Raw genomic sequence first — 70,173 nt, 5'->3', positions numbered from 1 at the left:
TAATGAGCCGATATATCTCAAAGAATTTGCTTGGGTAGATTTCTACTTTGTCCTAACGACAAAGTCTGTCTACGCCGCCGGCACTATTTTACGCTCCGCCGCCGAAAAATTTGATTTTATATACCTTCAACATTGCGACGCCGCCGAAAAATCACCAAAAACTGGCTCCGCCGCCGCCGAAAATTTGTTGGTGTCGACCTCTGATTCGAATTAAACGAATTAGACCCCGCCATTATAAGCGACTGAAAATGTGGACAAGCAAGGCGGTAGAGAAGGGTTACGTCGCTTAGGCATTCATTTAGTGTATACATTTTAAACACCCCTAACATACTCGTTTTACCCAGTGCTGTGGGAAATTCTAGGATAAATTAATAAGCATAATGAGTCAAATTTGCTTCGCCAAACCCAGCGAAATTTTTAGCGAAAAAGGAAATTAAAAATTAAAAAGTTAAATTTGAGGGATGTATCTGTGAGGCCCTAATATGAAATTTGCAAACGATCAATTCGGCACATTTAGCAGATATATTTACATCCGAAGAGGAGAAAGTGCAGTAAATTTGTTAAGTGTACAATTTGTCAACTTTACAACGCGTTTCCTCCTCCTTGGATTCTAATTTCTTTGTTATCGTAACTTACGATAACAAAGAAATTTGAATAAGTTACCTTCGTAATTTACCTTTTGGTCGATTAACCTTGACCCAACAAAAATCAGAGAGCTTAAGCTGGAAGACCGACCCTTAATCTAAGAATTAAATCCATTTTGGAAACATTCGTTACAAGAAATTTATACACGGTTTTCGTGCTCTCTGCCGCGTTCCTTATGTAATCTTCGTCCTATTTAATGATGTAGAAAAGATGTGTGAGTGGAAAGAAGTCTTTCAACACATAGTTCAGAATGCGAGGGTTGAAGTTTTACAAATTTTGAAATGGAGCTAGTAAAATGTATATCCTATGAGCAGCACTACGCGCCTGCATTATATTTAGAAATGCAAATTCGGTAGGGTAACCCATGCTTGGGATACGTTCACGTGGCAATGATATGATGCTAGTTGGTAAATCGTACGTGAGTGGATATAGATACGCGTACGGTGTGATGTACGAGATGTGCATATCGAAACCTGTTGGGAGTCGGTCCAACATGGCATTTTCGGTGGGTTCAGTTTTAAACAGCTTTAAACACACGGATAATATAAGTACAATCAGTTTTAAGCGTGTTTGAGGCATCATATGTACCTGTTCACTTTCATTCATATGCCGGATTATAATAATGAATGAAAATAAATTTACAATAAGTTATTTGGATAAAAATGACTGAAAGAGTCCGTCATTTCCCAGATAACAATTCGCTCTGAATTCTCTTATGTTTCGATATTATATTCGCTTTCATATCGATATCGAATTCGCCTCGAATTTCCAACTTTCGAGATAAATTCGAGGAGATATCGAAGGGAAATGTCCGCCGATTCGACAGCGAAAGAGAATCGTAAATCGATTTCGCCGGTAAGTCTCCACGATTTCGTCTTGAATTCGATGAGCATGTAGGAGTTCATAACGATTTCTAAACGAATTCGACGCGACTGCTCCACGAATTCGACGCGACTGCTCCACGAATTTTATGCGACTTCTATGCGAATTCACTGCGAATTAAGTAATAAATCGATACGATTTCTCGTTTATTTCGAAGTTACATAATTCCGTTTATAGTTTATTTTACTTCTTCTAAATATTATGCAATATAAATAACTTTTTATTAAAATAAATATAAGTTGAATAATCAGATGAACCGGGTAGTGAAATTGGCCGCGAAGTCAAGTCACTTCCTATTGAAAATATACTAATGTTATTTTTAAAATCTTTTGCAACAGTTATTAGCGATAGTATAAGTACCTCATACGCTTCCCAACTCTATCTGCGACTTTCTTAAGGGATTTTTGAATTTCCTCGTCAACTGTGCCCTCGTCTGGATAATTTGGAGTCCTAGGGTGAGCTGCTACCGCATCTGAGATTAACATATTTTTTAATGCTTTAGATTGTTGTTTAATTAGATGCTAAAATACCTTTAATGAGTTGTCTTAACCCCTTAACTTTCACTAAAGAGTTCTTTCCCTTTTCTCCGTAAAGACTCTACTTAGCTTGCAAATCATCGGTCATCAGCTTCCTGAGAATGCTCTCGACCACGGTAGCCACCTCAAATCCACCAGCAGATTTCAATTTTTCAATCTTGGACTAATTTTGGATACTATGTCTTATATCAAAAGTATCAATTTCACCTTCACTCTCTGAGCTAATTGTTTCAGCTGAACTTACTTCACTCGTGTTACTTCCGACTTCAATTTCTTCCAGATCTTCCTCGAACACTTGTTCTGAATAAATGTTTTCCCCTTCGGCCTGGACTAGGTCACTATTTAAATTTTCCTCGAAAATTTCACTTGGTTTTTTTACAAGTCTTCTTTTGTGGCGAGCACTCAACTGAAAAAGACGTCTCCTTCCCATGAGGAAAGATTTGAATGTGGCAGCTAAAATTACTTTAAAATACAATACCAGCGTGAAAGAGAGAAATCACAGTGAATTCTCTAAGAATTATTTACGAATTCGAGATTCAAGGCGAACAGTTTATAGTCTCCTATTCCTGTAAGAAGAATTCCTATCGAAATCGGGGAGAATTCCTCACTACAATAACAGCGAATTCGTTTAGGAATGCATAGTGAAGTCGTTTCGAATTCGATAGAAGAATTCTCTGAGAATTCGAGTCTAATTCATTACGAATTCTGAAATGAGCGTAATATCGAATTTAAATACGAATAATTACCGAATTCGATGCGAATTCGATACGAGAATAATAACGAAATCTGAGGGAATTCGAGTTCTCTGTTTTTACGCGATATTCTCTGCGAATTCTCTAAGCGAATTCATAGCGACCTGTTATCTGGGTTGGGATGATTGAGTGTGAATGAAAGGATTTCTCACTTCTTTCGTTTTAGCCTATGCTTTACACAAGAAATGAAGTCCGATGAAGACGAAATGAAACGAACCTGGAAGAAAATGACTGAATGTGAATGAAAATCTTGAGCTACAAATCAGTAGAGATTGATTTTTGAATGAAAAAATTATTTTAGAATAGACACACACATGCTGCCTGATATTTTTACATAGTTCAAGACAAATATTTGCAGGCCTAACAACAATCATAGGTTTCAAACTGGAGAAATGATCACGTGAGAGAAATTACTGCGGTGTCAGATTGTTTATTTGTGTACTTCGAAAATTCAGAAAATAACGATGGAATCCTTTTTCAAGCAACGCCGGGATAGTGTAGCGAGTTATATTATCGAATTAAGGCAAAAATTAGGAATCACATGGCGCCCATCATCCGTTGCATGGCCCCTTTGAAGAAAAATATTGGCGGGAAAGTTTTTTTAGGAAATTTTCTCTCCCTTTCCCTCACGAGGCTGGAACAAAGGCTCACATGCGTACTTTCACCCCAAATATTTTTCCTCAAAGAGGAGCTATCTTGGTGGGCAAATCTGGGGCGAATCGCTCATCGAAATCGTAGGGATTTCATAGCGATTATAGAGCTACTTTACCGCAGATTCCCTGGGACATCGCAGCGATTTCTCGAGTCATTGCGAAAAATCGCTATGAAATCGCTACGATTTCGTTGAGAAATCGTTACGATTTCGTTGAGAAATCGCTACGATTTCGTTGAGAAATCGCTACGATTTCGTTGAGAAATCGTTACGATTTCGTTGAGAAATCGCTACGATTTCGTTGAGAAATCGTTACGATTTCGTTGAGAAATCGCTACGATTTCGTTGAGAAATCGTTACGATTTCGTTGAGAAATCGCTACGATTTCGTTGAGAAATCGCTACGATTTCGTTGAGAAATCGCTACGATTTCGTTGAGAAATCGCTACGATTTCGTTGAGAAATCGCTACGATTTCGTTGAGAAATCGCTACGATTTCGTTGAGAAATCGCTACGATTTCGTTGAGAAATCGCTGCGATGTCCTACGGAATCGGCGGTCAAGTAGCTCTGCAATCGCTATGAAATCCCTACGATTTCGATGAGCCATTCGCCCTAGAGTTGCCCACTGGGATTCAATGGAATGTGATTTTTACCTTACCTTTTTTTATATAAATAATCCTGGTGTGGCTTAAAAAAATTCCATTGTTATTCTATACACACGTAGCCAACGACGGGATGGCTCAGACAGAGGCGGGCACAGCGAGTTTTAGCTTTAAAATATATTTTGCATAGACACCATGGATTAAATATTTAATGAGTCAGAACTTTAATTTTAGCCAAGTAGCAAACACTTCTCAGCACGCAACGAATATGTTCATAACTCGGAGACAATGTTTGAAAATGGATTTGGTTTTCAGGTCGATGAAGATGTAAAAACCGCATATCTCAACCATATGACGGATGCCCTCGCCATAAAAATTTTAGGTTAAAATTACAATTGTGTTCGAACCAGTAGGGTGAACGTATCTAAATATATCATTCTTACAAAACATAACTAGTGAGTCATCCCCGATCGAACAAAGTTCTAATTAGCCAAATGTGGAGGTAAAATATTTTGCATATTCGTGTCACCATGATCGATGGAATGCAAAATTATATAAAAGTTCTTATATAAGAGCTCTTTGTTGAATTTCTAAAGCATCGATTTATGTGTTCTAGACTCTCCAAAGTATGTTCAAAGGAGTAAAAATCTTATCGAAATTATAGCCTTGACACCAATGCATTGATCCGAGGAGAAAATGCTTGAACTTGTTACTAACACATAATGTATTTTTAAAACATGAAATCTTACGAAATAAGTCTTATTGGTGTGTATCAAGATATCCTCAGTTAGCAACTTATTAATGCTAACGGCGGATTTTGTTTTAAGCTATGCATATGAATATCAATCTCAATAGCACGAAATACATAAATTGATGGGATTTTAAATTTTCAAGTTTAAATACAAGAGTTGACTAATGTTCTAAAGTTTTTTATTTAACTATAAACAAAGCCAGCAATACTTAAGCGGATAAATATGTTACTTCGTGTCGTTTTTCCCTTCATATTTTAGACTCATGGATTTATGAAACTATAAACTTATTCGAATAAAAAAGTAACAAATGTATGTAAATACTGAGATTAATGTTAAGTATTTTTAGAAAAGAAACGTCATTTTATTTTTATACCAATTGAGTTACTCCAATTGGTTTTATAATAATAAAAATATCTTATCTAAAAATGCCCATCTTGACGCTTATTATCCATATTTATGTTTTTATTATATTTTGCATCACTCCAAACTTACCATGAGAACTTTATGTAGATCATCTAATTTTATAATGCAACCAGATTTTCTTGAAAAAACTTCACCAATGCTGGAGACTAGTGTGGCTCTATTGCGAACATAGCAAGGCAATAATTTCCAACCTCCATGATAGCATAAAAATCAAGAATTCAAAAATTTAAGGTTTTTTACACATGTTTCTCAATTAGAGATTTTTGATTAACAAACTTTGAAACGCCTCACCGGAGTATATATTTTACTTGGAGCATACGGGTAACATTTATGACAAGAATTATAACAGTTTCAACGGCAACAACACGAAAAGAAAAATATGACTTTTGAACACTGCTAGCCTAATTTTTTAAAACGAAATCTGAAAAAATAAACCGTAGTGACGTTAGAAGTAGCTCACCCTGAAATGATTTGGATGTAACTTTGCACCACAGGTGCAGAATAAGCGAACAAAGGAGATACATAGTTGTGACTCAAATTAGTACCAATAATGGAAAATAAGCGATGAAAATAGGTACACAATTTTAACCTAATATCGGGTCTTAGCTTAGCTCCCTCTCGGTGAATAAGGTGTCAGGTTTGTTTATTTGTGCCCGCCAGTTATTCAGATATTTTGGTCGTTTTTGCAGCGATCGGCCTACATGTTTTGTACCAGTGCCATACAAAATAGACAACCTAGATATGTAATTTTAATAGCACCAATGGTGGAAAATAAGCGGAAAAATTTGTTAGCCAATTTTGACATAGATTATTGCATACCAATTGTGCTACTAATTTGGGTTAAAATGGTTTTGGGACTTATTAATTAGCATCAATTGATGCAAAAAAATCGTGAACAGACAGACAGACGGACAGACAGACGGACAGACGGACAAGAGGAATTCAATAGCTCTCATGCTACGCAGGGTGAGCTAATAATAAACCGTAGTAAGGGAGCGTCCAGAAATCACGTGATCGATTAGAGGGGGGGGGAGGGGTGTGAAATTTGTCACCTATTATCACCAAGGGGGGGGGGTAATGGCCGGCAGTCACGTGACATGCCACGAAAAAATTTTCTTCTAACTTCGGATGTAAATAGTAAATTTGATAATATGTATTTACTTAATCGTTAACCTCTTTTACCTTAAATTCGAATTCGGCGTATTTTTAAATTTTTACTTGACAATCTTATGTAGGTCTGGTTTGCAAATTTCTTACAAATTTCAGTGCACATTCATAGAACTCTCATTATTCTTTCAGATAATAAGTTTACGCAGTTGTCCTTAAGATGTCATGAATGTTAAATTACTCAATATACTTACTGATTAGTATTACATAGTTCTTCCAATAATTTTAAAATTTAATTTAACTGCGGATTTGAAATGGCACAGGAATATTATTTTTGGGTTAATTTGTGCCATGTGTTTTCCTGTCGGAAATAGGTCAGTTTGGCGAAAAAACTTTTTGCGAAAAAAAATCCGCCACAAAAAATCACACTTGGCGAAAAATAGGTTTAATGTGTATGCTGTCACGTGACCGCGGGGGGGGGCGGGTAATGAATTTATCACCATTGGTCACCAAGGGGGGGGAGGGGGTCAAAATTGTCCAAAAATCGATCACGTGATTTATGGACGCTCTCTAACGTTAGAAGTAGCTCACCCTGTGATAATGATTTGGTTATAACTTGCCCCAATGGTGCAGAAAAATGCAACAAAATAGATACATAATTTTTTGCAATTATGCACCAATGGTGCACAAAAATCCAACAAAGTGGATCAATAATTTTTATGCAATGTTGCACCAATGGTGCAGAAAAATTAAACAAAATAGATCAATAATTATTATGCATCGAGACGAGTCCAAAAATTGTGTATCACTGGTGCAGAATTACCTACCAACGAGCAACGATAATTTTGAAAAATTTATGTCAAAATTGTATGATCATTTCTCCCGGATATTCTGCACTATTGGTGCGTTTTGCATCCCTTCCCCCAATTATTTCGCATCATTTTGTGTTCCCGATTGTTAGATATCAATGGTCCTATTAACTTGTTAAAAAATTTAATTCGGTTTGTTTAGTACCAATGGTGCGCCTAACGTATCCAATAATGGTCAAGGGGCTGTTTAATTAGCATCAATTGATGCAAAAAATTCGTTAACAACCAGACGGACAGACGGACGGACAAGAGGAATTCAATAGCTCCCGTGCTACGCAGGGCGAGCTAATAACTAAAACACAAGGAGCAACCGCACCAGGGACTTCACGCAAAAGCACGTCATCACAAGTGGGGTCGACATTTCGATAAAATTACTCCCGAACCGGATCCTCATCGGACCACAAGCATTAATCATCCGCCTAATGTAGCTCTGATTCTCGAGATTTTTCTTTAGCAGAGCCATCTTCATTTTCCCCACTATACGGATCGAAGTCTTGTTTGTGAAGCCCGCCGTCGTTCCGAAACCCATGATGAGAAGAAACGTCTCAAACGCGAGCAAAGGAAACAACACGTTACCCACGTTTTCAAACAGTTGGCCATTTAATTTCACGCAGAGATACGTTCCCAAGATATTTACCGAGATGCTATATATTAGAATAGCGGGAAGAACCATCTGGCGAAAGCAGAGGTTCATCTGGCCTACGAGAACGCAGAGTTGTTTATACAGAGTAACTGAAATGGGCAGATTGTTCAGCAATTTTGTAGACCTAAGAGGTGAGAGAAGCACATATTTTTAAAGAACAGATAGTAGAGACAATTAAATTGTAATCAAATGTGAAGAGGGCATTATATATTGATCTATTAGAAAACCTACTTTTTCAAGCAAGACAGATATCCCGCCATCGACACCGATGTTACACAACATATGGACCCGACCATGATACAGAAAGAGACTGGAACGATGCACCATATGTAGCTTTGCAACACAAAAGAGACCGCAAAAACGATCCAGTGTGTCAAACTTGACTCTATATTAATCGAGGTTGATCCAAGAAATGTGGGAATTTTTGCCTCATAACCCATAATTGTAAATCCTGCAACAGGGGCGACGAATGATACCACGGTAGCTGCCAAGTTGCACAGCTGTACTCGGCCTGTCCACCACCTTACGCCTTTGGAGGGGCATCCTACGCGAAAATTAAAAAAAACTAGGTACATTTTCTTTCATGCTCTTACGGCTATTTAATATGCAGTTCAATGTCCCTCTTTGATGAACTTACTTATTCTCAGTAATAACATATGGTAATCACATTCTAGGAAATACTAAACCGAGCTGTGACTATACATATATATCTATACGACTACAGCGGACCGTTGTCATACATCACCGCTAGATAACACGTTGGTCACCGAATTGCAACAACCTACCACCAGCTGTGTGCTTCTTAATCACCACGCGGAAACTGCGTATTAACAACACTGCAAAAACCACGATCATCAAAGCCGGTAGTCATGTCGATCAGCGGATTTCGCAGAGCGTAACAATAAATTTGCATATAATGTAATTTCGCGACCGAAATTGAACACATTTCCCACTGCTAAAATATATCTGAACTTACCTATCTGCTTGAAGTATCCCGACTCAAAGAATCTCATCATATTTAACAAGTCCACATATCTCTGACAGCCAATCAGTACTGGCATCGTGACCAAATATGCGGTCCAAAAGCCTAGCACAAATGTACCTATGAATGCTTTCTTGGTGGAAGTAAGACCCTTGGAGAATGCCATCGTATGAATCCCGTTAATCACAAGAGTAGCAACTGTGCCTGAGGTAAGGATAATTTTCAGCTTGTGGTCCCGATCCAGGCGGATAAATCTCTTTCTTTTCCTGTCGTAGAAAAATGCCTTGAATCCAAATAAAGCTAATAGTTCCAGGTTCAAAATCATGACTTCAAGCCCGGCTTCAAAAAGCATTTCTGTAAAGTAACAACCATGCCCACACGTGCTTACCTAGTTTGGGACTGTATCGAGTTCATGTATTTGAGTCTCAAAATCAATACGTTTATTTAGCACTTATATGATAGAGAGCTTATGTGAACTATAGAGTAAATATTTCTCGTTGAGATTGGAAATAATTTTAAAGGACAATCTGCCTATTTCCAGTTGTGTTATGTAATAGCAGTTATGAATCCATGCAAATTCTGAATTGAGCAAGAACCCTGTGTACATTCATATGAATATTTTATCAGGTTAAGGCCTTGATGCATAAGCTACATACAAGTTATCCAATCCGAAAGGCACAACTTGATTTAGTTCGTGTGAAGCTGATATGTACGAATGGTCAGAAAATAAATCCGATAGATCCATACGGAATTTATTGGGGTTGATTATGCACACGTACATGGTGTGCACAAAACTTCTGAGCAGCAATGAAAACTCCTTCCCTCCGCGTGTAGGAGTTGCTAAAATTTTGTTGTTATTATGTTATCTGTACTGATTTTTTTTATAACGTGCCAGAACTTCGATTCTTCCCTTGTGAAAAAATCACTCTAAAGCCCTAAGATAATGAAAAGGAGGTACGTATATGGCAGTAAGATATTTATGGCGTTCAGAGATCTTATGTTCACCATGTACATATTTATTTATTTACATATTTGATAACTTCGTGCTTATGTATAAGTACGAAGTTATGAAATACGTCTCTCCATAAAATAATTTATACTTTGTTACATATGTGACTTATTTTGCTGTTTAGATTTTCAAGTTTGACACCATAGACGAATATTTAGTGCTGGCTTGAAGATTTTGAATTGTTAGTTTGGTGTAAATATTTAGGAGACGAGCCAAAGCTTTTGACTAACCAAATACTACTCAATAAAATTCAACGAAAACTCGCAATCTATGTATTTCTCCATCTGAAAAATATATGAAAGCTTTGGAGTAATAAATAAGCATGTTTTTATAGAATCTTAAAAATAATATTACCCTCTAGAAAGGTCAATGAACTCTTAATTATATAATAAGTAAAATGCACTAAATCCAGAGTAATGCTGACCTGATGAAGAGTAAAGTTTACTCTGGATTCGGTAAATTTACATAGTCTTCATATGTACTACAGAATTCGTAATGCCTTTACTTTTCTAGAGACAACATAACTTTTTAGTGTTCCTAACAAACTACATAATATGCATTTACATTATGTAACTCCAGCCACGGAATTAATGGTTAATATTTGGTTTATTCATGGTTAATATTTCCACTATGCAGTGCTGTGACCTATTCACATAACCAGTAATTTATGTAAGGCTCCGGTTAGAAATCAATGCTAATCCTGCACCCGCCAACTTTCACGTTTCCAGATTCCTTTTACCTTCGTATATCATTGGAGGTCTCGATCCACCTCACTTTTTCGGCCACGATGTACATACATATGTGCATATCTGTACATACACGATCTAATCTACATAAATATAGATAATCTTATTAGGGTGGGTCACCCAATCCGATCCGATTACGTCCAAATCTCATCGGATAACATCCGATCCGTCCATGCTATAATAAATGGTTGGACAAATTAATCCGAACCGACGGATCGGATAATGTCGGATCGCATCGATCAACCCTCTATAAAAATCACTGGTAATGCGTCTCCTATGTACTACGCTTTTTCTTGCTGAAAGAGTACCAGTTCCATTGTTTAATGAAAGACAAGTCAATTGTACATAAATAGGTATGCATGGCACGTACATATTTACATATTTGCTACCGTATAAATGCTACGTGGTAAATTTATATGATTTCAAATTCCCAATAAAATGATGATCTTTATTTGCAACTCACTTACGGAGTAGGACGGACGGTTTACTAAGAAAATTGACAATGGAGGTCTCCCAACGTATGCTCACAGATTTAGACCAAACTTGCGTGAATTGTATGAAATTTGCAAATGGAACAATCTGTAAATGCGCAATTTAATAAAAATTAGCCACAACGCCAGTAAATTTGAAAAGTGTAAAACTTTTCGATCTTTATGCGCAAATTAGCCTTTATTATGCAAATATCTCTGCCAAACCTGCACATTGGCAGATAGTTCCATTTGAAAATTTGATACTAATTAAATTTGTGATTGATTGACACCAGTTTGGTCAAAACCTGTGAGCATACGTTGGGAGACCTCCATTGTAAATTACTAAGAAACTCGATCACAAGCCGAAGGGCATATTAACATACAATGTCACATAATTAAATTCATCGTCATTTTCACAGTTGGACATTACATTTTATACTGAACGGACCAATTTGCTTGACGTCCGTGATAGATGCTAATTTGTAATCTTTGTAATTTAAAACCAATCCCACAAAAAGTACATCCTTAAAACTAATATTACCCTTTAGAGAAGTCAATTAATTCACTCTGAATTTTAAGTAAACCTTAGTATGTAAATACATTAATCCAGGTATAACTTAACGCCACGTAGTTATCGTATCAAAATCCACTCCAGTCTAAATTTTTGTCCGGATCAAACTTTCCTTTTAAGAAATGGAACTGACAAAAGTTGCAAAAAATCATAGCCGGAAATCCATCCAAAAGATTTATACCGTGTCTTGTGGAGAGAAATCGCTAACTCGTGATTATTCTGATGTTTTTTATCCCTTCAGGTAAAGACCTTTAACACATCACCTTAGAAAATTAATTATTAATCATTCAAACTTCATTCAAACAATATTCATCCATTCAAACTTAGGATTCATGCCTTTCTATGCAGAATGATGTAGGAAGGGCCTGCCAAGCTAGCCCTACAATCTGTCTCTTTCTTCGGCCCCGAGTTGAAGCCATATGAGCAGGAAAATTACGAAATTAACATCGAAATTGTGCAGACCGATCAGGGTCTAAAGACGGCGCTGGCCACGTATCTGCCACTCCAGCGACGTGACGTGGTCGCGTGGTACACTGACCCAATGGTCGTTGAGCTGGGGGAAATTCCTCTCCCACCGAAAACATGGGTGGACATTAGATTCTAATTAAATGTAAGTCGAAAAAGACCAGGCAAACAATATATGACATTCATATATTGTTCATATTATGAATGGATAGATGAATGATTTTTTTCTATTTTCAGGGACCTCGCACTTGTACCCTGGAGAAACAAAAATTGGAACATATCGCTAACGAAGTCGGGGGAGAAAGCTCTCTTCAGATTCATACGCTTCCGAGTGCTGGGAATTTGAATAAACTCACATTCGTTTGATTCGTTTCCACTTAGAAAGATGTCCCAGACTTTTAATAAAAGTATTATTTGGACAGTGACGAGTAGGTTGTTCAAATGCTTGTTAAAATAAAAATAATAATAATAACGCCCCTTTAAGAGAAACCGTAGAGCTAAGAGGATTTGAAGAACCTGCTCATCAATGTACAAATAATACTTTTATTTACTGGGCAATTCACGACATTATCATAATTTAGAGTTTATGTAATTGGATGCTTTGAGAGAATAATATAATATTTTTTTGAGTGTAGGTCACTTTAATAAATTTAATACATTTTCAAATATATTCATGTTTTCATCGATTTTACATATATTTAACGATTTTGTGTAGATTTATTTACATGAATTCGCATGAAAATATTGTTTTATTTAGTATTAAACTACGGATACAATTGCAGATAATAAAGTGATAAGTCTTCATTTTAGTTTTCGTGGTACGTATGTATAAATTTTAAACAAATATGAATTACGTACTTAACATTTGTCCCAGCATAATTTAGCCTTTAATATATTTGCACTCTTTGGACAGCTATAAGTTGTACCAAATACGTAAATAATATGTAAATATCCAAATAAATAAAGCGAATACATATGTATATATATATATATGTACTCGCATAGTTGTGCACATTGATATTTGCATGTATCAAAGGAGATTATGATATTTTGAACACATACATAAATATTTTTTACTCTTGATACATACGAAACAACAAATCCAATACCAGTTAACTTTTATGTATTGTAAATTTCGGCTACTTTATTTGCATATACTGTTTTTCCTCTTTTCGCAATATATTCATAATGTTGACTGCAACCAAATAAAAAATTAGTGGGAAATAGAAAAACAAAAACCTTACTTTACTGAAAATTTAACCTGATTTTGACGAAATCCGATTAAAACAAAAGGAGCAACCGCACCAAAGACTTCAAGCAAAAGCAAGTCATTACAAGCGGGGTCGACATTCCGATAAAATTACTCCCAAACCGGATCCTCATGGGACTACAAGCATTAATCATCCGCCTAATGTAGCCCTGATTTCCCAGATTTTTCTTTAGCAGAGCTACCCTCATTTTCCTTACCATACGGATGGATGTCTTGTTAGTGAATCCCGCTGTTGTTCCAAGACCCATGATGAGAAGAAATGTTTCAAACGCCAGCAAGGGAAACAAAACATTTCCCACGTTGGCAAACAATTGACCATTTAATTTCACGCAGAGATACGTTCCTAAGATATTTACGGAGATGCTGTACATTAAAATGGTGGGGAGAACCAGCCCGCGGAAGCAAAGGTTCATGTGTCCAACGAGGACGGATAGTTGTTTGTACAGAGTCAATGAGTTAGCCAGATTGTTCGAAAATTTGTTAGAGCTGTAAGGTGATACAAATATATATTTTTAATGGGCATAATGGCATGAGCACAGTTAAATTGTAGCCAAATAAACAGAGGGCGGTAATATATTGATTTATTAGCAAACCCCACTTATTTAAGCAAGACAGATATCCTGCCATGGATACGCATGTTCCGCAACACATGGACCCAACCATGATACAGAAGGAGACTGGAACGACGCACCACATGAAAGCTTGCAACACAAAGAAAACCACGAAAACCATCAAGTGTGCCCAACTTGACTCCATATTTACCGAGATTGATCCAAGAAATGTGGGAATTTTTGCTTCATAACTCATAATTCCAAATCCTGCAACAGGTGCGAAGAATGATACTATAGTAGCCGCCAAGTTGCACAGCTGTACTCGGAATTTCCACCACCTGACGCGTTTGGAAGAGCATCCTGTGGGCAAATTTAAGAAAATAACTAACAACTCTTTAAACGATTGTCAATTTACTACAATGCCAGTCAGTGTCATACTTTTGCGATGAATTCACCCTTACCCTTACGTTCAGTAGTAATAGTGACCATTACACCAAGGAAATTTTATTACCGACGGGTAACTATACATATATACAGGGTGGTTAAAATGGCACGCTTCAATGGAAAATTTTTCGATGGGAAGAATCCATACATTTCCATTAGTTACCGAAATTTAGTCTCTAAAATGTAACATTTTAAGAATTTTGTCATCAGTTTTGATAATAATTTATTAAAAACTCAAGCCCAAATCTTGTAACTAATAGAGATTTAGGGACTTTTCCCATTTAAAAATTTTCCATTGTAGCGTGACATTTTAACCAACCTGTACATATATGCATATGCATGACTCTACGGTATGGTGATTATCGGCCACCGCTAGGTCCAGCATTGAAATAATCTATTTACCACCAGCTCGGTGCCACTAAATAAGCGCGCACTGGCGCGCACTACCACCTACACGAGGACCGGTAGTCAGGTCAGAAAATGTATCCTGTTGTTTTTTTTATTCCGTGTATCTAACAAATTTTGCAAAATTTGTGCCATCTTTGCTTACCTAGATATCCACAAGTAGATGAATATTTACATATAGTGAGGAAGATGAGAAGGAAACTCATTGAATTTTGAAAAGCCAATTGAACCAAGAATGAGAAAAAAGTTGCGAGCTGGCCGGAATCGAACCGGCAACCTTTCGTTCTGATCACTACCGGGTTACCACTTTCCCCACAAAGCCCTGTGAATGGCTGATGATTAATTCTCACACTTGGCTGATGCGTATTTATCATTCTTGGTTCAATTGGCTTTTCAAAATTCAATGAGTTTCCTTCTCATCTTCCTCGCATATTTACATATACTTGAGTACGTATTTTCGTATAAAGAGAGTTTGTGAGTGACATTTGACAGTTTTTCAACTGCCAAAATGGATGTATCAAGGTCTGTTGACTTACCGAGCTGCTTAAAGTATCCCGACTCAAAGAATCTCATCATATTTAACAAGTCCACGTATCTCTGACAGACAGTCAACACCGGCATCGCGACCGTACATGCTGTCCAATAACCTAGCACAAAGGTGCCAATAAATGCTTTCTTCGTTGAAGTAAGACCTTGGGAAAATGTTGTCGTATGAATCCCGTTAATCACAAGAGCAGCAACTGTGCCTGATATAAGAATAATTTTAACTCGATTGTCATGATCGCAACGTATAAATTTATTTTTTTCTCGATCGTAGAAAAATGGTTTGAATCCAAACAAAGCTAGTAGTTCCAGGTTCAAAATCATGACTTCTAGTCCAGCTTCAAAAAGCATGACGAAATTGACCATGCCCACACGTGCTTATCTAGTTTGGAACTGTACTCGAGTTCATGGTTTTAGTCTCAAAATCAATACGTTTATTTAGCACTTATGTATGTATATGACGGACAGCTAACATATCTGTACATGTGTATACTCTAGTGAATTACGTCAGTAGGTAAATATTCCTCACTGAAATAAGTTTAAAGCACAATTTGCCTATTTCCAGTAGGATGTAACAGTGCTTATGCAAATTCTGGCTTGAGCAAGAGTCCTGTGCACACCGGCATGAATGTTTCACCAGGTTTAAGCCTATATGTATACATAAGCTAGATAACACCTTTACTTATTTAGAATTTAATCCCAAATGCACAATTTAATTCATGTGGAGCTGGCAGAGAAATGCCATAAAAATACATAATCTGATACAATATCTGACTAATAAACTTCACCTGTAGGTAATGTCTTGGAATTTATCGGCATTTATGTATTATGCACATACATATATGTCGATGTACTGCATATGTATATGCATATTCATAGGCAAAAAGTTATGTAATATGTATATCTATCCATGGAACTAATTTATGTATGTTGTGTTATGTGACCTATTTGCACATTTATATAAAATTTGATATGGTGGTTGAATATTTATTAGTAGTTCTAAATTAGCACGAACCGTAGGCTGTTCAGAACCTCAATCTAAAGTTCAGACTCCAAACGATGCGTCAAAATTGTACACACAATTTCATATGTAAATATGTAATTAGTGTTATGTAAAGTGTCTCTCTCTCTTCCTCTCTTAACAATAATATATCTTACGAAAACTAAATAAATAAGTACGTACATAAATAGATACACAATCTTAAAAGTAATGTTACCCTTGTGAAAAGTAAATGCACTCTGAATGCTACATTAACTAAAGTTTACTAAATCCAGTTTAAGCTTTACTCTATGTCAAGTTCATACGGCAACTGGCAACCAATTAAAAACGTGTCTTAATGGCTTGATTTTGCTGCGAAATTGGCTTCAAATTGCAATACATGGTTGACTTTTCCCTCATATAGTTTTTTTGCCTGCCAATTAAACTCAAATTGCAATAGAATTTATCTACCACAGAAACTCAGCCCGTGCTGTTTAATTACCGATAAGAGTAATTAATTCTTAATTACTCCGTAGGCGTAAATTTGAATTAATAGCTTCAGTTATAAATATTTATTTGTCCAGTAATTGAATTTAATTACCAGTGACAATTACTTACCAAAAATGTACATAATTGATTTTAATTCCTAATTACTTATTAATTCTCAGACATATGTAAAATAAAATACATACAATATCCTTATAACCTTTTTCTCCCAAAACTGTATTGCCGAACGGTTAGAAACGTGTGCAAGTTAAACTCCATCCTTGTGATCCACATGCATTAAAATTTGCTCGGTAAATTTATCTATACGCTAGATTGTGCCAATAAATTAGAAATTAAAACTTCTCAATGCATTTTTATTTTGCATATGTAGATTTTATCTAACTGTTCTAAAGAAGCGAGATTGCTTAAGTATTTTTCCAATTTAGACGGCCTATAATAGAAGCTATTACAAATACAATTACAATTACAGGCTGTATTTAACACAGCTAGTATTAAATGAGGGTGTCAACTTAATGGTCCAACGAAATTGCATATTATCCCAAACAAAATTAATTATTCGTCCATATCATAAAACGTCCAACCAGTTTAATTATTAAACCCAACGAACTATGTCATTAGATCTTTAAATGCGAAATAATAAAGTTTTTATTTTTTCGGGTTTATTATATAATGAATTCCATTTTAAGTTATCATCCTCAGTACAACGATCTTTTGAATAACCCCAATCCCAAAACTATGCTAGAATATAAAACACTAATATCTTAGATTGCAATGCTATAAGAATTTTCAAAATTCGAATAGAATTCGATTTTTGGCGAGCTCTTGGAAACTTCCATTGTTTTAGTTTAGTTGTTATAAATTAGCGCACATATATCTGTATGTATGTATGCTGTAATAAAATACCTTATTTTGTTGGATATTGTTTTACTACCTTGGTTGGGTAAAAAATTAAACCCTTTGGATATTTCATTATTGGATAGGAAGAACTAAGCGTATATTATGTTGATTAGTGAAATTAACATGATCGTTGAGGGTGCTATAAAATAAACCGCAGAAAAAAAATTGTATTAAAAATTGGACTTTGCATCAATTGCAAAAACTGAATGGGAATAATGTATTTGTTCACAAGAAAAGCTGTTTAATGTAAGTTATCCGAGTGAGGGAGACTTGTCAAATTTTATCCCAAGTATGCTCAATTAAGTAATTAATCGTAGTAATTGAGTACACAATTCCTACTACCTGGCCAAGTAATTAAATACTTCCAATTTTAATTATGTACTCTCAGTTCTTCAAATATTTAATTACTTAATTACCTTGACAAATCCCGTAGTAATTAAAAATCAATTATCAAGTTTCCACATATGTATGTATGTATTGCACAAATGACATCTCGCTTATAAGCAAGAGGTTATGCTAAATATGCTTTTATAAAACTAATCAATAATTTGTTGTCATTTATTTTGTTGTTTGAATCTACAAGTTGGATATCGTTGCTCATTATTTAGTACGACGGCTTGTTCGATGTCTGAACGATAGCAAAAAGTTTGACTAGATATATGTATAACTATTTAAGTAAATATTTTGCAATTCAACGCAACGCAAACTATGTAGTAATCAATTCCTCACTCTATATATAAATATTAGCATGTATTTACATATATACATATTTATGTGAAAGCTTTTGAGTAAATACTTGATTCCAAAGTCCAAAATTAGTGACGGCTCTAGATGTTGAATAATATAATTCTTACTCTAATTTAAGATTAGTTTTAATTTAAGAACAAAAAATACATACAATAAATTTATTAAGTCAAAACACTATTTATTGTTTGATTTTGTTTCCCTGCTCGTTCCGTCCGAGCTTCAAAAAGGTGCTTTTTATACATACGCGAAAATCTGGAAAAAATAATTACGCTCCGATGCAAAGTATATGTACCTGTCTTATTATCCGTCCGTCCGTCTCTCTATATGTGGAAAACTAATTTTAAACTTATGTATGTACATATCTACAGTTATCCGGCACGATTTTATGCTAAACGCCCTGCCGAAATTTTTGTTATCATATGCAAATATTTATTATGAAATTGCCCGTAAATTATGCAATTTTTTTTTACAAAATGTATTATATATAAACTGATTAAAAATTGTATCTAAAATCCATACGCGTAATGCCAGCAAACTGTGTGCTGGTTTTCGTCGCACAGTCCTGAGGGGAAGTCGTGTTTGCTACAGCAATCCCGGATATTGGAACTTTTGTGATACCGGGCCTGTCCTTTACAATGCTTGTCGAAATCGGAAATGGGGCTGTGTGAGGCACCTACGAAAATATTTAGTTGTATTATTTAATACCTACTGTTCTAAAATGTTTTTTCATATTTGAGGTTACCATCCTTCGGCTTTGAACATTGAGGGATACCGTTTTCACAGCGTCCCTCCTGGAATTTGTAAGACAGCCGGCAGCAATCGATTATTCTATCGTGTTGATATGTACCGAGATCGAGCTCGCTGCAGGTTGAGGTGCAGTTGGCAAAGTCTAGGGCTTTAGGGTGGAATAGCATGCGGGTTTTCAGTTCGAATTGTTGTGTCTCAACTTTCCCTTCTCCCATATACTCGAATGGCAATTTTGAAACTTCTTCATCGCCGTACGTTATTTACAATATGAAGATTTTACTGCAACTAAAAATCGATAATTTTAGGATAGAATCGTGATTTTTTTTCTTCTATGAGAAAATAAATATAAAATAGATGAAAAATAATCAGTAAAAATTAAATATTTTCTCATTGAAGAAAAAAATCATAATTCTTGCCTCCTAACTTTGTAAACCTAATAATTATCGATTTTTAGGTGCATTAAAATCTTCATATTGTAAAAAACGAAAGGCGATGAAGAAGTTTCAAAATCGCTATTAGAATATATAGGAGAAGGGAAAGTTGAGACATAACAATTCAAACTGAAAACCCTCATGCTGTTGCACGTTAACCAAAATATAAGAATTACACAACATTTAATTTGTCTCTTGGTAATATGGAGTGATTTGCTTGCCTGATACTTCATCACTCACGCCAGATACCGGTGATAATTGGCCAGATGGGTGGTCCTTGTGGTGGTAATTGATCCGGGTAACTACAGCTCCCAATGTGTCGGTTAAATTTTGTACCTGCAGGGTCAGGTTGTGAACATCTGCGGTTAAATTGCGAAGACTCTCGGTCACATTGCCCAGCATATATTTCTATTCGTTGTCGGCCTTTTCCTTTACTGCATCTGTGGAAGAGATAAAGAAAAAATAAGAACATGCTTATTTATGCTTTGGGTCCCTAAAATAACAAATATTGCAAAGTTCATAGAAAATTGTCCGCAAAGTTTTTTCAAAGAGTCTCAAATTTGTCCAGAAAAATAATCCTGACCTTTGACCTGTGTGTGATGTTAAAATCGGCGACGAGGAAATTGTCGGAAGATACTTTTGACATTTGTGCATGGAGTTTAAAAATTTTAAAATTACGGCATCATGTCGCTATACAAATTTTGTCATGATAGCAATATATATGTTACATACTGTATTTGATTCAAAATTCTAAAATTAGTTTTATAGCTTGTTGTCGAATCGTATGATTTTTAACTTAGGATTTAGACAACATTTAAATATTAAATATTCAAAAAGATGAAATTATGTTTAAATGTGTAGGGTGAAAGATATCCAAAGCATACAGTTTGCGCACGTGTGAGACAGATTTTGACGTAAATAACACTTAAATAGATTTGTGTATCTATGGATATATTACCTTTCTGGAAACGTTGTCTCACCGCAAGACTGAAATTTACTCTTTCATCAAATTTTTCCACATTTTTAGGTTTCAGCAAGCTTTCCAGAACAGAATTAAGATACCCGTACTCAAAATCGTCCTCTGGTTGGATTGGGTTAACCCTTATTAATAATTGGCACAAATTAATCAAAAAGGGATATATCAAAAAGGGAGTATAATGATATCTAGTTACTACTCACAGTTGGCAGAAGTGCAAAGCTCGTTTCCCAGATGTAAGACCAAAGAAGACCAGATCCCGTGACCCAAAGGAAACCCAATCTGAGAGATACGGCCAATGATCTGCCGACAATAACAGGAAAGGTAATATTATAATCAGTTTCATGCTGCATTTCTATCTTAACGTACTATTAGATGCAGGTCTTGAGTTTGAATTGTTGTCTCAAGTGTCTCTTCTTCCATATATTGAAATTGCGATTTTGGGATTCCTATTCATCTCCCTGTGGAGATGAGTAGGAATCAAATGATAAGTTTTTCAAGGCCTATTTATTTCGCTGAACCAATTAACATTTGTAAGCTTAATACATACATGAGTAACAATTTATTGTTCCATGTCATAAAGAGTTTAATTATTTGGTCAGTTATGATCACTGACTGAAAAGCATAGTTTGCAATATCAGCGCAGCGCCGGCGAGGGGCGAAACGGTGCGACGCCGCCGCCGCCTACAGTTTTCACTGCTCACGCCGCACCCGCCGCCGATTTTTCAGCGGCGTGTAGCTCTGATTTGAACATACCTACTCTCCATTCGCACACGTTAGAAGTTTTACAGCAATTGAGATTTCTCAGAAACTAGGCACTGCCAGTCTCAAAGTACCCCGTCAGCATAACTTAAGGGAATTTGAGACTTACAGGGCCGTAGTCTCTCAGAAATCCCAATTTCTGTAAAAGTTCTAACGTATGCGAATGGAGAGTATGTAAAAACAGAAATTTGTGACACAACCATTCTAACTCAAAACCCCCCTCCAATTCCACCTTAAGCGATAATTATATATTTAATTACATATCTCAAGCCCAGTCCATAAATTTATCTGGACCGTGTCAATAAGCACTTTCTTCACTACGTTGGGAAAATCGTAACAATATTTTTTGCAACAATATGGCTTCACGCGAGTTGCAAATGTCTTCAATCTGGATCACATTGTTCCAAAATGTGATCGGGTTTGCGCGAACGAGTGGCTTCGTAATCATTTCTGAGAAGTCGTCCCTTTCCAAATAATTTTTAATGGCGTCCAAAACCTCACTCCGATTGCAAAGAGATTCTGAAATTGGAAATTATTTATCTTAAGTTAATTGAATAATACCTGAACGGGTTTTCCTATTACATAAATCATTTGTAGGATAAAAAAAAGACCTGATCATTTTAAACAAGCCGTCTAAGGTAAAATATGTCACACAAAGCTCCCAATTTTATAGACACTACCGAGAAATATTATTCGGGTGAGGGGAACCTCCAAATTCGAAGGACAATTAGTTAGTAACAATAAGAAATATTCCAAAGCCTTTCCTGCAATTAGTAGATAATATAGTACGGTTCGGAATTGCTTGTCGCATTTTACCCCAACGATATAAATAATTCTAGGGAGAGAATAAAGAAAACTTTTTTGTTAGAATTTTTCGGAGCAAAATTATTCGTTTTCTTTAAAGTAAAGTTCTTTAGAGTAAAGTTTAGTATGGATTTCGTATACATAGTTTACTTAATTCGGAATGCATTTAATACTTAAATTTATGGGTCACCTTATTTTAAAATAGTATTATACATATGTAAAAGATACTTTTTGGGCATATGTACGTACCAGCGCTGACGCCAATGGCGGATGATATTAAGAAATTTATAATTGTCACAATGCTTGCAATAACTGACCACGAAGGTAACATTATGTTACAGAAATTCTTGATGATTTCCACTGTATATTTTATGTTTAGTTGCAAAATTAATGCTATTTGTTTTAATATTCCAAGCTTGTCGGAATTATGCGTTGGACATCTGTGATCTTGTTGATGATACGAAAATAATATGTATGCATATATTGAGGGAGAGATATATAATAGTATAAAGGCTCAGGTTTTTCAGTGCAGCCTTCAAGTCAGCCAGTATATTCAGGGTTTCGTTTTATGCATTAAAAAAATTCAGAAATTGCATGAAAATGACAAATGGTTAAAATTTTAAAAATGTAGTTCAATATACCCATGTATGATTTCAAAAAATTGATTAAGTGAATAAAATTGGGGTGCAAAACTTGTCATATGAGACATGATTTTTGTACTCAAGTTTGTTTCGTTTATTTAGACCCTCTAAACAATGTTATTACAGAATGAATATACACACTCTAAATAAAGTTGAGTAAAATTTGCGATGACACAAATGATTGTGCAAAATTTACTTAACAAAGATAAAATTTACTCAAGGTTGTGTAAAATTTCTACAGCGTTGGATAAATTTTAACCTTCATTTGGTAAATTATACACAACCGGTTGTGTCATCGCAAATTTTACTCAACCTTGAGTAAATTTTGATCAAATTTATTTAGCGTGCACAAGGCAATATACATGTAGATGCTCCAAAACATGTACCACAAAATTTATATAAACCGATTTCTGCGGTGGATGAGAACACGTGCGTTTATCGGTTTTTCCAACATCTTACACGGAAGTTTTGGACAATTGCACAGATACAAGTTTGACGAATTGAATTATTATTTTTTTTAAAGATATTGATTATTCTCTAAAGCTTTACCCGATAGTTTATTGCATGAAAATAAACCCAGGATTTTGATGGAACCCTGTGAATAAAGGGGACTCAGTCCACGTCAATGTTAATTATGCATTGCGGGCCACGACTCCGATTCTAGGACTAATTTTACCATGAACGCGTAATACTTAAATAAAGTTATTAATGAAAAAATAAAAATTCTATATTCGAAACTGCCGGAGAATTTAAATTTTTAGAAAAATTTAAAAACTTCTTCAATTTGAAACCGTAGGTGTCACGTAATTTTGGCAAGTTTTTTGTAAACTTAAAAGTTATTGTAGGCACCACAAATGAAATTAGAAAATTTGAAAAATTTGAAAAATTTGAAAAATTTGAAAAATTTGAAAAATTTGAAAAATTTGAATTTTCGCTATCTTATAATGACAACTTCAAAACGCTATAACTTTTTGCACCCTGTCGTCTGCAACCCAAATTTCATAAATTCTAATGTCATCTTAGATTTCTTAACTACCATAAAAAATTAGATTGCAGACGATAGGGTGCAAAAAGTTATATTGATTTTTCTCCGACACATTAACACATGTAAGCTTATGGATGGGAATATTCCCAAAAATGATTGAAAACAAGGGGCGTAAACAAAACGTTTAGTGAAGAAATTCAAGTGTCATATCAATCAAGCTTATTTAAAACGTTGACTTCAAAAACGCAACTTAAAAAATGTGCCCATGACCGTGTCGACATTTAAAAATTATCGTGTGCTACGCTCACTGCTGGTAAGCACCACCGTCAGTAGTGTCGCTCGGAGTGGAGAGACAAAATCTCCGCTCCAATGACTCTCGCTCGATCGAAGGTATTGACCAATGGGTATGTTTCCCTGCTGATTTGAGTATACAAAGTTGTGTGTCAACTGGAGCGACAGTGGCGCACATACCCATCTGTGTATTATTTAGTTGCTAGGTGAGAAGTGGTGGCGCTCGGGTGCAACACCTACCAGTGTATTATTAGTTGGTGAATGTGCATAGACGGCGCTCATAGTGTGGCTACTATCGCTCGTCCAGTACTTCTTCTAGATAGAATAGTATAGTTCTGTGGTATTGACGTGGACTGAGTCAGGGAGAAACAAAGTCTTATAAAGGCCAAGATGAAAATAAGGTTCTAACAACAAAGAGTGACAATGAGTGGTCTTCTAAAAAAGGTTGTTTGGGCCAAGTGTATTTATATATATATATACATACCGTAAAGACTCTATTTATAGCCGGGTCTTGAGCCCAACTTTGAAAAATTTAATAAGCTTGTCCCTAATTACGACATTCCTTTAATGTCCGTTTTTTGATGCTTCAAGTTATGCATAACCGAAAAATAATTTACCCGGGTCTCTAATTATACCCGGTTTAAAATTGTAGTCGGATTTGTGTCGTCTTTAGACCCGGCTATAAATAGAGTCTTTACGGTATATACGCTTATATATATACGCCTATATATAAAATAAGATTTATGGAATTATCCCTTTAAAGGTATGTATACACTCTAAAAAATAAACCGTCGCAAACGCGCATACGGAAGTAGCTTCAGACTACTTCACTCCAAGCACTCCCACGACATCGCGGGAACACTTGATTTTACTGTATTTCATCTATACATTCAATTTTTTCAAAAATCTCATTTTGCCCCGACCACACCCCCTAGTGACGAGGGGGTGTGGCACAACTCGGGAGCACTTTATTCTACTGTATTTCATCTATGCATTCAATTTTTTCAAAAATCTCATTTTGCCCCGACCTCACCCCCTGGCGCCCGGGGGGTGTGGCACAACGGGGGAACTCAAAATTTCACTCCATTTCATCCATAGATTCAATTGCACTAAAAATCTCATTTTGCCCCGACCACACCCCCTGGCGACCGGGGGTGTGGTCCGGTTGCACCCAAAAGTTGATAGGATCCTCCCCCTGGGGTATTATGTATGATGGCGAAAACCGATTTCGATTATCTTTATCCGTTCTCCCGTTATCCTGCTGACAGACAGACGGACAGACAGACAGACGGACAGACAGACAGACAGACAGACAGACAAAGTCTTCACATAAAGTAGCTGAAGCTACTTAATAATGCTTCGTTTTTGAAAAGTCAATGCATTCCGAATTCTATATTAGGTGAAACATGTATGTACACACACTATATTAGAAGTAACAAAAACTTGATAAAGAATAAAGTTTACACTGGCGTTAATGCATACACTTTATTTTACGTAAAATTCGGGATAAATATGTTTACTTTTGTGACACGAGTGCACTAAACATGCATATTGATTGGTAGTAAGTTGAGATCATGTATGTATGTAAGTTCTTTTATTAACGAATTCACGCACAGCACATTGCAAAAGCGAGATATGTACGTATGTAAATACATCGTTGGTATGTCACAGTGGTGACAACAACCTTGGTGTCCGGATGCTAAGATTTAGACTTCATCTCCGGAATAATGCGATATTTTTGCAATCTTGGAATGTGAATGTTACACTTTTCTAACGGGAACATCACTTCTAAGAGTATACCATTATCTTAACTACATACATACATAAACCCAGGTATCAATTTTACCTTGCAGGTACTCATTTTTCACGATTCTACATTTCTAAATCCAAATTCCATCATTTACTATGTGTATTGTGACCTACTTATTTACATATGTACATACATAACCGGTAATTTATGTAACTTTCCCCTTAGCATTATTATTTTTTTTTGGCACAATGTTGCCAAATATTTTGACCTATGATCTGACCAATAATTATTTATTTTAATTTTATTTCACTTTACGATTTTCAATATGTAACCATTCAATATGTGCAAAGGCTGTTGGCTATGATGCAATAAATGAATTATTATTATTATTATTGACGGTTTCCACCAGCTATCGCCGGTAAAAAGCATCATATTTTATTTTCCGGTGTTTTAGCTCAAAAACCTTATCACCAGGATAGAACTATTCGATTTACTCAGTTCTTAAAATTTTCATGACCCCATCCATGTAATGGCATGGGCGAAAGCACTACGTTTTCCACAAATCTTGCTAACTTTCTCCCTACGTTGTCAAGCAACCACTAGGCCCACGGCGGTCAAACTTCGCATGGACAATCCTCAGACCATGCTCTAGGGTCAAACCGGAGCGCTAGGTCCTACCCGTACTCCATGACCTGAAACTGACATGAGGTCAAGATACAAAGTTGGCTCCTCCATCACCATTCCTTGTATAGCTCGCATTTCAACAATCTTGGATAGATTTTCCTCATAGTTGGTGAAAACTTATCTGAATAACTCGTATTATCAGATTCGCTAAGAATTTTTAATTTTTTTCCAAGGTCAACAAATTTTTCAAAAGGTCAATAGGTCAAGTCTCACATAACCCCATCAGTGGGGTATCGTTTGAAAGGTCTTGGCGGAAGGTTTCAGAATATATATATTTTAGGGGGTCTGGGACCACCCCCTGATTGTATAGAGTCCGATGAGTATCATTGAGTTTTGGTTTTCCACGCATGCAGCCGTTAACACAGGAGCGGATTGAAAGCTACCATTGCAGTAGATTGATGAAAACTCAATATTAAAACACCGGAAAATAAAATATGATGCTTTTTACCGGCGATAGCTGGTGGAAACCGTCTATTACTCTCCCCTTAAAAATCAATGCTAGTCCTGCACCCGGCAACTTTCACGTTTCCCGATTCCCCAAAAGTTACCGAAACTGGGGAGGTGCACGTCACCATGAAATCTTCATGTCGTGGCGGCGTAGTAAATTCTACTTCCGGAATTTCAAACATGTCTCGCATCATTTTCTCCATTTTTCCAGGCATTTGTTTAAACGCGGGGTGAATCAAAGATTCCGGCGTGGGGGTCATGAAGGTCGTTGGTGCTTTGGTGGATACCGTTACAACGGCTTCTACCCGAAGTTCGGGGTCGTACGCGGACCCGGATAAATTATCTTTGAGGCGTTTCAACTTTTGTATGATTTCCGGATTTTGCAAAATTTCCGGTTTCCAAACGTGAATTCGGGGAGTGGGTGGGAATATGTGATGTCAATGTCGGAGTAGACGCGACCTTGACTTTGACCTTTAGAAGGTGAAGCAGGATTGGGTTGGAATATAGCGTTCAGCTCGGATAAGCTAATCTCCTTCGCGGCTAAAACTGTCTGTAACCGGGTTTCACTCCGGGTCGCGTAACTTTTCAGTTTTTCCAACTCTTCGGGAGTTTCTTTAAATCGGGTAGAAAAATCGGAGCTGGTCGTCGGTTCAAGAATGTAGTTTGGTACAAGTCCTGCCCCTTCGGGGGGAGAAAGTTGGCCTGGAACTGGGTAGAAAGAAAATGTGAGCGCAACTTAAGTCCGCCTTGTGTTTATTGCACTTTAAGTAAATAACTTTGGGAAAATATCGTCACCAGTTGAGCTATGTAGTGCAGTTCTTAAGTGAATGAAATTGAATGAAAATGAATATGTTGTGATTTGAATGAGAATGAATGAAAGATTCACGCATTTCAGATCAGTGACTGTGAATGAAAGGATTTCTCACTTCTTTCATTTTTCATAAATTAAATTTTTAATAAATGGAGCGAAGTAAGAAATGAAGTCAGATGAAGTGAAATGAACTGAGTTTCAAAGAAAATGACTAAATGTGAATGAAAATCTTCAGTCAGAAATCGGGGTGACTGAACTTTGAATGAAAAAAGTATTTTGAACAGGTATGTCTCTGAGAGTGACAATTTGTCCCAAGTTATTTAGAGTGTATAGTAAATACTACAATTATCAGATATATGTTAATTCCTTGAATGTTCATATTTACCTCCTTCGCGTATTTTCCATTTTCCGTCTACCTTCTCGAATGCGAGCTTGAGTTCATCAATTTTTGCAACTTGTTCCAAAAATATGAGGAATGCAAAAGGCATTAATTTCCCTTGCTCGCCGACACTCTCCGCTTTCTCCTCTTCTGAAATCCCTGCCCCCACAGCGACCAGTTCCAGGGCTGATACGATCTCTGGGATTAGTGTGTCGCCAACGGTAAAGTTCGACGACCAATGTTTGCCAAGCCTGACAACCTATCAGATCAACAGGTAAATAATTAAATTTAAATAATTTGATATGCATAGTTTCCAAAATATGTACAGTAAGTCAAATTATTAATGGGACCTTTCCCAGTCGTGACAAAAACCGTGGTGTCTCTGCATTCTGGAAATACTTCATTATTGCGAAATATTTACAGGAAATTTAGTGAAGATTTCAGAAACCAAAGTAGTTTATTGCTAACTTTGACGGTTTTCGAAATATTTTAAATGGAGCCACAAAACTTCCAAATTGACGCTATACATACATATGTACATACACTCTTAATAGTCACGCAGGTAATGATTTCTCTGTAATAAATTTGGTAATAATATTTTACCAGGTAGTAAAAATTCGTTACCATGATGCTAAAAGGGTATTACCAAGTCATTACCACACGGTACAACTTATGATTACCACTTTGGTAGACTCATGTACTTAGATACTTGTGCTTTTCGGTAATGTTTGTTACCCGATTATTTACAGTGTAAATATATAAATGGTGACGATTAATCTCAAAATGATTTAGACTCCGTGGTTATAAAATTGACGTAATGAAGCTGGGCTCGGATCTGCTTCCCCTAAAAAGTCCTGTTTTGATGGGTTTTGAGCGTGCACGCGCTCTCACCTACTTTTGTACGTAGACATGTGAAATTTTAAACTTTGTCCTAGAGATGCGAAATTTGGCATGCACATGCACCAAGATATGCCGCATCATAATCTAACATCAATTCCCGTTCCGTTCGCTATAAATTTTTCAGGAAAAATCAAAAATCAAACGGAGTAGGGGTGACATTTAGTTTTTGATTTTTCCTGAAAAATTTATAGCGAACGGAACGGGAATTGATGTTATATTATGATGCAGCATATGTTGGTGCATGTTCATGCCAAATTTCGCATCTCTAGGACAAAGTTTGAAATTTCGTGCAAAAGTTGGGAAGAGCGCGTGCACGCTCGATTCCTATCAAAACAGGACTTTTTAGGGGAAGCAGATCCGAGCCCAGCTTCAGTACGTGCATTTGACAAGGATAGCAATATTTTTAAGAGTGTGAATAATATTAAGTTTCCTACCTGCAGTACAAAGTCTGACTGATCCTTCAAAAAATTTGCGACTGCCTCGATCGGGTGTACTTCTTGATCCTTGCCCACATCCGGGGACGGAATTATGCTGATATATTTCTCATCCCCACAAGCAAAGTAGAGACTTGTGTTGGTCATCTTGATCAACTCAACGTCCACATTGTCCGCCCATTTCGCGATGATAGATCTCCAATCATGTAAAATTTCTTTAATTGGTGGAGAATCCTCGACACCACTCAGAAATACGAATAGTTGGGCAAATCCTTTACGATCTTGAGTGAATTTTGAGATACTTCCGGCATAAAATATTTGACTAATTGAAACCTCACTGTGCGCTTTGAGAGCGCTAAATATCTGTAAAATTTGAATAAGTTAATTTAAAATTTAACACAGTACTTCATGATTTATCACCAACTCACCATAATTTTATAATTTCCGTTTCAAATTTTTAAGAATTTTTAAGAATTTGATTTTATGGCAAGTTACGCCCAACAATTCTCACCTTTTTACCATAATTTTTGAGTGAGAATTGTTGGGTGAGGATTTGTAAAGAGTGAGAATCGTTGGGTGAGAATTGTTGGGTGTAAAAGTGTACATTACCGGGAATTTATTTTAAAATTCTGAGCGACATATTTATATACAAGTAGAAGGTTAATGAAGGAAATGCCATGAGTTTTCAACCTCGTTTCGATGCGTTTCAATTTTTCTGAAGGCGTCTTATTAAATTTGAAATCTCCATATTTAGGATTGTATATTGCTTTTAAATTGACAAAGACCGGATGCAAAAATTTGTGGTTCAAAATTTTAAAATAAATTTCCAGACCCGAGAAATGATTAAAAATGTGCTGATTTTGGGCCAAAAGTGATATCTATGTACGTTAATTATAAATTCTGATTAATTAAAAACTTGCCTGTTCGGCTTTGAATTCCACGTTGCTGATATCTTCGTCCGTCGGGACTTGGTGGGAGGTCAACTGGCTCAGCATGCGATGCATTGGCATCAGATTGGGAAGTTCCATTTTTACGCTCGGAAAATTCTTTAGTGAAGTCACACTCTTAAAAATAATGTCACCCTTTTTAACAGTAAACGCAATCTGAATTTCACATAAAGAACTCTCTACTACATAAATCAGGAGCAGGGTTAACTTAATAAAGAGTACAGTTTACCCTGGAATTAGTAATACTAATTTAGCATAGATTACTTAATACAGATAGAATTCCTACTGTTCAAAAGGGTAAAATTATGTTTAAGAGTGTATTTCGTACACTCTAAGAAATGGGGTTACGATTATAACCAAAAGTAAATGTATATGACTCTACCGCCGTGGTTATGAATGTGTCACCAACTGGTTATAAATTAATTAGGTATTATGACAATTTAATACCAAGTCAGTGAAACTTTATAATTAGTCGGTTACCACTCGTACTGGTTATAATTGTAACCACTCGTTTTGGTTATAATCGCAACCCCATTTTTAAGAGTGTATTAATGTATGTATATGTACATATGTATTTATAAAAGAAGAGCTTATTACATAAATTTGTACCTTTCGTGCGGAATCTGCAAATTAACGCTTTAAGTTTGTAAGTTTACAAAATCTTGACGTATGTACGTTAACTTTGTAAACAATTTTCGTAAAAATATACAAGAGAAAATTGAGTAAAAATTCGTAAGTTAATTTTCCTTAGGAATGTGTGTAAAGTCGGTAGGTATGTAAATACATACATAAGCTTACAAAGTTAACCCAGCTACAAACTTTAACGTGAATTCCCTCGTTATTTATTTATCTGGGATCTGTAAATATTCTAGTACATGCACGGCACTGGTGAAAGTCAAACCGGTGAAAGTAGAGTGATCATTTCTCTCCTCCAGTTGATCCATGGCCGAGATCTGTGTTCGGAAAATCGATGCCGAATTGCGAAAATTCTCTGCGTCTCAGATTATGTGAGGTTGAATGGAAGATCTCACCGTGCATGTACTTTCCCACGAAGATTTTCCTTTGTTCTTTAAAATACGGCTTTTCTCAGAAAGCTGCACTCTAAATAAATTGGAGAGAAATCCTAACCCGCAGGGGTTTTCAGTATAACGCTCTATTTTTGAGAATTATGTATTATGGAAACATTTTGTAACCAAGGGAAAGCAAGTCAAAAACAAATTCCATGTTTTCAATTTGTTAAGAACTTTTTTATAACAGGTTGTATCACACTGCAAATATGTACTCCGGTTGATAATGATTCAATACCATTTTGCTAAGAGAACATGATTATTGGCAGTGCAATTTTTCATTGCCAATTGGGTTATCTCAAGTTATTCCCAAATTTTTCCCGGCGATGGGTGCACTCTTAATAATCCGGTAAATTCACGCAGGTAACGATTTCTCGGTAATAAATTTGGTAATAATATTTTACCAAGTAGTAAAAATTCGTTACGATGATGGTAAAACTTTATTACCAGGCCATTACCACACGGTAGAACTTATCATTACCACTATGGTAGAGTGATATACTTGTGCTTTTCGGTAATGTTTATTATCAGATTATTTATTTACGTGGGTGTTTTATTATTGATTTTCAAAAGGTATGTTCCGCACTGTTTCTGACCAAAATTTTGATGAAATAACAAACTTGAAATACATTTAGGAAGTCGTGATTTTTTTCAGCTCAATCGGTTAAAAGGAACACCCGCAATAAATCATCCAAATTTACCTCGAAAATATGCAAAAATTTACGACTTGATTCCATTATCATCCCAAAATCGTTTCCCCTTCATGCTTTTATTCAACGTTTCAAACGGATAATAATCACTAAGGGTCTAGGCTGGACTGTACGGGGGGTGGTTTATGACGGTGAAGCGTTTTTCGTCTGCAGCAGCCCTCGAAACCAGCGAGGTATTTGTTGGCGCGTTGTCGTCTAAAAAAAGGCCAACTCTTTATTTTGACCTCACGTTTCTCTTCAACCGCAGCACGCAACTCCGTCAGGGTTCCTGCATAGGCTGCCGTAGTATTTCCAGCAAGAAATTATGTAAGAAGGGGACCTTTTGTATCATTGTAAATAGTCATAATCAATTTTTTGGCAGATTTTTACGCTTTTGCTTTCATGGGCGGTGGCAACCCCCCGTGCTCCCATTGCATGAAGTATTGTTTAGTCTGCAGGTCATAATAGTAAACCCAAGTATCATATGCAACTACTAAAATATGAAGCAGGTTCCAGTTTTCATTTAATAGGTTAAAATTGGCATTGCAAAGGTCAACTCGATCTTGTTGTTGAGATGCCGAAAGCAATTTTGGTACCCAACGGGCGGAAGCCATTTTCATACCTAAGTCTTCAGTTAACGTGGAACAAATTGCTGGTTTTGGAACACCCATCTTATCTGCTAAATAGGACAGTTTCAATCGTGGATCTCTAATTATTGGTTCCTCTAGTTTCTGGAGCCTTTCTGTGGAAGAAACTGATTTTGGGCGTCCTGGCGACTTTTTGTCCGAGACCACTTTTCGTCATCATTTGAAGTTACTGACCCAATTTATATTGTGCTTTGTGTTGGGCAGTTTTCATCGTAAACTTTAAGCATGCGATCATAAATCTGCGACACCGATTGCCCTTCCAGCGTTAAAAGTTAAATCACACTACGATATTTAATTTGCAAATCTGACATTTTTTCCGTCGAGGTAAAGTTTGATGATTTATTGCTAGTGGTGATGTTAACCTAAAGAGCTGAAAAAAATCACAGCATCCTAAATGTATCTGAAGTTTGTTATTTCATCAAAATTTTGGTCAGAAACAATGCGGAACATACGTTTTGAAAATCAATAATAAAACACCTACGTATATGTGTGTATATCTGTATGTGTATGTATACTTTGTTAACAGTAAAGTAATATCTATATTATTGCGTGTGATAGCGCAATGCATAATGCTACTATTATTCTTAACATACGTATGGGAAGAGAACACACTTACACAAGTTATGTATTACGTAAATTGATGTATGTATGTAAGCAAATGATGCCAGTTTTACATACAATGGTTACTTCGTTAACTTCGACTTTATAAGAGACGTGGTCACATAAATACGTATCTTTATGTTGAATTGAAATCCATTCGTTCCATGGATTATGACGGTAATCAAATTAGTTTAGGAAGAAACAACAAGGGGTCAAGTTTGCAAGAAATCGTAACGTTGCCAACGAAGTTTTCGCTGACAAAATCTCGTAACCGTCGTATCTAATTTTACGATACGCAGAATACGGAGGAATCAGGGGCCGTCCATAAATTACGTAATGCAAAGATCACAATTTTCTGAACCCCCTTCCACCCAATTAGCATGTGTAAGATAGGCACGATATAATTTGAGCCTCCCTTCTCGGTTCACATAATTTATGAATGGCCCCCACGGAAGATCATGAATATCCATGGATATCCTCAATCTTATTACAAAATCACAAGTATTTAAGTACACTCACTTTTTTGTTTCAGTTCAATCTTACAAATATTTACATATAAATACGAAAACCCACTCTGAATTTTGTATTAAGTAAATTGTACAAAATCCAGAGTAACTTTAACCTGATGAAGGGTAAAGTTTACTATTGATTTGGTATAGCTTATTTAATACAGAATTCAGAGTGCATTTACTATTAAAACAGGTACCAATATTTTTAAGAGTGTTCCTGTTTTGCATGAAGCTCAATAAAAAATCAATTGTGTATGCCTCTCACATATTTGTACATATGCTTGTTACATATGTGACGAATTTACGTTATGAAACATTCCCAATAATTTGATGATCTTTATGAGCATCTCATCTACGGAGAAGACAGTCAGATCCGGCTTACATATGTACATACTAAGAAAAGCCTCGTCAAGCCTGGAGGGCATATTTGCATATTGACAGCGTCACAGAATTGAATTCATTGTCATGGTCGCAGTTGGACTTTGCATTTTAAACTCGAATGCAACAATGTTCTTTGGCTCCGTGTTACTATTACAATAAGTTGTTTATAATCGTTATAATTCAAAACAGTTAAATAAATGTGTATGGAATAAGAATTTTCGCAAAATTCTTACCCATAATTTTTTACCCTTTAGTGAGAATGATGCAACGTTTACCTGATCAGGGTCAAATTTTAGTCTGGGTTCATGTAGCAGGTCACTGAATTTAGAATTCATATGTACTTTTCAAAAGAGTGCATTATTTTAAGAAGTATATGTAGCTATGTATGTACACTCTTTAATACCAATCCGCATTTACATAGAAAAATACGTGAGACAATAAATACATAGTTCGTCATGCATAATAACGACTACGTTCCAAGTGCTCCTCCCCCACAAATTCTGGATGCAAGCCACTTCTACGAACAATCAGATCCACCCCCACCCTATAATGAGGTGAATTATCCCCCTGGAAATTGTTACCCAATGTCCCCCCACCCACAACAAAATGTGCATTTTCACGTAACCCCTTCCCAACCACCACCAGCACCAATTCCGCAACCGGTACCGACTCCACAAACAATTTACGTAATCCATCAACACCAAATTGAGAATGGTGGGGGCGGCGGTGTTCCTGGGGATCAAAACTTATCATCTCAACTTGACACGATGGAAGCTCAGTTAGATCGAATAGAAGTTGCATTGAGTCAAGACATGCAGACTGATTTAATGTTGGATCAAAAAGCGAGATTAATATTTGTGAGGTGAGTACTACCTAATTTTGAATTCACTCTTAAGAATAGTGTTACTTTTTCGATTAAGTAAGTAAATGTACATCAAATTCTGCATTAAATAAATCAAGAGTGACGCAAACTTGGTAAAGAGTAAAGTTTACACTGAATTTACTAAGAGGCCATTCACATATTACGTCATGAGAAACTCTCGATTTTATCAACCACCCACCCACCCAACGTAAACATTAAGGGATAGGGAATTTTAACATGGGAAGGATAGACCTCCCACCCTAAAATGATGACGTCATAAATATATGTATGAACGTTCCCTAAATGATTTCGTATGTTTATTAACTTGACAGGAAAATCTTCTCTGTGCTCGTCTTCCACTTGATTGTTTCGATTGGAGAGATACTTTTGGCAAAATCAAGACTTACTGACATTCACGAAAATCAATTCCAATCCGACGTTTCGTATAATTTCGCATTTGGGAGTACAATTATCGGTGGATTTATCCTGATTACCTGTTCGGTGTGGAAATCATGGCGAAATTATTGGTACATGAGCCTCCCCGTATTGGGACTGTTGTCAGCCTGTGTCGTATATTTGATGGTGTATGCCGTTTCTATTAGCAAACTGTAAGTGTATGTAAATTTACACTCTTAAAAATAATGTAAACCTGTTAAAATGTCGATGCACTCTGAATTCTGTACTACTACCAATCAGGTAGAAAATTACTACACTCTTAGAAATGGGGTTACTATTATAACCAAAAAATAAACGTATGTGACTCTACCGCAGTGGTTATAAATTTGTCATCGAGTGGTTACAATTGTCACCCACTAATTATAAAGTTTCACTGACTTGGTATTAAATTGTCGCCTGAACTAATAATTTTAAAACCATTTGGTGACAAATTCATAACCACGGCGGTAGAGTCATATACGTTTACTTTTTGGTTATGATCGTAACCCATTTCTAAGAGTGTACCAACGCGCTACCTGTACAAATTACGGAGTGCACATACATATACCTACATACATATGTACCCCCATGCCTGTTCACTTTCATTCATGCTACTGATTATGGTAGTGAATTTAATTCATTTTGTGAATTTTTGAATCTGTTATCTTCATTCATATTCATTTCATCTGATTTCATTTCTCACTTCGCCCTATGTATTAAGGATAACGTGAAAAATGGAAGGAGTTAAAAACTCTTTCATTTACGGTCATTCATTCAATTACAGGAAATTTATTTTCATTCATTATCATGATCCATCCAATGAATGAAAGTGAACACGTTTGGTGGTGTACGTACAAATACATACAAATTCTTCCACGTATATTTTTCATTTCTCCCACTTTGTAGGGAGATTTATTACAAGTCCATCCTGTTCATGGCCACCCTGACCTTCATATTTGTCTCCTTCATCATATTCACCTTCCAACCCTGGCTGGACTTCAACGTTTTGTGGGGAATCCTACTCATCCTGGTTTCATCGGTAATCATGATTTGCTTAATGGGAAGCGTGCTTCAGGTATATAAAATACTTTTCTTTAATATTTGTTCCCTTAAAAAGAATTTCTTCATTCAAAATTCATTCAACTTAAAACTGGGAAAAATTTATTCATTCGTTATTAAACATTTAAAAATAAATGTTTATTCATTATTCATTATTTTTCAAATCGCCTGAAATTCGCTTAATTACAAGGATTTCTCAATATACCCTTTACATATATTAAGCAAATGGCGAGTAATGAGTAATGAAGAAAATTATTCATTCATTCATCATGAATAATTTTTTTTCAATAATCACTGACACAAAAATTATAAAAAAAAGTATTCACTCATTGTGTATGAATTTATGGAATAATGAATAATTCCGTCATTCTCTAATAAATGAATGAATGTGAACAGGTATGTTTTTACATGCGTGTAGGTGGCGTCTGATGTCTTACCAAAAAACGTAACGACGGAGATGGGCGAAAATGGAACTAACGAGCACAATCCCGACCAAGAGGGAGAAATCGACCCTTTGCCGCAACTATTTCACCCAAATTTAGCCAACGCTATCGTCGCCGCTGCCCACGTCGGGATTTACATCGTGGCCGTCGTGCGCCACATGATGGTGCGCATGTGCACCAATAGCGGGTGCTGCATGAATGCATTTTGCGGGTGTGGACTGACTGCTTGCAAAAGAGGGAGAGATTGGCCTAATGCAATCGTGGAAATTTATTTTTGTCTCGTGATAGCCTCGATCGTCCTGCTGATGGCTTTTATCGCAGTTATTGCGGTCTGTTTCAGCCCGACAAAGAGGAAAAGGCGTAGTTGTTAATTGCCGTCAGCCGTTTATTGGGATAGTTTTGTCCGTCCGCTCGTCTGTCTGTCGGTATGCTGGATATGTTTAGAATGCCTCCAGTATATTCGCCATTGTTTTTTTAATTTTTAAGTCATTAATGTTTTTACCAGTGAGTAATACACTGATGAGGTTAAAGGAGAAAAATACATTTAGTGTGTAATTTTAAAGTACATTTCAATCATTTTGATACGACTTTTTCATATTCAGTGGCTTGACACCGTTTATTATACAGGGTGGCCCTCAGTAACTGTAAGTGAAATAAAGCGCTGTAGCATCAAGGGTTTTTGTGCTACACATTTCTAGTTAATTTTAATGGAAAGCCAGTTAATTTCTGAGTAGAAAACAATTTTTAGTTTTCAAAATTTACTCCCCCTCCATTAATGCAGCGCTGAAGATGTCGCTTCCAGTCCTCTAGTGGAGCACACGCTGAATCCGTGGACAAATTGTATCATTCCGGGGTCAAATAATTTTTTAAAGCCGCGACACTTCTACGAGGCTTAGAACACACCTTTGCCCCTAACTTTGACCGTTTTTCATAGTCCAGAGATTCAAATCCAACAAGGAGGACGACAATTCCCCAGCGGAAATAAAGTTCGGAATTTGGTCTTTAGCGTCCCTTGGCTCATTTTTTGGAATATGTAGTGGTACTGTGTCCTATATCGAGGTCCAGTTGACTCCATTGACTTGGATCTCATTTAGTAGATGTACCTCGGACTCAAAAACGTATTTCAAGAATTTTTTTTCTTTGACCTTCCTCCCCGTTTCAACAAAATGTGGAGAAATTACCCCTAATCAGCGCTCACCTACAAAAACCATCGCAAAACATGGATAATGGGACCTTTTGACCTTTTTTCATATTGAGGGATATCTTTGGCCTATTTTGCATGGACGAAGTCATTTTGTTGGGTTAAAAAAATTCTTTACAATTAAAATCTGCTCATCTGCAACAAGAATTATCTTTACTCTTTTTTAGCGTACCGCTTAAAGAGAGCCATGCATTTCTTTAACCTGGTTTTCTTTTGGGGGATGGTAAGCATGCGGCAAGTACTACGTTCCAAAGCCTTAAGTTCAAGGTTCAGTTTGAGCACTCGTTGAATACGGTCCATCGACAATGTGAGCTGTGAGGCTATTTTCCGTTGGAATTTCGTAGATTCTTCCTGATTTCGGCTTTCAGCGCCTTCAGCATGGGTGTCGTCCTTGTAGGTTTTCAAAAAATTCCTACTTCGACTGTTCTTAGTAGGCCAGGTCCAAATGAATGTTTTTATGGTTCGTTGAACTAAATTAAAGCGCACGTTCAATTCCTTTCAAACTTTTCATATTCACTATTTCTCTCGCCATTTTTTAAGTGAAAAATTATCACCACTCGCGTCATTTCAAGATTTTCCCTGCTGATATGCTTTCTAATCAGTTAAAAACGAACTTGTGATATCCAAGTAAAATCGCACGTAGAATCCAATGCACTTATCAGATTTTAATTATCTCGAGTGGTTTTCCCCTTATGAGCTACTTACAGCTAGCATCAGCCCACTGGGTATTTTGCGCGGTATTGGAACTATAATTGTGTGACGAATTTATTATGGAAAAGGAAAAACATTTACATTTATGATACATAATATGTATCATAAATTATGATGATAATATAATTATTTTATTATATATGAATAAACATAAACATATTTAAATTGAACAGTTAAACAGGTGCATATTGTATTATTTCGAGTCTCAATCTTTCCCATACCAGTTCCAGACGTCGATCCGCATGAGAGAGAGGCAGACTTGCCTTTTTCTCTCTTTCATACTCACAATCAGCTGCGATACATTGTTTCGGTCCATACTTTGTAAACAAACACCGTCATCAATTATATAATAAATTATTCACTTACATAATTTACCATTTAAATTTACTACGACCATAATGGCTCCACTCTTGGCCAAACGTGTCACCAGGTTATGCCAACAACTAGATATTTTGCAGGAATTTATCCAGCTAAAATTCGGTAAATAATTAGTCAATTAATCCTTTCGACCGTAGTCTAAATATTTTTCCAAAATCGTGTTCACATTAATTCTTACTCATCATTCGTCCACAACAATTTAAATCCAGTCCTTGTACATAAATTATTCCACAGGTGAAGAGTACAAAGATTTTGAAAAACTAAAGCTTGGCGACATCCATAGCGAGAAAGTCGTTAGTGTCGAAACTGTCTTTCCGTGCGCCGCACCCCCAAATCCTTCTACCGTCTCCTCCATATTTGAAACTGACGACACACATCCATCCATCAGAACTGTCCATCCCCCACTAAATATGGGACCAGATGACCCCGTCACTATTAAAAAAATCATTCCCTTATCAACTCCAATACTGGTTCCACATTCAACCATAAATTTATCGTCATCCACCTCGAGTGACGACAGCCCCAGTCTTATATTTTATGGTATGCGTGACCACATCCAAGCTTAAATATTGTTGTACTAATTCAAAGAAGACCTAAGTGCAGTTGACGCTTAATACAGAAAAGACCTAAGTGCATAAAAAAGCACCAGAAAAGACCTACAAGTATGGCTAAATCGAGCGATATATGAAGAATCGTTTTATGGCAAGATATAGCCATGAGTAAATAATATTTGCACATGGGTCTTTTCTCGTGTTTTTTTTGTGCACTTAGGTCTTTTCTTTATTAAGCGTAGACTGCACTTAGGTCTTTTCTTTATTAAGCGTAGACTGCACTTAGGTCTTTTCTGAATTAGTACGACGATATTGCAAGTTAAATTAATTCTGGTCCCTAATCCATCTTTTTCAGGTGGACCGTTGCCATCTTCCCTTCATTACAGTACTTTTACTCCTCCAACAAAACCACTCGGCAACGTTTCGACTGGATCGAGCCCACTGGGAAAATTTAAATGTTTCCACTGTACTGAAATATTCACAGAGATTCACTTCCGTCACGACCACTGGGTTGCTAAACATTCCGACCGATTCCGACCCGTGGGTGGGACCTACGTTCACAAATGTTCATTCCCACTTTGCCAGAGGGATAATTTGCGATCGGTAAAATTTACGGAACATTGCAGACACTCGCACGCCAAGGATGTGTTGCCAGCTCGAAGGTAAGTATGTCAGCTTTTAGATACATATTTTAACTAGGGCTGCCAAATCCGTTCCGAATTTTCAAATCCAGATTTCGGATTATCCGAGGGCCTAAATCCGGGTTTCAATTATTTATGGTTTTTATCAAGTTCCTTGATATTTGAACGAGTTTGATAAATGTGGAACACTTCATGATCATATTCAGTGGAAATTTAAGCTTTTTTGAAATTTTCATCATGGTTTAAAATTTTTTGACCATGTAGATAGTTTCTTGGTATAATTTTAAGTTGATAGACTAAAAAATGTGAAATTTCAACAAAGGTGAGTTTGATATCGAATATGGTAAAATAACTATCTGGGATGAATAACATGAACACACTTTTTTTAATTTACACTTTTCCCAACAATTTGTATCTTTACAGTTCACATGAAAATTAGTTTTTAAATTAAGGATGTCCGGATTCATTCCAAAATGAAATCCGGATTTTCGATAATTCGAAATTCAAAAAATCCGGATTCGACAGCCCTAATTTTAACACTCATTATGCCAAAATTGTGAAGAACCCTGTCAAAAATTATCGTGGTTAAAAATTCTCTAGCTTGGTAAATCAAGGATTCATATTAACCGATATTATTCCCAGGACTATCGCTCATCCCAATTCAACCAATTCTAAGAGGACCATGTTACTTGGAAGTAACGAGACTCCTCCTTTCTCGAATAGAGATGGTGAAATTAATCATGCGGATATCAACGTCATACACGCAGCCGACTCGATAGACGAAGAAGTCGACATCATACGAGAAGATGGTACAGACCCTCTAGTTGATCAAGGCATCAATCTACCTGGCACAAAGTTACGTCAAGTTAGTGATGCTGCTTTGGTGATTGAGTCAAATAAGGATTGCGCAGAAAATTTCATACACTCAGGTTCGTGATTTTTTTTGCACATATGTATTTATGCATCCTACTCAATTTTCAAATATTATTAAGCAATTCCTTGGAATATTGTACCTTGGAATTTCGCAAATTCCATTTTATCAATTAGAAACGATTTTTCTCACGTTTTAATTTTTCCATGATTTACATAAGTGCATGGCTGGAATTTTGTTTTGCAGATAAGACGAAAGTACAACGAACCTGCATAATCCAGCCTCTCACCCCTGATACCTCCAATGAGATCAAATTAATTCGCAGCAGTAAACCAAGCCAATCGAAATCTTACCGCCGTCCATGGCCTTTCTAAAAGGACGTAAACTAATTTTATATATCCACATCCACAAGGAATAAGAAATTTATCAAAACCAAAATCGATTTAATTTAATTTAATCTATATTTATTTTAAATAAAATTAAATATGTACAAAATTTATACAATATGTAATGTGAGATGGACTTAATTCTTTTGAAGTCGCGGATGTCTGCGATTAGATATATTTAACAAATTATACCAAAATTGGAAGTTTTTATAATACGTTTTTGACTAATGTCCTAATACTTTTTCCCTGCTCTCTACGTGCATAGATACATGAGATACTAAATCAGAGGTCGACGCCGACAAATTTTCGGCGGCGGCGGCGCCAGTTTTTGGTGATTTTTCGGCGGCGCGGCGCGGCGTCGCAATGTTGAAGGTATTGAAAACCAAATTTTTCGGCGGCGGCGGCGCGTAAAATAGTACCGGCGTCGGCGGCGTATGGTCGGCGGCGTCGACCTATGTACTAAATATTTTTAAAAGCAGTATTTTTCAAGTATGTAAATACGCATGCAATTTGTTTTAATTTTAAATAAACATTTATCAATTATTTTGAAAATATTATAGGCAAAGAGAAATATTTTAAAGGGAAATTTTGTCTTTCAGACACCCAGAATTTTTGGATGAGTACAAGTATTTGATGCAATATTTTCAAAACCAATAAATAGTTTTTTATAAACTAATTTTTCAATTACTGTAAGTATTTAATTGAAGACATTTTAAAACCAATTTTTTTTTGAAAATCAACATTTTTCGATTATGTATGCATCTATGATAACAAGCAATATGTTTAACTGATTTTATTTTGCAAATCAATATTTTTCGATTTAAAAGTATATCAAGAAAGAAACCGGATCAGTGTCTGGGCCCGAAAAATTTGGGCCAAGACCAAGACCCGGGTTTATTCGCGTCTCCGTGAAACGTGCCCGCAAGAATTTTGCTTTTGCCCGTGCCCTTCGTTCCCCCATAGGAAGGGGACAGTTGGTCCGCGTCCACCAAATCCAGGACGATGGGTTTCCATTCCTTCTCGTCGGCATAGTTGTCAAAGATGTCGTTCGATTCCTGCGACAATAACGGACGAATGGCCGACATGGCGGATGAAAAGATAGACGGGGCTACATTTTAAAAAACGATGACAAAATTTAAAAAAACGAAATTGAAAGTTTTCAAAATTTTAAAACAGTTTTCCTACAATTTATCATAAGTATTCTCGTTCCGGAGCCGGGATGTTGTTTTTCGTAAACGGTAGCGTAATGCCAGTAAGCTCGGGAAGCTGGAATTAATTATGCAAACTTATTACTATAAAAAAGGAGTTTGGTAATTTTTTAAAAATAAAATGGTGCGAAAATTTTAAAATAGCGAAATTGAAAGTTTTCAAAATTTTAAAACAATTTTCTTACAAATTTTTTTAAATAAAATAATTTCATGCATCATTTTGTCCTAGATTTTTGGGCATGCACCCCCAAATTTTTTGACTTGCGAAAAACATACATTACCTAAAACGGATGAAAGTGTTATCATTTCATGTTAATAATTGTGTTATAAGTTTTTGAAATTGCAATTTCCTCGCAGTGGATCAGAATCATTAGAAAAACTGGTCTGGAAATTTATGATCGTAAAATTTTTTACGCATTCTTGTCAGATTTTTTACCTCAAAATTTGGCCCTCGATGTATTAGTAAAAATTAATGAAAGTTTTTTTAATTTCATGATTTTGCTGGTTAATTATTTTTAAATTTCAATTAACACCTGACCGAATTACCTGCCAAGCTGATGGAAGCTTTATTATCTTGGTTTATTAGCCAGACGAATTGTGTGACATTTTTGCCCTGATGCTGCAAATCGAGCAGTTTATGCTCCGCTTCGTCCAATATGCGGTCATAGTAGCGGAGCGAGCGGTCAATCTGACCACGTTCCGCGGCCCCGTCCAAATCCCAGGAGCCAAAGTCCACGGTCAAAACTGGGTAAAATTTTCAGAATTAAAAAAAACCGTAATATTCACAATTTTTGGATTTTTTTGACATTTATTCATGCACACCTAAAAATGTATCCCATTTGAAAACTGAAACATAAATTTAGAAAACGACACTAAATTCAGAGGAAAACGAGTAAATTTTACTCTGGATTTTGTACAGTTTTCTGAATAAATTTAGAATTTAGAGTGTATTTGCTCTTCAAAAGGGTGACACTATTTTAAGTGTGTGTATACATTCATTTATTTTTCCAAAACTTACGTGGCCGTCCTTGTTTGTCATGACCGTCGAATTTGTAAGGAAAATCTTTCTTCATATCGGAAAAGTCCTCGGTTAAAATTGTGCTCATTTTGTTATCCTCGCGCCAAAAGAGATGCTATTTTTTAGAGAGTGAAATTTGTTAATTTTTTTATTTCGACTTGAATTCATTTTTATTCAAAAGTGTGTCTATTAATTTATTACTAGTTTTCGAAATGAAACTGAAGTCTGGCTAAATTTGTGACTAAATTCAAATAGATTTTCATAAAAAATTGTTTATACTAAATGTTGCTAATTTCGGAAACTTTACTTCAACTATTATTAATTCCATTCAAATTAATTAATGTAAGGAAATATCACTACTAATTATTTTTCATACCGCAATGAAATACAGCTCGGCATCGTCCACATTGAAATTTTTGGCTGAATATTTCTCAAAATTTTATAATAAAAATACAAACTTAAAAAAGGTTTTCACAAATAATATAAATTACCTCAAAGAAATTTCAAAACATATAGCTCATCCTTAACCCAGTCCTCCTTAATTTTGGGCAGAACGCGCTTCATCAGCTATGAAAAGAATGAGAAACAATTATAAATTAATTAAGTAAATTGACTAAAACACAATTTAATGTAAGAATTTAATAATTATAAACTAATTAATCATAAAATTAACTAAATCTGTAAATACCTCGTCTAATGCGCCCCTTTTTTCGCCAGTCAACCCGGTGGGATTCTGGGTCCGTAATTTCATAGTCGACGCCATGGCAACGGTTGCCAAGTAGGAAAAAATAAAGATTGTCTTGAATTGCATCTTGTCAATAGTGGATTTCAAAATAAACTGAACTGTGACAGATTTTGCTCCCAGATTTTATTTATAGGACACAGGTAGCTAATTAATTAAGTCGAAATAGCCCAAAAATTAGCATAATTAGCATAACTATACTATATATTTAAGTTACAAATTCTTTGATTTTTAAAGTGCGTTTATGATTTTTACACCAAACAGGATCAAATAATCCATTAATGACTCTCATTACATAACATTCTGGAGGATGCAGGTACTTCTAACAAGATCTGTGACAAATTAGCATATTTATTTAAGGTACAAACTTGAAGATTTTTAAGTAAACTGCATTCAATTCTTCTCTACAGGTCGAAATATTTATCCATCGGCTAATAAGTAATCAATGTCTAGAAATTCCAATAAATTACTTTCCTTTAGTCAACAACTCGTTAAATTGACATCATCTTTATTCCGACTTAATTAAACAGACTGGTTGGGGAAATACATAGTCTCGAGGAAAACTGGAAATACATATGTCTAAAATGTGTTGACAGAAATCAGCAAAAACTTAAAATCTGTCACGACAAAAATTATACATTGTTAAAAATCTGGTAGATTCAGGTATGTAAGAACATAAATACTCCTTACTGATATTGATTTGGTAATAACTTCTTACCAGAGTGGTAGTAGATTATTGCTGAATGGTAGTTTTTACGTACTACAAATTACTAAATGGTAATGATCGATATTACAAGTTCCGGTAAATTGAATATGTAAGCTAAGATTAAATGATCAATTATGAAGATATATATAATTATGTAAATAATTTTAATAATGTCTGAAGATATGTACTGACTTTTTGATACACATGGGTTATGCAAAAAGGGGCCGTCCATAAATTACGTAGCGCAAGAGGGAGAAGCAGGTTGGGGGGACTAATCTAACTAAAGTGCTAATGATGCCGTGCTTATGCAACACATGTTCGGGCAGGGGTCCAGAAAATCACGATTTTTTGCTTTACGTAATTTATGAACGGCCACAAGCTATGTAAATGTTTAATGCATGAAGACATGGTATGCATCGTATCTTAGGATACTATTTGAAGCATAACTTCAGACGTAAATACATAGGTAGGTATCCTCTACGGATTATCTGAATACTACACTCTTAAAAACCTGTGGATAATCGTCACCAAAACGTGTGAAAATTTATGTACCTACCTATGTGACTTTACCAAACAGTGATAATTTTCCCACCCCGTGTGATGAATCTTGCCCGCATTGTGAGAAATTGTTACGGTCTGGTGTCAATTTAATTTTATCATGAACTAGCGTATAGCCCGGCCAAGGCCGGGTTCTAGAGTTCCAGTGGGGGGTGTGCCCAAAGCGAAAAATCCGTCATACTATATTTTAAATAATTCCCAGTGGAGACTTTGTCATACTACATACATACATCAGACTGAGGGTTTGCCCAAGTCATACTGCACTTTAATTAACCTGGTCACAGTAAAATTTGATTCCCCCCTGTGGGAGTAGTTGAATAGCTAATTACTTAAATTCCCGTCGCGTGGGAGTAACTGCATAGCTAACTATTTAAATTCCCACGCTTCACGCTCGCGTTAAGTTCCATAAACCCCGTTAACTTCTACAATTAACGCCAAGCAATTGACGGCGTTGGATTCAGCGTCAAAAATACATTCGAATTGACATGCCACTCGCTGTGGGTAGAGTTTCTCAAACTAAAATAATTAATTAATAGTGTTTATCACGATCACTTATCATGATAACCACTATTGATGAGTGATGTATGTATGTGGGGTGTACATGTTCATGTATTCATTTATTCATGCAGTGCAGTGCATGCATGCAGTGGTTGCTCCGCTTCCTTCTTTGTCTACTGTATGGGGCAATTTGCATTGCGAAGACGGACCCAGGGACCCAGGGATCATACTAACACTTTATTAGAGTAGATAATTAGATGAGGTTTTTAAGAGTGTACCAGATTTCAACAAATTTATGTTCCTAAATGACGATCCAGTATTTATTTTAAAGTCACATTCTCAAACTGATAAAAGCCACATATGTATGAAGTTACACACATAAAAATATGCAACATTATGTTTATTCAATAATCCCGGTAAATATGTGACCAAATCGGATTAATTCCTTCTATTCCGGAACATTTCCGGTTTCGGTTTGATTCCCAGGAACATTCCCAGCGGCGGCGTAATCGTCCGATGCAGCATCTTAAATGATTAGTTTAGATTGTAAATTAGCTAAAATACGTACTTAATAGTAGAAATGTTTAGCCGTAAAATATAATAATTTTGTGACAAATTTGCTACCGGCGGAGGTACATACATAATTCTACCGCTTTGGTAACAATTTATCAACGAAGGGTAACATAAACACATTGAAAGGCTAAATCTTGCTCGCCCCCAATGTCAACAGAAAATATTACCGACGCTGGAAGCAATTTCTTACCCTAGAAAGACAACTTGTTGCTATGTAGTAAAAAGTGTTACCATGGGGTAGAATTGCATAACATCTCCGCCGGTAGCAATCTTTCGTAGCACAAAATTATTGAGAGTGTAGTTAATTTCATATATAATATTACCATTCTCATTCTCCTAGGAAATGTTTTCTTCCTCGGAAATATCTACTTCCATTCCAGAATCGGTTGAGCCTGAAATGACGATATTTTCTGAAAAAAGTGCATAAAATAAATATTTTTAATTTAAAAAAATCACAATTGAAGTTATATATACTTCCTCTACATGTTAATTACGTATGTACATACTGTATGTAAAATTAAATCCTTTAACCCTAACCCCGTACCCTCAAATCGATCACGTTTTTTTACACAGAACTTCACGCTAAAGAAAAATTTACCACTCAGACACCAACTATGTAAATTCTTATTACCAGTCCGGTATGAAATTACTACCAAACCAATACCAGTAATTTTATATATATTTATGCATGTAACTCTGCCTGATTTTTACACTGTATGTACATATGTAAATCATAGAGTTGGATATTTACATAAATAGATAGAGGGAGTTTACTTTCATAGAGTAGGTTAATGCAAAGCTGGACACAGTTTGGGGTACATTGAGGCAAAATTTAACCGGCAAAATCCTAACTTTCAAAAGAAAAATCGGAAACTCAGGAGAGTTCAAACCCTATGTACAGTGTGATCTTTTCATTTTTCAATTCATTTTAAATTTCGAAATTTTAACTATAATTAAAATTAAATTTCCCACAAATTTTGTAACGCCTTACAAATTATCTATATTTCTTGATCCAAATCTGGCCACGTTTTCTCAGAATAACTCCCTCTACCTTAATATCCAACTCTGTGGCGTATAACTCTTAATACAAATCTGCTTACCCTCTTGGTCCAAGTGACGGCCCCTTTCCACTGACCAATTCGTAGCGATGTAATCCATCAAAAATTCTAACTCGGCCAGGTCTGCAGGAACTTCTTCGACCTCCGCCATTTCTTGCACATTTTGTTCTTCAGGCTTACACATTTTTTTATAACTAGTTTTCCACTCCTCGTCTTTTCTAGGACTGGGCTGGGCAAAAGATTTCGGACAGAGATGCAAAGCATAAATTTGATTACGACGACTTTAATGAAATGTAATAAGCCTTCATGAACAAAATTTTAGATAAGCACATATTTCCATTTGCTAAAAAATGGGTCCTATTTCACGGATAAGGCGTAATTACTCGTTAAGTTGTGCGACATCATTAAGAGTTAACTATATTTTATGTTAAACCAATCCTCATAAATCACATAGTGGCGAAACTGATGAACTCGGTGGGGTAAAAAGTTCGCAAGTTTCGGTGGGAATTTTAAATTTTTTGCAAAAAGCTGCAAATATCATCTGGATTTGTTTATGTTTTTAGTGGTTTCCAGTGGGAAGAGTATGTGTGGTGGGACGTTGCCACCACACATACTCTATGACGAGATGAGACGAATCAGGAAAAGCGGCATAATTCTGACCATATCCGTTGCTATTACGAGCTTGAACGTGCACTTATAAATGTGGAATTTTTTGAATTACAATTAGTATTAGTTGTGCAACAAATGACTATCGGGCTTTAAGGAATAAATATAATAGTTTAATTTATATTAATTAATTTAGATCATACTTTTTTCGTTTGAAGATTCTTTGATTAATACTAAAAAAACTATTATATTTATTCCTTAAAGCCCGATAGTCATTTGTTGCACAACTAATACTAATTGTAATTCAAAAAATTCCACATTTATAAGTGCACGTTCAAGCTCGTAATAGCAACGGATATGGTCAAAATTGTATAATGCATGGGGAAGATATGGGGGAAGATATTGAGCGAGAGACTTATTGGCTGATAGAGCGGGGCAGAGCATGCTATAACGCCCCGTTAAATGAAATATGACCATGGGGGACATCCATAAATTATGTCGTGCAAAAACAGCGAATTTCTAGACCCCTCCCGTTAACATGTGTTATATATTTATGTATTTAGACACGATATCATTAGAGGCTTGGACCCCCCCTCCGCCATTTCGCGTGACATAATTTATGGGCGGTCCCATTGCGTAAATATTTAAGTCTGGAATAAGGATGAATGTCAGAAGGCAAAGTTTATCACGTTCCCAGGCTTTGCAATTTCATTAACTTTGTACGTATGTAACAATAATCTTCATTCTCGGGTTAGATCCAGTGTGTAATAAAAATGTAAAGAGTAAAGTTTCAAATTTCGTCTCCAGTGCGACACTTGCATCGTTATATTTTAATGTTCTTCCATATGTATGTAAATATGTACATATTTATTTACATACATATGTACGTACACTATAAATAAAAATAACTACTTAGAAATTACTAGAGGATGACAACCAAAATTTAAGATTTATCCTATGTTGTGCAAAATTTATCTACCTGGTGAACAAAGTTTACACAACTTTGGACAAATTTTGCTAAACGGTTTACAAAATTTTATCTTTTGGTTGTGTCATCATTTTTTGCTTAACGCTGAGTAAATTTTACTTATATTTATTTAGGGAAGGTCCATAAATTATGTCATGCGAAAGGGGGGAGGAGGGTCCAAAGGTAGAATGATATCGTGCCTATGTGACACATGTTAAAGGGGGGGGGGGAGGGGGAAGGTCTAGAAAATCGCGATTTTTGCGTGACATAATTTATGGATGACTCCTTAGAGTGTATGAATTTAGCTAATTTAATAGCTTAGTAATGAGATACATGTTAATAGGACTCCTACGATTGTCATGAAATTGTTGCTTAATATGTATGTACATACATATATGTATGTCCTGCAATCCTCTAATCCGCCATCCGATGCTGCATGATAAACATTTTGTCCAAACTGGATTGGGGAACTTCCTTATATTACGTCATCAAAAAAACGCCTATCTTTAGACCACCCACCCCTTCCATATCCTGCTCATGGTAAGTTTAAGACAGCGACCTAAAACTATCCACCCACCTTTGTGATGACGTAATATATGTATAGAAGTCTGCCCTCCATGCAATTTTTCTAAATATTTTTACAACGCAGATTGATTATTTTTCATCGCGTGGAAAACCTGTTTCCGTTGGATTGCGATTGTCGAAAATATTCAAACTGATGACACAAGTACCAATACAAAGAGCGTCGATATATAGAGGTACATAAATATATTTTGCACATGTACATTTTTCACTATTCTTTCATATCGAAAACGGTCAAGTTCTATTGTAACCCACGAATTTTAAACCGCAAGATGGTATAAAATAGGACACAAGTCTGCCTCGTTACTCATGGAAATATTGAATTCATAAAATTTCTAGGATATCCATGAAACTAAAAATTATACTGTAATAATTTTTAAATAACTGTGAAGACCAGATTTTACTTTTTTTTACAACGGATCAACATTTATTTAATCAGATACGTATTATTGTATAGATTTTTTTTTCTGCTGGGCAGGATAAGTTTAGAAAGTGGAACTGGATACGAAGTTGATGCCCGTTGTCCTCTATTTTTTGGTAGTGACAGACTCACCTAAGGAAAAAATAAATACTTTATTTTACGGTGAATACTTTACGGATTTCTTAGAAAATTGATTGGAGTTCATACCATGTTTTTGTCCAGGTAATGATTCGTTCCGAAGGATTCTCCTAATCGACGGAATCGAGCGAGTAGGACTTTGACCGCGTGGTTGTTGTCGGTGCGACGGTAACAGCAGACGAGCCGACGACCGACGCCGGCTGACCTACATATGCATGCAAAATACAGTATTGAAATTTTTAATTCCTAGTAAATCCTAGTTTAAATCCTAGTTTACAGATCCAAATACTGGGTGATTTAATTATCACGCTGCAATGTAAAATTTTTCAAGAGGATAAGTCCTAAAGCTTCATTAGTTACATAGAATATTTGAGATTTTTGTTATTTATTATCAAACTTATTATTAAAATTATTATTATTGCTTAAACTGATGGACCACTAATCAACAAAATTTTAAAATGTTGAATTTCAGAGACAAAATTTTGTAAATAATGGAAATCTACGAATTTTTCCCATCGACAAATTTTCCATTGTAGCGTGAAATTTTAACCACCCTGTATTAATACATAATCATATTACAAAAACAGTGTTACCTTTTCCGGGTGGATTCCGGGTTTGGTCAGCATTGCTTTTTAATGTTTCTCTTTTTTGCTTCATGGCACCTCGTATGACCTTCATTTTTCGAATTTCAGCCTTTCGTCTCTGCATGTTTTAAAAGCAGAAATTTACAGTCTTAAGAGATTCTTTTAATTGTATTTCAAACTTTGCGACTTCTTGTTTCAAAACATCTTTTTCTTTTTTCGTTTTTGCAAGAAATTCTGTAAGATATAAAAAATAATAAATAGTGAATTACTTTTGTATTAATTTTGTACATTTTAGTTTAGCACATGTGGAGAATTTAGATTCCTGCTTGCTGGAGGATCGGACTATGTATGATAACATTTTTAAGTTTTGGAGATGGTGGAGTTGGGTAATGTCGTCTTTTTTTTAATGATACAGATTCACTGACTATTTTATATTTTATTTAAAATTTAATGCTAATATATAAGCATTAAATTTGATCCATTCCATATAATTATTGTGGAATCTTTATCCCCGGCTCAAAAGCAATATGTACATAAATACGTAATTATCTAAGGTAATTATTAACCCTAGCTGCACAGACCGAGAAATACACGTGCTCGATTGGGGTAAAGTCGTGGCAATCTGGGGTTCGTGTCAAATTCGTGTAAAATATTTTGGATACTCGTGTTTTTCTCTGTTGCAGAATACCAAAATCCACTGTGTTATAAAACACGTGTATTTTCCAAGGCAAAACTCGTGTTTCATATTCGTGTATTTTTGGTAACCAAGTCAGGGAAATACTCGTGTTAAAAACGTGTTAAAATGGTGTTTAGTTATTCTTTCCAAATGTTGCCTCCACCGCTAAACTTAATAAAGCACAGTACAAACACGGCAAGATTTTTGTGGATTTATGATAACAATTTATTTTAAGTTTAATTAATTACATATTTCTGAAAATGAAAAAATCCCGAGATAGACAGATGCAAAGGCAAGTTCGCAGCGCTGTAGCTGACTTTAATTTAGTTATAAATACTGTGTCACCAAATTTAACGGAAAACTTGGAAATTTCAACAGTCGACGAAACTTTATATTCTTCCCAAGCTGAAGTCGACAGGTTTGAAGTTGAAAGTGATAGTGCTTCGAGTGTGAAATCAGTGTCAAGTGTTAATAGTACGAGCACCGAAATTGATTGTGAATCAGTCACAGATTTAAGTGATAAGCTAAGAAGTTGGACAATAAGTCATAACATAACCGCTTCCGCAACGAATGACCTGTTAAAACTTCTTCATGGCCATCATTGTTTTAAGTACCTGCCCCTTGATAGTAGGACTTTATTGCATACCCCGAGGGCGACAGCAGTTATTAATGTACCACCCGGACAATACTGCGCGTTTGACTGGGTAGCATCAATCCGCAAAATAATTATGCAACGCGATCTAAGAAATACAAGAGTGGAAATTCAAATAAATATTGACGGAATACCATTATACCACGGCTCGTCCCAACAGTTCTGGCCAATTTTAGGCGCAATTAATGACGATGTTTTCGTAATTGGAATATACTCAGGTCATCAAAAACCGAATTCCTTAGACGACTTCTTCTCACCATTTCTTCAGTAGTTGGACGAGGCCCCAAGACAACTATTAATTAATGGCGTTGAATATAAAATTAAGTTGAGTGACTTGATTTGCGATGCACCTGCGCGTGCATTTGTGCTAGGAATAAAGTGCCATGCAGGATATAGTTCTTGTGGAAATTGTACTATTAAAGGAGTATACTATAAAAACCGAGTAATATTTCCATATGGCAACCACCCTGAAAGGACCAATGCATCATTTCGTGCAAGACTTGATCCACAACATCACCATGAAGCTACATTCATTGAAAAAACCGACTTGGATTTGGTCAGAGACTCACCAGGGGAGTATATGCATTTAGTGTGTCTTGGAATTGTTAGAAAAATCTTATTCTTGTTGACAAAGTGTAAAAAGTGTCCTGCCAGATTGCGGCCCCATCAAATCGAAGAGATTTCAAATGAGCTACTAAAACTTAAAAGGAGCATACCATGCGAATTTGCCCGTAAACCTCGCAAATTGAAGGACCTTGAATATTGGAAAGCCACGGAATTTCGTCAGTTCATACTGTATACGGGCCCACTGGTTTTGAAAAACATAATTTCCAACGACTTATATGAACATTTTATGTCACTACATGTTGCAATATCGATTTTGGCTGACAAAGTTCTTCATATCACACACAACAACTATGCAAATGAATTACTTAATTATTTTGTCAAGCATTTTGGAACACTTTATGGTGAAGAAAATATGTCGTTTAATGTGCACGGACTCCTACATTTAGCAAGCGACTGCATTAATCACGGCCAACTCGACAAATTTAGTGCATTCAAATTTGAAAATAAACTTCAAGAAATTAAAAACTTGGTGAGATCAACAAATTGCCCTTTACAGCAAGCGCACAGAAGACTGATCGAGAGGGAGAACCAAATCCTTCCAGCCGCCTCCACTCCATTCGTGCCATGCCTAAACTCGCCGTGGTCGTATTCCAACCCTCCAGCCTACTTCGCTAATTGTTCTGAATTTTATAAGAAGTTTCAGAACACATTATTTAAATTAAGTGTTTTAAGTGCAGATAGGGCGTGTGAAATACCAAATGGCAATATTGTGATTACTAAAACATTTCTTAAGAAAGACGGGAAGGAATTATTCCTTGGACGACAGTTTATAGATAGGACTAACTTTTACTCGACTCCGTGCCCATCTTCAGTGTTAAAAATTTATTTATTGTCAAAACCTGGGCCAATTAAGTGCTTTAATACGTCTCAAATAGTGAAGAAAGTGATTTTACTACCGTGTGGCACTAAATATTTAGCGGCTCCTCTCATTCATCTGTCGGCATAACCATCACTAATAATTTAAAGTGAAGAATTTTATGCGCCACCGTAACAATGTCCACTAATAATTTTGTTCTTGTGAAATTTATTGACACTAATGAAATTGAGGTAGTGTCAACTGCATGGTTATGCGCAAATAATACTAAATGTGCATGGCCCAATTACAAAAATCCAAGCCGAATTGTTAAAGCTGTTGGTCAACATGAAGCTTCAGAACAAACCTGGTCAATTCATGACGTAAAACTTCTTGGGAGTGGGCATAAATTTGACCAGTCAGACGCAGATGTTGGGAGCGGAAATGATAAAAACAGGGTGTGCCGAAACAAGGGAAATGCGAGCGACAGTTCTGGAAGCGATGGGGACGACTCAATCAGTCCTAAGATACCACGTCCGCCCATGATAGGCAAAAATTGTTGTAATTTCTATCATGATTGATCCCTGGTAAATACATTTCAAATATCGATCAATAAATACAATCAATTCGTCTAATCGGATAAAGTAAATTTTCGTATCTACTTCAGGTGACACTTTTAATGCAGCGTGGTTGTAGTAATGTTGCAAAGTGTACACGCCGCATATTATCAAAACTTGTGGGGATCAGTTGGCCAACTGTTACAATTGGATCGGGTCAAGGAAAATCAGCGTTCTGTGATGTATGGATGAAACAAGTAGTTTTCGGTAAATGTGTTCACGTACTATTTTAAACCTAACGCGTATAATACCTATCTGAAACAACACCACGTTTAATAGTGGAAGGTTTCGTATGGAAGGTTACGTATGTTAATACACGTTGGTCGACGAGTATTGGAAACATTAATGGATCGTACACTATACCTATGTAGGATTTTTGAACATAACTAAAAATTTATCCAGTTCGAGTTTAGTTTGACCTTTAAAATTTAACGATACTTTCAATTCTCGGAATGCCACTCTAAATCATCGAGCTGAACAAATGCGAGACCGAATATTTTTTAAATTAATACACCGTAGTAACGTTAGAAATAGCTCACCCTGTCATAATGATTGAGACAGAAGTTTGCACCGAAGGTGCGAAATAAGCCGACGAAATAGATCATAACTCTTATATGTTCTTGCAACAATGGTGCAACATACCCGGCAGGCCTTAGCACCATCCGCGATACATAATTTTGAAAACTTTGAAAACCGTAGTAACGTTAGAAGTAGCTCACCCTGTAATAATGATTTGGTTCTAACTTGCCCCAATGGTGCAAAAAAATCCAACAAAGTAGATCAATAATTTTTATGCAATATTGCACCAAGGGTACAGATAAATGAAGCAATAATTATTATGCATCGAGGACGGTCCAAAAATTGTGCATCACTGGTGCAGAATTACCTACCAACGAACAAGGATAATTTTGAAAAATTTATGTCAAAATTGTCTAATACCATCCGCCGACTAGTATGCATTATTGGTGCGCTATGCATCAAGTCTCCCAATTCTTTTGCATCAATTGGTGTTTCCAATTGTCAGATACCAACGATGCTATTAATTTATGAAAAAATGGACCAGGGACACATTAATTAGCATCAATTGATGCAAAAAGGTCGTTAACATACAGACGGACGGACAGGAGGAATTCAATAGCTCTCGTGCTACGCAGGGTGAGCTAATAATACCATTTGTAACGTCTTGGTCGTACTGGTTCTTTAAATTGGGTGTCAAATGTCTAAACAACATTTGAGAATAGTTAAAATGGCACCCGTGAAGTACGGCATCTGGAAACGTGTCGTGTACAGCTTTTATCTCAGCTTGTTCAAAATCCATCAGAACAGCTTATCTTCTCTTTGCTGCGTTACATTAGTTCGTAACAGTACTTTGACATTTTAAATGTAAAATATAAGGGTAAAAAGAACAAAACAATCCTCCCAATTACTGCTGTGTAGTATTTTAAGTATTTTGGAATGTCCGCAGCGTATATCCGTCCCACGATGCACATGTAAAAATGTTACATGAAATTCGACGAGTTTCATGGTACCTAAATTCGACGACTTGCCTTTCGGACGAGTTTTTCATTCGACAAGTTGATTTCGACGACTTACCTTTTCGACGACATAGGATTCGACAAGTAACCCGTATCCCGGAATCTTCACCCGATTCAGATTGTAGATCTTCTTTTATTGTTACGACATAATCGCCGTCGTCATCGTCATCGTCCCCGGCGTCAATTTCATCCGGAAGTGGTGAAACTGGACCACTTACAGAACCGATTATCGGAATATTGATACCGTCTTCAACTTTAAGGGATCCAAGGGGATCCCATATTTCAAGATTTTGTGAAGCATCCTCTTTATGAGAAGAATCCGGGTCGCGACGCGATCTATGTATAAAAAGTATTCAAAAGCTGCAGGAATGCACTCTTAACATTAATATTACCCTTATGAAAAGTAAATTCACTCTGAAATTAAGAGTCTGAATTCTAAATTACCTAAGCTATACTAAAAATCCAGCGAAAACTTTCCTCATAATGGAGTTAACGTTACGATGGGTTTAGAATAGTTAACTTAATTTGAAATTCAGGGTGAATTATTACTTTTCAAGAGAAAGTATTATTTTTAAGGGTAGCATAGAAAATAAAATGTCAGAAATTAAATTCGTGACGAAATGTAACCGTTTTTTGCCAGGTTGACGTTGTGTGGGGTGGTTATCTGCATCGGTACCGGCTAAACGATAAGGTAAATTTATAAAGATTTTCTTACATACCTAATAGATATTTAACGAATAATTTTTTTATGTACCCTCACATCGACATTGTTTTCTTAACCGAATTCCGACCAACGTACGAAGACAGATCGTTATATTTTCTATTTTCCTCCTCAGTTTGGACAATGTCGCCAAAATTGAGCCGCAGGGGGAACAAATCCAGGTAAAATCCAGGTTCACGTTGAGCAATGACGAGGGCACATTTTCTCCAATAATGGCAAGTTCCTCGGGGGAAAAGGGTTTCAAATTTTTGACCTCATTAGTACAGATGGAACATGTCGCTCCCTTCGAGGACAATTTTCGGACTGGATTTGTATGCAAATTTTTTGGGACACGTGTATTCGGAAATGTACACCTTTTCAGAGGAATTGTTAAGCTGAGCAAGTCTTGAAATAGGGAACCCGTCCCTTTCCGAGTGGGACAATTATCCATAATCGGGACGGAATTATGTTAGCCTCTTTCTACAGAAATAATAAGTAATTATTAAACTTAGCGATAACTTGGTTAAACATTTCGTTTAATTTTAATAAAACATCGAAACATAAGATGTTTACCTAATAATTTACACATGCACGTAATCTCATGTTTTTCCTGAATTTAATCGAGGTGTTTCAACTTTCTAGAGTAATCTAAGTAATTAGCAGTGCTAATTTAGCACGTTCAGTACAAAAAAAATTAGTAAAATATTTCGTTTTCATGGTCATTATTTATTTTTAATAGATTCAACTGCGAAAAAAATATGTTACTTATTCGTTACCTTAGTTATGCACACATTTAGCTTGTTCACGAGCTTGTTTTACATTTAGTCGGAAATTTAATTTAGTTAAATTGATCCAGGAATTTGGAAAAAGTTATAGTAATTTTTATTCTGCACCCGGTTTGCTGGCTTATGAAAAAAACATGTGGTAGTTTGTAGTTCGGTCCCGCATGCATGCAAGACATGTGCAAGATGAGAATGAACCATCACGTTGCACACTGGTCCGGATTCCTTTATTTGTTTGCCAAAACCTCTAGCTCTCGAACCATTTAATTTTTTCGAATTCTGCCTTCGGAGATCGAGATATGAAGTTCCAAGGGGCATAAGCTATGCAACTCTCATTGAAGCCACACCCCTTTGGGGGTGTGGTCACAGGTGGGTATTTATTTTCTTCCATTACCCCATCAAGTGGGGTGTCATTTGAAAGGTCTAATCAAGCTCTAAACAAATCCGACCATTGTTGGGACATTATCGGCACACCCACTGCCAGGGGGGTGTGGTCAAAATACAAATTTGAAAGTTTTGTTTTGATAATTCTGAGGATGTATTTTAATAAAATGACAATATTCTATAGTTTTATGAAGTATTTCTGCCCTCTAACTTAGTTAACAAAGAAAACAGGACAAAAATTATAAATTTAGTTATGCCTCCTCAGGGGGTCACCAATTCCTAAAATCCCCCCGCTCGTAATAAATTTTTTAGAGGGGTTTGGTTTACCATATTTCCTTCCCCTAGGACTTGGCAAGATATTTCGAGGCGATTGTGTTATTTGGAACACTCGAAAATTTCATACGTGACAATAATGGAACACTCCAGATATTTTGCCTATAGCAATTTGCAATTACATAAATTCAAATCTCTCTGCCTATTTATAATGGTGGCAGCTGGTGGCAGCAGTTTTTGTAGATTAGATATGGGAGATTAATAATACATTAACGGTTCATCAGAAAAGCACAGGAATAGACAGGATTTTCAACTTGAAGTATTCCCCATTTAGCCCAATGTTATCAGCTAAGTTTGAGTATACGCCACGCCTTCACCGGTGTAACAATCCAAATGAAACGAAGTTGAACATCTATGTCAAAGGTACTGAAGGGGGTACTTCGTTTTCGAATCGGTGAGAATAGGTTTTGGCCAATAAATTCAGTATTCCGGACCAACGTGCGTTGAAATTACATAAGTATGTATTTCGTGAAAAGGGAACAGAAATGCAGTGAATGATATTTGCATAATTATGCACTTCACGGCGGATATGCAATTACGAAAAGTTCCTAAAATCTGCATTTAATATTTGAGACAAAATCTCCTAAAATTTAAGAAATCCTTGTAAAGAAATGTATATGAAAACCACACTATTAAAAACTCTGGTTAGAGTCACACACATAAATACATGGAAAATATATGCAAAGTAATGTTCATCAATTAACACATAATAGTTAAGTACACATTTCAAAGTTAAAATATTGATTTAATTATGTTATTTTAAAGTCTTGCTTAATAAAATTTCATGTAAAGTAATTAATCCCGAACAGTCCAGTCCAGAGGAACATGTCTTAAAATTCTCACAAGGCATGTCTTTCCACTTGTAAAAAGTCTTTATATACAGTAAATGGACTAAAGTTTTATTTCACTAATTATCATTGCATTACACGAATTACACATTAGAAAAGCTGACTAACAAAGGAGTCGTAGATTAAAAATCCCTAACCTGAATAAAAATCGAAGAAATCATAAAAAAGTCAAAATAAGTTAAAAAATAAATTAAAAATAACACACCTCTTCTAATTCTTTGCCTTCCAGTACAGTAAATGTACATATGTATGTACATGTATTTGTGGGATTTATATGTGTGTAGAAACTAGTTTGTTACCGAGTGGTAAGTTTTCCATTACCACTTACATAATGCCCATTATTGCCAAGGCGTGCATATGTACATATGTACTTCTACCAGTCCAGATTAAATACCATGCAGTTTCCTATACATAAAAATGGGCAAATGTACATATGCATACTAAATATACAACCAACAGAAGCATGTGCTTACATACATAATCCAAATCATGGCTTTAATTAGATTCTGCTTAGAACAATGTGCTCAACTAATAAAGTTACGATGTTTTACATCGTAACTTTACGACATTTATGTACATACATACGTGCAGATATGCTTAAAGTATCTGTTAAAAATCTGGTAGAGTCAGATACTCCCTACTGGTATTGATTGGGTAATAATTTTCTACCAGATTGGTAACAGCTTGTTCCCTAGTGATAAATTTTGCATTACCACAACATTACATTGAACGGTAATGCCTGTTATTACCAGTGGAGGTAGCGTTTTACGCTCCAGCCAATAATGACTTACTACCAGTTTTCTTAAAGTGTAAGAATCAATCTGGGTATTAATTGGTTTGAGTGTACATACATATGTGCATAACTTTACACTTACTAATTTAATTTTATAACAGATTAATACAAATTAAACCTTAATTTGATTTTCTTATGAAATTATGCTTCTTTCGAAACTTTACGAATTGCGTTACTTTGAAGGCATCTTTTGAAGTTTATATCCTCAATAATTTTGTGAGACGATTTTCCTCCGCCGGTAATAATCGCATGTATCATAAAATTATTCAGTGTACGTAGTACAAATATGTATGTATATGTGTTTCTGCCAATATTGCAAAAAATTACAAACTGATGTGAATACCCCGAAAGTTGAGTTAGTAAAAATAAGTTCTTATTGTTACGTACGTATCAATACGTCATGGAATTTTTCCACAGTTAATTTTCGCTCAGTTGAATCTTCATACTAATTAATTAATTGAACATGCATAGTTACAGCTTGGATGGAGGATGTCAAAAAATGTGATAAGATCGCCTTCTTCATGCACATTTGCTTCCTTACATAAGCTAAGCAATCCATTTCTGGACGACCTTCAACCCTAAAAGTATGCATAGCACTAACCTACCTTGCGCCTAGAAACGTCCACGGATATCTGCCGAGCTTGGTTTTGGAGAAGTTGTGTAACCAGGTTTCCATGGTTGAGTGATAAGTCAAGCACTTTTTTATCGTGGCCGCAGAAGCCGTCGCGGGGACATTAGATAGCATTGTAGCCTACAATTTGTAGGATAAGGGAAAAGTGGGGTTTGCATACATACATACAGAATATGCAAATGGAAAGATTATCAGATATACAGGGTGGTCAAAATGTCACGCCACAACGGAAAATTTTTCAATGGGAAAAGTCCCTAAATCTCCATTGGTTACAAGATTTGGGATTGAGATTTTATAAATTATTATCAAAACTGATGACAAAATTCTTAAAATATTGCCTTTAAGAGACAAAATTTAGGTAACTAATGGAAATTTATGGATTTTTCCCATCGAAAAATTTTCCATTGTATCGTGACATTTTAACCACCCTGTACATACATACATATTTAGATAAGTCAATTCGACACTCTAAATAATTAGGAGACAAATCCCAGAAGTACGCTCAAAATAAGGTAGTAATGAATCAATACCATGCGGAATGACTATGTCGCTCTCCCACGTCGGTTACGATTTGTCGTAGAAATGGTAATTATAAGTTCAAGGAAATTCAAATTTAATACATAATGGTATTAACTTCCTTAATATTTGGTAATGAATTTGAATTTCCCTGAATTTATTATTACCAGTTCTACGACAAATCGTAACCGACGTGGTAGAGCCACATAGTCATTCCGCATGGTAATGATTCATTACTATGTACCTTATTTTAAGTGTAATACGGCGATCTATATTTTTCCTGACTGATTACAAATAAGAAAAAGTTTTGTCACCAATGGGAAATAAGCCAAAAACTCGTATTAAAATATTTTAAAAGTTTGATGTTAAAAAATCTTATTTTCCTCTGGTGATAAAACGTCTCCTCCCTCAGTCAATTTTCCTAAAAGTAGAGAACTATAGCAAATAAGTATGTAACTCTGCCGGTGACGAATTATCTCCAGATTATTTATTTATTTTAAGTGGACATTTTCCCGTGCCTCTACCGCGGCCACTGTTTGTAAATTACCTAAACCGAAAATACTGTCCGTGAAATGTTAAAAATGATACTTCGGTTTTTTTTATCACCACAATCTTGCTTGCATATGTACATATATATTTAAGTAAGTTCTACATACATATATATGCACTTATGTATGTATGGATGTAACTCGTACCCAACGACTTAGGTACGTAACCTAGGATAGGCTAGACTTAATAAAGTTGCATAAACTTACCAAGGTTAGCGAGGCTATTACTTACTTTGATTCCGATTATGTAACTGAATTGCTTTATACATACGTAACTTTGTATTTTACTCTGTGCATGCTAGAGTGGCCGGTGAGATGAGACGAAGTGAGACAAGCCGCCGCATCTCCTCTCGTCTCACTGAATATTGCGATGAGATGGAAACATAATGAGCCGTAACTCATCTCATTTTCACATGAGATACATAAGATTGCTCATCTATGTAAGTACGAAAAGGACAAAAAAGCCTAATCCGGACCCCTCCAAGTACTACAAGTGAGCCCGTATCCTTTCACTTTTCCTATGTAAATACGCTACGTTTTACTAAAATTCTTACAGGTCTTATATTAATAAGCAGTCAATTAAATAAAACTGGTTAAAATTTTATTTAAAAGGCATTGAACACACCGAAAAGCAGATTTGAGTTCAGTTTTGGGGTTAAAGGAGAATTTAATCTGGTACAAATGTCCATTTATTTGGAAATGAGTTGGTCTCGCTTCACTGTGACTCATTAAAAGCTCGTCCCACTTTATCCCACTACCCGCTAATTTTTTGGTAATGAGTTGATCTTGTCTTACTGCATCTCATCATAGCTCGACTCGTCTAATCTCACTACATTTTATGTCTCAGCAGAGTTCTTAACTCATCTCAAACTCATCTCGTCAGATGAACTCAACTCACGGGCAACCCTATACATATACTTTTTTTCACACTGTGCTATTTTCTGAACGAATATGTATCACCACTTCTATATAAATAGTTTGGTATACTTAGTTATTGCCTCATTAGTGTCCGGTTGTAAACGGTGTGGCAATAGTAGACTAAATACGTACCGAGTAGCAAATTTACATAGTGAAAAAAAAATTCGGCCAGATTTGTGCAAAAAATCGGGTACAAAATTTCCTGAAAAAAAAAATCTGGACAATTTATAACACTTTAAACTTTAAACAAATTCATATACATATTTTTTCCTTCCATATCGATTAATAATACTCAATTTTATTTAAACAAGACACTTTCATACGAAAATAATTCCTTCGCAATTAAATATTTACATAAATTAATTCGTCGATTAAAATTTAAATTAATTCTTTACATAATTCGCACATTCATACCTACGCCAAAATGCTCTTAATGCGGCCAAAGTTAAAAATGCGGTTGGCCAGATTATTCTGGGAAGCATACTTGTGTTTAATAGGTGTCATCGTCATTCCCGTCGTTCTCATTATGGTCGTCCTCATTTTTACGCCGACCTTGATCTGGCGACCGATTGCGAAAATTCTCCGTCCAATCTTCCGCCCCGACCTGGCCGGCATGCTGTCCTGCATGAGCAGCGTTTTTGCACAAGTTGACAACGAAGTTTGTCCCGTTAAAGCTATGAACGTCTTGGAAATCACGGTTAAAGGTGGGCCATACACTCTGAATTATTTGGAGACAAATCGTCATCCCCATTTTACATATCTAAATATTTTTCTGTAATGATTAAGGAGACCAGAGTTGAGCAGGTCGGACATTTTTCGGATCCATCTGAACCGAATCCGAATTTGTTGATTAAAAAATATCTATCCTAACCGAATCGGAAGTTTTCGGTTGAAAAAATATCCGAATTCGAATGATTCGGATTCGGTCCGGATGGATACTTTATCCAAAATTCGGTAAACCGACTCAACTTTGAAGGATGCGTTTGATTACCAACGGAAAACCATACAAGAAAGAACACGTGTACCAAACACACGTGACATTATTATCTAAAAAAACAACACAATTAAATTTCTTATACATCTTCAGATACAAATGTCATTTTTTATTTATTTTGGGTACATGATTTTTTTCTATTCTTTACTTTTTTCCGGTTGGTGACAAAACGTCTACGTAATTATAACCAAAAAATAGAGGACTAAGTAAACACATCCATGAGTGGGTAATTTGTCTCCAAATTATCAGGGTGTGTTTTATAAAAAATCATGCAAAAAATGTTTACAAATCATAATATTTTAAAATAAAAATTTCCAGGACATCTCGACCTGGACGAATTTATCAAGCACATTCACAAGACCTGGATTTCTTGTCGGGATGACCATACCCAAAATTTCCGTTATCCCGAACTCCAACAATACCCGGTAAACTGGGCAGGCTACAAATTTTGGAAGTGGGAGGAGAACTTCAGTCTACAAAACCATATCCGTTTGGCCACCTGTGGGGGCGATTTGACCCAGATGGGGTTGGATTTATTGTGCGGGTCATTTCCAGAGGGGACGTCCCCTTGGGATTTAACAATCGTTCCAGGCCCCATTTTGCAGGGGGAGGAAGCAGTCACCACGATATTTATGCGAATGCACCACCTCCTCGGAGACGGGTTTATGGTTCAGTATGCAAGAATTTCAAATTAGGGGACGTTCATAAATTGTGTAACCGGAGATGCTTATATAAGTGATATCGTGGTTATGTGACATTTGTTAAATGGGAGGCAGATGGTCTAGAAAATCCATATTTTGCGCTAGTACATAGTTTATCAACGGCCCCTTATCTGGAGGATAAGGTTAATTTGAAATTTGAACTTGCGCTTGAAATAATTTAGTTTCCTGCTCCAACGCATGTGGGGAGATGAGAATCCGATGCCACTCTTCTGTCCGGCCGTGAAGGGGGAAAAGTCGTTCTGGAATAATGCTAAGGCATCTATCGTGTTCCCATTCAAGGTGAGGTTGATCGTAAATTACTTAAGATTAGTGCATAACACCCTTAAAAATAATGTTATTATCCTTTTGAAGAGAAAATGTACCCTGGATTTAGTATAGCTTACTAAGGTTTACTAAATTTATAGTTTAGAGCGCATGGACTTTAAAGAAGGATGACATTATTTTTATGAGTGTGCCGATATTTCATTAATTTTAGCGTGAAAATATAGTCTTGATGTTTCCTGTGATAGAAAACACATGTTCTTGTAGTTTATGCATAACCCCACAGCAACAGTTTTTTTATATCTATCCTTTAAATTCCCAGGCTGCCCTCCTTTTTGGCGAGTTGGCGCACTCGGCGGCGAAACAGTGGAGATGGAAAGTCCTCGAGCGTCAGAAAGGTCTCACGTGGTCGCTCGCACGTGGTCAGTCAATCTCCACCCGGACAATTTTCCGGATAAAAAAACATTTTCAAGTGAGCTTCTCTGCTGTCCTGTACTCCCTCGTGGCAGGAGGATTAAGACGTTTTATGGACTCCGAGTTGAAGAAAGGTATGAAAATTCCTGACGTTATTCAAACCGTGACGCCTGTTCTACCCGGGGGAAAACATCCCGACCGAATGGGTAACCAGTTGTGAGTGAGAGAATTCAAATTTTTTTCCTAATGTCTACACACTAATAATTCGTGTGATGCGTTAGAGTCACTCTAATAGAGTGACTTTACCGGATCTGGTTTGTGGTTATCACACACTTGGAAATGGAGTTACGATTATAACCAAAAAGTAATAACTTTACCGCCGTGATTCTGAATTTGTGACCAACTTGTTATAAATTTATTAGCTGGTAAAAATTTAATACCAAGTCCGTGAAACTTTACAATTAGTCGGTGAAAGTTGTAACCGTCGATGACAAATTTATAATCACGGAGGTAGAGTCACATATGTACGTGTACTTTTTGGCTATAATCGTAACTTAATTTCTAAGAGTTCATGAATCCAGACTTGGCCGGTGTCATATCCCAGAAAATTTTAAACTCAGATTCTGTTTGAGGTTGGTAAACCCTCAAAAACAGGGAGTCAAGCTCGAATCCTGGAGTCGAATCGGACTCGAATTCGTGTAGAGCCCTAGTGGTTGTAGTTATTACCGTGTTGGTAATGTTAGAGTAACTTAAAGTTATCCTTGTTAGCTAATCTAGTGATAGAATTTCTTAGAGTGTGTGTAAATATGTAAGCATGTACATTAACTAAACTAACCTTTGCATAGTTCCTTCGGCCTAACTTCCTACCCTACCGAAATTTCCGACCCGGTTGAACGGTTGTACGAAATGCATAACAATTTCGAAACCTTACGACATTCTGCCGCGTCCGTAATTGGTAAAAAATCGAATTAGCCTGATTAAATTTAATCTGGGATTACAAACGGATATGAATCACCCTTTTTAATTAGGGCATTATGGCTTCGCCCTTCTCGGTAGCCACGTAAACTGGGTGGCACCCCTGATAACCTGGTATCCATTCGGGTCCCTGACAACGAGCTACTTCCCGTTCGGGTTTTCTCCGGAGTGGAACATTCTCGGAAGGACCGTGTCAAACGCCACCTTCTACATGAAGCTCCAACAAGGTCAACAAGGTAATAATCCTACCCTGGCATTCCTACACTCTTAGAAATGGGGTTACGACTATGATAACCAAAAAGTAAACGCATATGACTCTATCGCTGTGGTTATGAATTTGTCACCAACTGGTTATAAATTTATTAGGTCTGGTGACAATTTAATACCAAATCGGTGAAACTTTATAATTAGTCGGTGATAATTGTAACCACTCGATGACAAATTTATAACCACGGCGGTAGAGTCACATGCGTTTACCTTTAGTTAAGTATAATCGTAACTCCATTTCTAAGAGTGTAATACCCAGCGTATAGTCGGATTGATGCTGTTTAAAATCCGTACCGATCCGACTATGGCACCCAACCCAACCTGACCCTGTCGGATCGGATCGGATTGGATCGAATCCGGCTAAATCGCATATCCTACTACCCACACCCACTGCTAATATGTAATCCGGTCAATTACAAGGTCGTGAATATGTGTGGATCTAATGCCATAGTACTAATTAGTTATTGGATTGTAATACATTTATTAATGGCTGGTGATCTGTACCCCTGGACTAACAGCTTGCATAAATACACTGTTAGAAAATTAGTATAGTCAGGCCGGTATTAATTTCTCGGTATAAAACTTGCTATCGCTTGGTATCAAAATTATACCCATGCGTAAAAATGTGCTATCTATACGTTACACCTTTAATACCGAGCTACTACTACACGGTACTGCTCATGTATCAATACCCTTTTGGTAAAGTTATATATGTAGGAATACTGTTTCGTGTTATTTTAATACTGGATTTATAAGAGTGTATCTATTAACATATTAACAATACCTTCTCTCCTAACAGGTGGAATGATGTCTATTTCGTCTTTCGGTGACCATGTCAACATAAACCCGCTCTTTAATTCGAACCTTTTATCGAGCGAGGAGGCGGACAAATTGACACGCTGTATTGTGGAGGAAGTCGGAATTTTGGAGGCATTAAATCCTGACCTTCGTGTTATTAGTTGTTAATGTGGATTATGTAAATATAACTTAAAATTTAAAAATTCCAGTAATGGTTCTCAACATGTGATAGACAAACATTAATGAATAATAAAATGGATTAGATAATTTCTACATTTAATTTTCAGCTTTCTACCAGATTACCAGATTACTCTACCAGATTTTTAAGAGTGTACAAATAATACACGGTTAAAAATCTGGTAGAGTCATGTAGATACTCCGTGCTGGTATTGATTTGGTAATAATTTCCCACCGGATTGGTATGTATGTAGTAAATTGGTCCTGAGTGGTAAATTTTTCATTACCACAAAATTACTGAACGGTAATTCCCGTTAATACCAGGGTCGGTAGAGTCACATACATATGTATTTACTCAGGTCGGCAATGATTTAATACCAGTTTTTTAAGAGTATAGGGTAGCAGTATAAAAAAAAATTTTGAAATTTGTGTATCCTATAACGATCTAATTTGGCATATGCGACTTTTAATATGTTAGTTGTTCCAAAGTCAAGATATTATTTTAACTGCATACATACATACATACTAAAGTTAAAAGTCTGCGTTAATACATATATACCTACATAAACAATTTCATGAAATTAATTAATCCATGACTAATTTAAATTGTCCGTAATCCAATCCAGGAAAATTGGATTACGGATCCAGATTTCCTTGAGTGAGTGGAATTCCTCAAAATAAGTGATTATCCTTAATGTTAGGTATCATCATTTCATGGTATTTTTCCACAAGGACGGTTCATAAATTATGGAACACAAAGAGGGTAGGGGGCAACGTCCTGCGTCACGTCACACAAACTAGATCAATAATTGTGTACAAACTAAACCGCGCGGTTTTAAAATTTAAGAAAATTTTTGATTAATAAGAACACAGAAGTTAAATCAAAACGCCAATCAAATCCAAGAAATGACGGTTTTTCGAACTTTCATTTTCAGCTTTCATTTTTTTTAAGGAAAATGAGATTCGTGTTACGTGTCGCAGGGGGAAGGGGATAGTTGCCTTGCGTTACATTAGTGTCACAGAGGGGGGGGATGGGTCTGAAAACGTCGATTTTTGCGTTACATACATAATTTATGAACTGCCTCAAAGTTACATACATAATGTCCAGTCATTTGAGTCTGGAGACTAATTAAATAAAGGAAGATGCATAGATGTAAGTACGTATGTACTCTCTAGTAAGTGTGGTTATTAAGTAGCTTTTCCACTTCCTCTAAATATCCTACCGCGGCCACTGTTTCTGTGTAAAGTACATGAAAACTGAAGATATGCATGAACATGATATTTCGCCTCTTCTCATCTCGCCAATCCTGGTTGAATTTGATGTTAAAATCATGTCTGGGCCTCGTATTTACCTGACGACCTCAAGGTTAGCGAGACTTATTTCAGTTTGATCTGCAACTCTCTTACGTATGTAAATAACTGGGCTCAATACGCTGTTCCTAATTTTGTGCTATTTTCTTCTTCGAAGATAAGTATCTATATTTCCACTTCTTTATAAATAGCTTACTAAAGTTACTAGTAAAGTTTAGTAGTTATCCCCGAGTTTGGGCGTATGTGTCGGTGACGGAGATATGTACGATTAGGCTTTAAATATATTTGTGTAATACACTCTTAAATATCTGGTAGAATAGCATATTTACACTCTAAGAAACCCGGTAACTATATTATTACCAGGCGGAGTATCTATGTGACTCTATCGCATGGTGGCTCATTCCATTTGTAAGCAACACGTTTGATCGAGCACCAGGAAATACAGGTACTAAACCCTGCTCGCTGGTGGTGGCTGCCTGACCATGTATTTTTCTCGCTTTTGCAAGAGAACACTACACAACTTATTCATAGGCAATGTTGCCGGCCACGTAGGAACACAGAATTATTTACTACTGTCTACAGAAGCAGCCCATGTTAATTTTACCTTATCGAAAAATCGCCAAAACTCCAAGACGGACAAAAATCGCGTGGGGTTTTAAACTTTTTTGTTTCCTCAGGCCCAAAGGCATCGATTGGCTTATCTCTCAATGAGCGATTCTTGTCCGTCTTCTCGATAATCGAGTTTTTCAATACATTTTAAATTTCTGATTTTTTCGAATTTGTGAATTTTTTAAAATTTTTCCTATCAATGAATGATCAATGAATAAAATCTGCAAATGTAACCTACCCCTTTGAACCAACACTTTGGCGACGAAAGCATTTTCAATGCATTTGCAAATTTTCTTTTGACTGCTATATCTTTGCGAAAAAAAATTAATTTTTAAATTTTGATTGTTATGATATGTTTTATTTGATATTATGCATCTATGATAAGATTGTGGACAAGATATCAAATATGGGTGCGACGACGATCGTGTGGGTTCAGATGGAATGAGCCTGGTAATTAATTTATTATTGAGTGGTTTTTGTTACCAAACCGGTAACAACCCTGGTCGAGAAATTTGAAAATATTACCAGTTGGTTACTAATTTTCTACGACTCAATAATAAATAAATTATCATGCAGTAGACTCATATAGATACTCTGCCTGGTAATAACTTAGTTACCGGGTTTCTTAGAATGTATTAATTAGCAGAGATACAATAGTACCTACGCCAATATGCCCTTGATACGGCCCTCGTGGAAAACACGGTTGAGGAGCTTGCTCTGGGAAGCGTACCTCTGTTTAATAGGTGTCATCCTAATTCCCGTCC

At 36.1% G+C, this 70,173-nt stretch overlaps 7 protein-coding genes and 4 long non-coding RNA genes across 20 annotated transcripts; 4 read left to right on the top strand and 7 right to left on the bottom strand.

Annotated features, from left to right (window-relative positions):
* Positions 1-1,684: 1,684 nt before the first annotated feature.
* LOC118436844 lies at positions 1,685-2,688 on the bottom strand. Of its 2 annotated transcripts, XR_004835729.1 has the most exons (3): positions 2,058-2,688; positions 1,888-1,999; positions 1,685-1,820 (listed from the first exon to the last, which is right to left on the bottom strand). It is a non-coding gene; the product is annotated as an uncharacterized LOC118436844 (long non-coding RNA). The 2 variants fall into 2 exon arrangements; XR_004835728.1 differs by having other exon boundaries at positions 1,888-2,688.
* Positions 2,689-11,587: 8,899 nt separating this feature from the next.
* On the top strand, positions 11,588-12,736 carry LOC118436798. The gene is made up of 3 exons (XR_004835707.1): positions 11,588-11,882; positions 11,969-12,251; positions 12,344-12,736. It is a non-coding gene; the product is annotated as an uncharacterized LOC118436798 (long non-coding RNA).
* Positions 12,737-12,823: 87 nt separating this feature from the next.
* Positions 12,824-15,960, bottom strand: LOC118436750. 2 transcript variants are annotated; one of them, XR_004835683.1, is made up of 3 exons: positions 15,313-15,960; positions 13,368-14,287; positions 12,824-13,301 (listed from the first exon to the last, which is right to left on the bottom strand). XR_004835683.1 is itself a non-coding variant. In XM_035855336.1 (2 exons), exons 1-2 carry the CDS (start codon positions 15,683-15,685, stop codon positions 13,857-13,859), a joined length of 804 nt encoding a protein of 267 aa, XP_035711229.1. In that variant the 5' UTR covers positions 15,686-15,960; the 3' UTR covers positions 12,824-13,856. The 2 variants fall into 2 exon arrangements, 1 of the variants encoding a protein (XP_035711229.1); XM_035855336.1 differs by having other exon boundaries at positions 12,824-14,287.
* A 9,703-nt stretch (positions 15,961-25,663) lies between these two features.
* Positions 25,664-31,356, bottom strand: LOC118436789. 2 transcript variants are annotated; one of them, XM_035855392.1, is made up of 5 exons: positions 31,048-31,356; positions 30,412-30,537; positions 29,492-29,854; positions 28,164-28,416; positions 25,664-27,675 (listed from the first exon to the last, which is right to left on the bottom strand). In XM_035855392.1, exons 2-5 carry the CDS (start codon positions 30,517-30,519, stop codon positions 27,323-27,325), a joined length of 1,077 nt encoding a protein of 358 aa, XP_035711285.1. In that variant the 5' UTR covers positions 30,520-30,537; positions 31,048-31,356; the 3' UTR covers positions 25,664-27,322. The 2 variants fall into 2 exon arrangements, with proteins under 2 accessions (XP_035711285.1, XP_035711286.1); XM_035855393.1 differs by having other exon boundaries at positions 30,412-30,526.
* Positions 31,357-34,439: 3,083 nt separating this feature from the next.
* LOC118436711 lies at positions 34,440-39,212 on the top strand. The gene is made up of 4 exons (XM_035855273.1): positions 34,440-35,193; positions 35,526-35,801; positions 36,535-36,703; positions 37,106-39,212. The coding sequence occupies exons 1-4, from the start codon at positions 34,787-34,789 to the stop codon at positions 37,499-37,501; spliced, it is 1,248 nt and encodes a 415-aa protein (XP_035711166.1). The 5' UTR covers positions 34,440-34,786; the 3' UTR covers positions 37,502-39,212.
* LOC118436712 lies at positions 38,929-39,702 on the bottom strand. The gene is made up of 2 exons (XR_004835657.1): positions 39,599-39,702; positions 38,929-39,512 (listed from the first exon to the last, which is right to left on the bottom strand). It is a non-coding gene; the product is annotated as an uncharacterized LOC118436712 (long non-coding RNA).
* On the top strand, positions 39,384-41,982 carry LOC110854695. Of its 2 annotated transcripts, none has more exons than XM_022103161.2 (5): positions 39,384-39,522; positions 39,655-39,960; positions 40,327-40,633; positions 41,255-41,541; positions 41,730-41,982. In XM_022103161.2, exons 1-5 carry the CDS (start codon positions 39,441-39,443, stop codon positions 41,855-41,857), a joined length of 1,110 nt encoding a protein of 369 aa, XP_021958853.1. In that variant the 5' UTR covers positions 39,384-39,440; the 3' UTR covers positions 41,858-41,982. The 2 variants fall into 2 exon arrangements, with proteins under 2 accessions (XP_021958853.1, XP_021958852.1); XM_022103160.2 differs by having other exon boundaries at positions 41,213-41,541.
* Positions 41,983-42,542: 560 nt separating this feature from the next.
* Positions 42,543-44,959, bottom strand: LOC110854609 (retinal-binding protein). Of its 3 annotated transcripts, XM_022103072.2 has the most exons (7): positions 44,784-44,958; positions 44,587-44,662; positions 44,472-44,515; positions 44,096-44,210; positions 43,624-43,821; positions 43,055-43,135; positions 42,543-42,977 (listed from the first exon to the last, which is right to left on the bottom strand). In XM_022103072.2, exons 4-7 carry the CDS (start codon positions 44,181-44,183, stop codon positions 42,718-42,720), a joined length of 627 nt encoding a protein of 208 aa, XP_021958764.1. In that variant the 5' UTR covers positions 44,184-44,210; positions 44,472-44,515; positions 44,587-44,662; positions 44,784-44,958; the 3' UTR covers positions 42,543-42,717. The 3 variants fall into 3 exon arrangements, with proteins under 3 accessions (XP_021958764.1, XP_035711397.1, XP_035711396.1); XM_035855504.1 differs by lacking the exon at positions 44,472-44,515 and having other exon boundaries at positions 44,784-44,959; XM_035855503.1 differs by having other exon boundaries at positions 44,096-44,662; positions 44,784-44,959.
* Positions 44,960-46,891: 1,932 nt separating this feature from the next.
* LOC118436784 lies at positions 46,892-48,896 on the bottom strand. The gene is made up of 3 exons (XR_004835703.1): positions 48,273-48,896; positions 47,496-47,582; positions 46,892-47,124 (listed from the first exon to the last, which is right to left on the bottom strand). It is a non-coding gene; the product is annotated as an uncharacterized LOC118436784 (long non-coding RNA).
* A 2,014-nt stretch (positions 48,897-50,910) lies between these two features.
* Positions 50,911-58,068, bottom strand: LOC110854723. 4 transcript variants are annotated; one of them, XM_035855422.1, is made up of 8 exons: positions 57,905-58,068; positions 57,702-57,793; positions 57,183-57,608; positions 57,056-57,107; positions 56,487-56,764; positions 51,538-51,762; positions 51,014-51,149; positions 50,911-50,938 (listed from the first exon to the last, which is right to left on the bottom strand). In XM_035855422.1, the coding sequence occupies exons 3-6, from the start codon at positions 57,577-57,579 to the stop codon at positions 51,656-51,658; spliced, it is 834 nt and encodes a 277-aa protein (XP_035711315.1). In that variant the 5' UTR covers positions 57,580-57,608; positions 57,702-57,793; positions 57,905-58,068; the 3' UTR covers positions 50,911-50,938; positions 51,014-51,149; positions 51,538-51,655. The 4 variants fall into 4 exon arrangements, 3 of the variants coding, with proteins under 3 accessions (XP_035711315.1, XP_035711313.1, XP_035711314.1); XR_004835712.1 differs by having other exon boundaries at positions 56,487-57,107; positions 57,189-57,608; XM_035855420.1 differs by lacking the exons at positions 50,911-50,938; positions 51,014-51,149; positions 51,538-51,762 and having other exon boundaries at positions 55,345-56,764.
* Positions 58,069-62,977: 4,909 nt separating this feature from the next.
* Positions 62,978-67,592, top strand: LOC110854604. Its single transcript, XM_022103066.2, has 7 exons — positions 62,978-63,585; positions 64,194-64,548; positions 64,759-64,876; positions 65,181-65,488; positions 66,118-66,227; positions 66,301-66,483; positions 67,314-67,592. The coding sequence occupies exons 1-7, from the start codon at positions 63,306-63,308 to the stop codon at positions 67,478-67,480; spliced, it is 1,521 nt and encodes a 506-aa protein (XP_021958758.2). The 5' UTR covers positions 62,978-63,305; the 3' UTR covers positions 67,481-67,592.
* Positions 67,593-70,173: the final 2,581 nt, after the last annotated feature.

Source organism: Folsomia candida, unplaced genomic scaffold (genome assembly GCF_002217175.1).
Source record: "Folsomia candida strain VU population unplaced genomic scaffold, ASM221717v1 Fcan01_Sc010, whole genome shotgun sequence".
NCBI classification, from domain to species: Eukaryota; Metazoa; Arthropoda; class Collembola; order Entomobryomorpha; family Isotomidae; genus Folsomia; species Folsomia candida.
The sequence above is the reverse complement of the archived record's forward strand: the minus strand, read 5'-3'. Positions and strand labels throughout refer to the sequence as shown.

Coding starts and splice junctions, on each gene's coding strand:
- LOC118436750 (XM_035855336.1), bottom strand. CDS start 15,685: ATGGTCAATTTCGTCATGCTTTTTGAAGCTGGACTAGAAGTCATGATT. Junction 14,288..15,312: donor GGGATACTTTAAGCAGCTCG/GTAAGTCAACAG, acceptor ATTTGCCCACAG/GATGCTCTTCCAAACGCGTC.
- LOC118436789 (XM_035855392.1), bottom strand. CDS start 30,519: ATGGAACTTCCCAATCTGATGCCAATGCATCGCATGCTGAGCCAGTTG. Junction 28,417..29,491: donor AGTCAGACTTTGTACTGCAG/GTAGGAAACTTA, acceptor TTGATCTGATAG/GTTGTCAGGCTTGGCAAACA. Junction 27,676..28,163: donor ATGGAAAATACGCGAAGGAG/GTAAATATGAAC, acceptor CTTTCTACCCAG/TTCCAGGCCAACTTTCTCCC.
- LOC118436711 (XM_035855273.1), top strand. CDS start 34,787: ATGCATAATAACGACTACGTTCCAAGTGCTCCTCCCCCACAAATTCTG. Junction 35,802..36,534: donor GCCGTTTCTATTAGCAAACT/GTAAGTGTATGT, acceptor CCCACTTTGTAG/GGAGATTTATTACAAGTCCA. Junction 36,704..37,105: donor TAATGGGAAGCGTGCTTCAG/GTATATAAAATA, acceptor ACATGCGTGTAG/GTGGCGTCTGATGTCTTACC.
- LOC110854695 (XM_022103160.2), top strand. CDS start 39,441: ATGGCTCCACTCTTGGCCAAACGTGTCACCAGGTTATGCCAACAACTA. Junction 39,523..39,654: donor ATTTATCCAGCTAAAATTCG/GTAAATAATTAG, acceptor ATTATTCCACAG/GTGAAGAGTACAAAGATTTT. Junction 41,542..41,729: donor AGAAAATTTCATACACTCAG/GTTCGTGATTTT, acceptor TTTGTTTTGCAG/ATAAGACGAAAGTACAACGA.
- LOC110854609 (XM_035855503.1), bottom strand. CDS start 44,183: ATGAGCACAATTTTAACCGAGGACTTTTCCGATATGAAGAAAGATTTT. Junction 43,822..44,095: donor TGACAAACAAGGACGGCCAC/GTAAGTTTTGGA, acceptor AATTTTACCCAG/TTTTGACCGTGGACTTTGGC. Junction 43,136..43,623: donor AGCTTCCATCAGCTTGGCAG/GTAATTCGGTCA, acceptor AATTAATTCCAG/CTTCCCGAGCTTACTGGCAT.
- LOC110854723 (XM_035855420.1), bottom strand. CDS start 57,579: ATGGATAATTGTCCCACTCGGAAAGGGACGGGTTCCCTATTTCAAGAC. Junction 57,108..57,182: donor AAAACAATGTCGATGTGAGG/GTACATAAAAAA, acceptor CTTATCGTTTAG/CCGGTACCGATGCAGATAAC. Junction 56,765..57,055: donor CGTCAACCTGGCAAAAAACG/GTTACATTTCGT, acceptor TTTTATACATAG/ATCGCGTCGCGACCCGGATT.
- LOC110854604 (XM_022103066.2), top strand. CDS start 63,306: ATGCTCTTAATGCGGCCAAAGTTAAAAATGCGGTTGGCCAGATTATTC. Junction 63,586..64,193: donor CTTGGAAATCACGGTTAAAG/GTGGGCCATACA, acceptor AAAAATTTCCAG/GACATCTCGACCTGGACGAA. Junction 65,489..66,117: donor GACCGAATGGGTAACCAGTT/GTGAGTGAGAGA, acceptor ACCTTTGCATAG/TTCCTTCGGCCTAACTTCCT.